Source organism: Henckelia pumila, chromosome 1, assembly GCF_033568475.1.
Source record: "Henckelia pumila isolate YLH828 chromosome 1, ASM3356847v2, whole genome shotgun sequence".
NCBI lineage: Eukaryota > Viridiplantae > Streptophyta > Magnoliopsida > Lamiales > Gesneriaceae > Henckelia > Henckelia pumila.
The window spans coordinates 116,080,231-116,152,319 of NC_133120.1; the positions used below are offsets into that span (position 1 = coordinate 116,080,231).

Genomic DNA, 72,089 nt, shown 5'->3' on the forward strand with positions numbered 1-72,089 from the left:
AAAAAAAATTTGCAGTATACCAAGCAAGAAAACAAGGGAAGGAAGAAGGTTGTATTTGAAGCCGGTGATTGGATTTGGTTGCATATGAGAAAAGAGTTTTTTCCGAATAAGAGGCGTTCAAAGTTGTTACCTCAAGGAGATGGTCCTTTCCAAGTCGTGGAGAGAATCAACGACAATGCTTACAAACTAGATTTGTCAGGTGAGTATAATGTGAGTACTACATTTAATGTTTCTGAATTATATTTGTTTGGTGTAGGAGATGAACGATATTTGAGGACAAATCACTTTCAAGAAGGGGAGGATGAAGCAATAATGGATAGTGTAGTAGCCCGATTCCATTTTACAAGATTAAATGATTTTAAACATGTTAGAAAATGACATATAATTTAAAAGTATCAAAACATGTTTAAGGAGTCCTTATTTGGTGAAAATAAGTAAAACATCAGATCCGGAACGTCCGAAAATTGTAGAGTAGGTCCCGGGGGTCCAAAAATGACTTCGGAAGGACCAAAACAGTTCGAAGCATACGGACCAGTTTGGGCCTTCCGAACCAGTTCAGGCCCTTTGAACCAGTTCGGGCCGTCCGAACTCCGCAGGGTCCAGGTGTCTAAAAGGCTCGGACAAGTGGCAGTTTGGACCGTCCAAACCCAGTTCAGACCGTACGAACTTCACCTATAAATTGGCCCTCCGAAATTCAGAATTTTCACACCAAATCATCTTTTCTCTCTCTGTTTCTGCTTAGTTTTAGGAGTTTTTGGGTGTTTCCAGCCTTCCTACGCTTGGTCCAGAGGTTGGCCACATGCTCCGTGGTTGCAGCGGAGCGGTGCCCAAGTTCTGGGGCAGTCGTCATCAGCAGGCTGACGACGAACGCAAATATAGCTCTGGCTCCTTATAGTAAATAAGGAGTATGCTATAGTATAGTTAAGGCTTTTAGAATAAGATTATAATGCATGAATACTTTGCATTGTAGTGTGGACTGTAGGCTTGGACATAGTGCTGGTCTAGCTTGCCTAGTTTATGAGGTACGAAAGTATTATTTGAGATATCCAGATTGAGTATGCATGTATTATGTGTTTGCATGGATTATGTGATTGCATGTTTTATATGTCTTTGTATACAGCATGTCATGACTGTATGTTGCATACATGAGCATCTTGAGCCTTTACCTTAGAGGTATCATGTAGTAGGGCATCACCCTACGAGTTTGTGGATGGTTGGATACGCAAGTCTTGTATCAGGTCACCTTTATGGTTGGACACATGTACTAGTATTAGGTCACCATTATCCACTGGGTATATGAGCCACCTCCTAATGCGATGGTGCAGCGTGCTATATACCCTGGGCCCGGACTTTGAGCTTTTTTCTTGACCTGAGAGTCTTGGTGTAGCGACCCTTACCCGGATCACTACGCTAAGCAGAACTTAGACATGCAATTAACTTAATTAAACTGATATCAGAATTTAACTGCGAAAACCATAAACATAATACAATCCCAAAGAAAGGAATCTGTAAATATCCAAATATTATACAACCAAATCGAATAGTTGTATCAACCCAAAACAACAGAAATAAAACCTAGACGAAGCTCCAGCTGGCCAACCACCGCCTAGCCTCTTTTGGATCCACCCGCCTTGTCCAGTCGCAAAACTGCCCCATGGAATAGGGTGTCCAAAAATATAGAGTATGGGATGTGAGCATAAAACACTCAGTACGAGAGTATGAGTATACATGCATGCAAAGTGAACTCCCTAAAACTCGAGGTCAAGGATCAGATAACAGAAGACAGACCGGGCCCTGGTATGTAGCACGTTGTACCGTCGCTTCAGAAGGTGGCTCCCATACCGAGTACATGTGGATACACCGGACCCAAATCGATGGAATTCCATCCACTAACAGGATAGGGTACAACCCTACTAATAGACATCTCGAAGGAGATACAGCAAGATGCAAATGAATGCAGCATAATATCATGGCATATAAAACATGCAGTCACATAATACATGTATACTCAGTCAGAATATCTCGAACAGTACTTCCGTACCTCAAATGAGTGCAAAGCTCTACCCACTCTAGGTCCACGCCTATAGTCTGCTCTACACTGCCAAATGATACTACTATCATTATAGTGCTCTAAAAGCCTTAACTAAGCTATTGCATACTCCTAAATATTTTTAGGATCTCAAAGCTATACCTGCGTCCGTTGTTAGCCCTTTGCTGTCGTTGAGGCCACAACTCCGCTACAATGCCTGGATCGCATTGTCGCTTCCGAAATTCCCAAAGGAAGTCTAGAACTCCCTAGATCTGAGCTAGAAGGCTAATGAATCGAGAGAGAAGAGGTGGAAGGTATGCTCAAATGTGAGCCTCGGTACCCCTATTTATAGACAACGAACGGAACGTCCGTTCGCCAACGTTGCGTCCGTTCCTACAACGAATGTTGCGTCCATTCAAGAACGTTGCTTCCGATGGTGCTCGTGTCACATCAAGTACGTAAGCAGTGACGTTTTTTGCGATGGCTCGAACGTTGCTTCCGTTCCTAGAACGTTGCATCCGTTCTGCCGGACTCTCCGGACCATTTCTGATCATTCCGGGTCCAACCCTGGACTCCGTTAATCCATTAAGAGTTTCCTTAATCATGTTAATCAGAATAATCAACAGTTAATCACTAAAACTGGATGCAGGTTACTACATTCTCCCCCACTTAAGATATTTTGTCCCGAAAACAGATCTTAAGTACTAAATGCAATACAAAATACATAATTATTTTTTATTCAGAATCAGAGTTTACAGAGTTTACTGCTGAATACAACTCAAAACTTAAATCAAAACAACTCAGGATGGTCTTCACGCATCCTGCTCTCCTCAAGTTCCCAAGTAGCCTCTTCAGTGCCTCGGCATTGCCACTGAACTAGAACCAAAGGAATGACTTTGTTTCGCAGAACCTTATCCTTATAATCCAGGATACGAGTAGGTTTATCAACATAAGTCAAATCATTATCCACCTTAACATCAGATCTTTGTAGGATGTGGGACTCATCTGACACATACCGTTGCAACAGATCTGTGTGAAACATGTCGTGAATACTAGACAGATACGGTGGCAAAGCCAGACGATAAGCCACATCGCCAATGCTCTCTAAGATCTCAAACGGACCGATAAACCTGGGAGACAACTTGCCCTTAAGGCCAAATCTGAGAACCTTGCGGAAAGGTGACACTCTTAGAAACACTTTCTCCCCAACATCGAACTGCAAGGGCCTATGCTTAGTGTTAGCATAGCTGGCTTGACGATCCTGTGCAGTCTTAATCCGCTTCTTATTCTGATCAACAATGTCAATTTCCTGCTGGATTAACTCTTGTCCCTCAGCCTGTCTCTCCCCACTTTTTCTCAGAAAAGTGGAGTACGACAACGTCGTCCGTACAACGCCTCAAAAGGTGCCATACCAATGCTAGTATGGTAGCTGTTGTTGTACGCGAACTCGATCAATGGCAAATGATCCTACCAGGCTGAACCAAAATCCGTAACGCACGCTCAAAGCATATCCTCCAAAGTATGGATAGTGTGCTCTGACTGACCATCGGTCTCCGGATGATAGGCAGTACTCAAGCTGAGAGTAGTTCCCATCGCACGCTGAACACTCCCCTAGAACCTGGAAGTAAACCTGGGGTCTCGATCGCTGACAATGCTCACTGGCACTCTATGAAGTTGAACGATCTCCTGAATGTACAAACGCGCCATGCGATCTATAGAGTACTCTCAGCTATAGATAATGAAATGCGCTGACTTGGTGAGTCGGTCCACCACAACCCAGATAGCATCACAATTCCTCGGGGACATCGGCAAATGGGTCACAAAATCCATCGTGCATGATAAACTCCCATTTCCACTCAGGAATAGGCAGACTGTGAAGCAAACCTCCAGGTCGTCGGTGCTCTGCCTTGACTTGTTGACAAACCAAGCATCTAGAAACAAACTGATAAACACTGTGTTTCATCCCTTTCCACCAAAACCGAGTACGTAGATCCTTGTACATCTTGTTGCTCCCCGGATGAATACTCAACTTAGTGTGGTGCGCCTGAGACAAGATCTCGTCCCGCAACTCTTCATTCTTCGGAATCACAAGCCTACCAGACAAACACAGAAAACCATCTGACTGATAGTGAAATCCAGACGAGCTACCCTCGTTGGCCAGACGAGCCAAATGTTGGGTCTTCGAATCAGTCATCTGAGCCTTTCGAATCCACGAGTACAAAGCTGGCTCAGATAGAATCGCAAACATCTGGATACTCTGCATATCTTTCTTGTGTTTGAAGGTAAACCCTGAGGAACAGCAATCCTCGATTACGCTAGACATCGAACAAGTCTGAAGTTCGGATAGTCACACCTTGCAACTCAAGGCATCAGCGGTGAGATTAGCAGCTCCCGGATGGTACTTAATCTCGCAATCATAGTCCTTAAGCAAGTCCATCCAACGTCTCTGCCTCATGTTCAACTTCGCCTGAGTGAACAGATACTTGATACTCTTGTGGTCGGTGAAGATCTCAAATTTCTCGCCATACAGATAATGACGCCAGATCTTCAAAGCAAACACAATAGCTGCCAACTCCAAATCATGGACTGGGTAATTGTTCTCGTGCAGCTTCAACTGTCTAGAAGCGTATGCAATCACATGCTCATTCTGAGTCAGAACACAACCTAACCCTTGAAGAGAAGCATCCGTGTAAACCGCATACCCTCCAGATCCTGACGGCAGTGCCAACACCGGCACAGAAGTCAACCGTCTTCGAAGCTCACAGAAACTCTCCTCACACTCTGAGGACCACACGAAGTCCACACCCTTGCGGGTAAGCTGCATCAAAGGTCGAGCTAACTGAGAGAAGTTCAGAATAAAGAGACGATAGTACCCTGCTAGACCCAGAAAACTACGGATCTCAGCAACTGTCGTTGGACGTGACAAATTAAGTACAACCTCAATCTTGCTCGGATCAACAGAAATTCCATCCCTGGATATAATATGGCCAAGAAAGACCACACGATCCATCCAGAACTCACACTTGCTAAGTTTGGCGTACAACTGCTCATTCCGAAGAGTCTGCAGTACTAACTGCAAGTGAGAAACATGTTCTTCCGCGTTACGTGAATATATCAGAATGTCGTCAATGAAGACCACGACAAACTTATCCAGGTACTCCCTGAATACACGGTTCATCAGATCCATAAAGATAGTCGGCGCATTTGTCAATTCCAAATGGCATCACTTGAAACCCGTAATGTCCATAGCGAGTACGAAATGCTATCTTGGCTACATCCTGATCTCGGACTCTCATCTGATGATAACCCGATCTCAAATCAATCTTGGAGTAGACTGAAGTACGCTGCAGCTGATCGAACAAGTCATCGATACGAGGCAAAGGATACTTGTTCTTCACGGTAACTTGGTTCAACTGACGATAGTCAATGCACAGCCGCATCGATCCATCCTTCTTCTTAACGAAAAGAACAAGAGCTCCCCAAGGAGATACACTAGTACGGATGTACCCCTTGTCCAAAAGATCCTGTAGCTGATTCTTCAACTCGTGCATCTCTGACGGAGCCAAACGATACGGTGCTCGAGAAATAGGCGAAGTACCCTGCATCAGATCTATGCCAAACTCGACTTCCCTAACAGGAGAAAAACCCGAAATCTCATCTGGAAAAACATCTTGGAATTCATCTGCCACTGGAATATTCTCTATCCCAATACTCTCAGCGGAAAAATCAACTGCATAGATAAGGTAACCTTCCCCGCCCGACTCTAGAGCAAGACAGGCTCTCAAAGCAGATACCAAAGGCATCGGGGGTTGCGCTCCCTTACTATAGAAAAACAAGCTATCGGTCCCTTCCAGATGAAAGCGTACTAATCTCTGATAGCAGTCCACTGAAGCTCGATAGGTAGTCAGCATATCTATCCCTAGAATACAATCAAAGTCGTCCATCGCCAGGACCATGAGATTCGCAATCAAAATGTTACCCTCAAACTCTAAAGGGCAACCCATCACTAGACGTTTGGCCAAAGCAGACTGACCCGTCGGAGTAGAAACAAAAACTACTACGTCTAGTGAAATGCAAGGTAACTTATGCCTCTTAACAAAACGAGCAGAAATGAAGGAATGAGATGCACCAGTGTCAATGAGTACAAAAGCAGGTATACCATAAAAGCATAAAAGTACCTGTGATGACTCTCTCATTCTCTTCCACTGCCTGATCATGTCTCAGGGCAAATACCTGACCAGAAGCTCGTGGCCTCAAATGAGAACTCCCGGCAGGCTGTCCTTGCGTCCTCTGCTGAATCGAAGCCTGAGAACCTGATCCAGAACCAAAGCCAGAACTGTCTCCCCCAGATAGTGGGCAATCCCTCCGGATATGACCAGTCTCTCCACAACGGAAACAAGCTCCAAAAGTTCCACAACACTTGTCGGACGGATGGTTCTTCCCACAGTGATCACACTTGTCCTTCCTCCCAAAACGGACAACACCAGCAGAGCCAGAGGAAGAAGTAGACCCGGATTTCTTGAATGACTGGGCACGGGGGGCCAAAGAACTAGCAGGACTCGACTGAGAAAAAGACCTGTTCCGCCGAATGCTGTCCTCCGCCTGGTGACAACGGCTCACCAAACCCTCGTAGGACATTTCATTGCCAACCGCCACACGATCATGGATCTCAGGGTTAAGGCCCTGAAGAAATAGATTGTACTTTATTTCGGAGCTGTTGGCAATCTCCGGGCAATAATACAGTAGATCAAAAAATTTCTGCTGATATTCCTCGATGTTCATGTTTCCTTGGCGTAGACTCAGAAGCTCACCTGCCTTCGTCTGTCGGAGTGCAGAATGAAAATACAGCTTATTGAAAGCTGTGCGGAACTCGGCCCAGGTGGCCATTCCACTCGCTGCAATAAAGGGTGCAGAAGTAAATCTCCACCACCTACGGGCTCGTCCCTCAAGCAGATAACCCAATGTCTCCATCTTCTGCTCCTCGGTGCATCGAAACGAAAGAAAAGTCGTCTCCATGCGGTCTAACCAGTTCTCCGCATCCTCCGGAGACTCACCTCCAACCATGGGTTTAGGCCCTTGCTGCAAGAATCGGCGCACACTGAAACGATCCTCATCGCGACGACGATGATGATGATGATGACGCTCCCGATGATGCTCACGATCGTCATCTCCCCAGTGTCCACCTCCACTACCATGAGAACTCTGATCATCGTAGTTTGCCATCTACAAAAGTATCTCGCGGTTAACTCAAAAAGAGACTAAAATCCCAAGAATTCTTTTGCATGCTCTGATACCATAAATGTAGCGACCCTTACCCGGATCACTACGCTAAGCAGAACTTAGGCATGCAATTAACTTAATTAAACTATATCAAAATTTAACTGCGGAAACCATAAACATAATACAATCCCAAAGAAAGGAATCTGTAAATATCCAAATATTATACAACCAAATAGAATAGTTGTATCAACCCAAAACAACAGAAATAAAACCTAGACGAAGCTCCAGCTGGCCAACCACCGCCTAGCCTCTTTTGGATACACCCGCCTCGTCCAGTCGCAAACCTGCCCCATGGAATAGGGTGTCCAGAAATACAGAGTATGGGATGTGAGCATAAAACGCTCAGTACGAGAGTATGAGTATACATGCATGCAAAGTGAACTCCCTAAAACTCGAGGTCAAGGATCAAATAACAGAAGACAGACCGGGCCCTGGTATGTAGAACGCTGTGCCGTCACTTCAGGAGGTGGCTCCCATACCGAGTACATGTGGATACACCAGACCCAAATCGATGGAAGTCCATCCACTAACAGGATAGGATACAACCCTACTAATAGACATCTCGAAGGAGATACAGCAAGATACAAATGAATGCAGCATAATATCATGGCATATAAAACATGCAGTCACATAATACATGTATACTCAGTCAGGATATCTCGAACAGTACTTTCGTACCTCAAATGAGTGCAAAGCTCTACCCACTCTAGGTCCACGCTTATAGTCTGCTCTACACTGCCAAATGATACTACTATAATTATAGTGCTCTAAAAGACTTAACTAAGCTATTGCATACTCCTAAATATTTTTAGGATCTCAAAGCTATACCTGCGTCCGTCATTAGCCCTTTGCTGTCATTGCCTCAAAACTAGGCCACAGCTCCGCTACGATGCCTAGATCGCGTTGTCGCTTCCGGAATTCCCAAAGGAAGTCTAAAACTCCCTAGATCTGAGCTAGAAGGCTAAGGAATCGAGAGAGAAGAGGTGGAAGGTGTGCTCAAATGTGAGCCTCGGCACCCCTATTTATAGAAAACAAACGGAATGTCCGTTCACCAACGTTGCGTCCGTTCCTCCTACGAACGTTGCGTCCGTTCAAGAACGTTGCTTCCGATGGTGCTCGTGTCACATCAAGTACGTAAGCAGTGACATTTTTTGCGATGGCTCGAACGTTGCTTCCGTTCCTAGAACGTTGCATCCGTTCTGCCTGACTCTTTGGACCATTTCTGATCATTCCGGGTCCAACCCCGGACTCCGTTAATCCATTAAGAGTTCCCTTAATCATGTTAATCAGAATAATCAACAGTTAATCACTAAAACTGGATACGGGTTACTACACTTGGTACCCAGTTCTCTTGCATACATGCACACATAATACTGTATGCTCATACTCTTGTACTGAGCTTATCATGCTCACGTCCCGTACTTTGTTGTATCTGGACACCTTATTATGCTGCCTAATTTTTGATTTATTTAATTAAGTTAAATGCATGCTTAAGCTTATGATTAGTAGGTGATCACAGTGCGGGTCACTACAGATAGCTCACATGTGGATCGAGTGGCAAGGAGAGTTTGAGATCCATTGGAGTTGCCACGAGGACCAATAATGAGGAGTCAAGCTAAAAAATTCAAGAAGGCACTTCAAATGTTGATGTTAAATTATCAAGATGGAGTTGGAGCACTTGAAGATCAATTTGAAAGTTGACTATGTGTTCTTAAAGTGTTGGGAGTCAAAAACAATGAAGAAAATAAAATTGAGGCAGAAGAAATCTCGCTCGAGCGCAACCAAGTCTCGCTCGAGCGAGCGCATTGAAAGTTTCGGGCAGAGTGTTTCTCGCTCGAGCGAACATACACGTCCGCTCGAGCAACCGCAGGGGCAAGTGCGAGGCAGAGTCTTCCTCGCTCGAGCGAGCATGCACATCCGCTCGAGCAAGCAAGTTTTTTTGGAAATTTACACATACTTCGGCATGTTGTGTGAGTGCGGAATTTTGATATTTTGATGTTATTTTTTCTATTTTTGAGAGTTTTAATTATACTAGGAAACTTACTATATGATATCTTTGATATCTTTAGGCTATATTCTGCGTTATCTTTTATTTTTTGACTCTAAACTATAAATATTTTTGTTTATTTCATTAATAAGAATGCAGATTCAGTTTATACACAAATTATTGAAATTCTCTCTAGAATTTTATTCAAAGCTTTGCTTTGGTTTTTCAAATCAAACTTTTTTCAGTTTAATTACTTGGAAGCGTTTGTCGATTTTTTCTCACTGAAGATTGTTAGATACAAGTTATCTGAAGGTTTTCTTTGGTTTCAATTTTCGTGATTTCTATTGTTAATCGTACCGTCGATTAAAGGTGGAAATCCAAAATCTTTTGTTAATCGTAATCGTGTTTGCTAATCTTACACATCAAGATTCATATCATTCTTTCATCTTGTATTGTTCAACATATTTTTTGCTTATATAACTTCAAGTTTTGGAATGACAGCCATCCATTCACTGTTCTCCTTAGATAGTACAGAATTTGTTTTATTCCTTAACACCCAACTGGCATAAAATTCTTCATACATTTTATGAACGCTTTCAAATGATAGCTTTTCCTCACCGCCATCCTGATTATATGAGTCTTCAGTTACTAAAGAATTCAAGCACCATTGTTTTCTGTGAGTGTTATGCCAAGTTTTACAACACTACTTTTCATCTACATCAGAACACTCAGTGCATGGTGAGTTTCATATTCTCCTGGTTTTATTATCTCTTCAGTTTCATCATCACTTAAAGAAGCATTTATCCCTTTGTGATGTCTGGTTGGATACTCATTTGCATAGTGACCAAAACATGTGCATTCATGACAATGGACTCAATTCTCTTTGATATAGCCAATGTTTTTCTTTCACTCTGTGGTCGACATTGACTCTTAGATGAAGTGTTGTTCTGTTCTGGTCCACTAATTCTCAAGAACCTTCCAGCAGCAGGAAAGATTGGATCTTTAGATGTATGTCCAATTTTATTTGAACCTCTCATCCGCTTCAGGTAGTTACCAAATTGTTTGGTATGTAAGGCAATGGATTCATCTCCTAAGTCAGACTGATTGACTTCATGCATCAACAAAAACAAAATCATTGTATGAGTCATTCAAAACTTGAAGTGCAATAGACTTACCTTTTTCTTTTTTTTCACATTCATCTCTAACTCATATGTTCGAAGTGAACTCATAAGATCATCCAAACTTATAGTAGACGTTTCCTTTGACTCATCAATGGCACAAATATTAATGCAAAATCTCTCAGGCAGAGACCTTAACACTTTTCTCACAAGACTCTTGTTTGGTATAACATCACCCAAATAAATTGCCTCATTCTCGATCTTTCTCAATCGGCGTTCATATTCATCAATGGTCTCACTGTCCTTCATTCACAAGTTTTCAAACTGAGTAGTGAGAATCCTTTTTTAGTCCTACGCACGCTTTCAGATACTTCACAGCGCTTCTGAAGTTTTTTCCAAGCCTGTTTAGCACACACACAATTAGTAACTAATGCAAACATATTGGAATCAAGAGATGTAAATATATCATTAAGGGCTTTGTTATTCATGTTTGAAGCAGCAGCTTCATCTGTATCCCACTCAGTTTCTGGTTTGATTAGAAAGTCTCCTTCACCATCAGTTTTTCTCGATGGATTCCATCCTTGCAGAACACGTTGTCAAGACTTCTCATCAATAGATTTGATGTACACTCTCATCTTGAATTTCCAAATAGCATAATTGGATCCATCCAATGTAGGTGGTCGTTGAGTAGTTCCTGGATAAGATATCTTCATAGTTAGTTCCTGTCACAAAACCAACTAGTGAGCATATATGAAAAACTATATAAACATTTTTTGAGTAAGTGTTATTTTTCAGTGTTGTCAACACTTCGAGACTACACATGCAGCAGAATATTTAAATTTAAAAGTAAATAACACAAGGATATTTTTGCACAAGTACTAAGTACTTGCGCGATGCCTCATGACAAAAAAAAATCACTAGAAAATAAATCAGTTTACAAAACCAACTAGTGAGCATATATGAAAAATTATTTTTATCAAATAAATAGAGAAAATAAATAACTTCCTAAAAACTAATAAGAACTAGAATAATAAAAACAATTGAAAGTTCTAAACACATATGCCAAAAAACAAAAATAAAAATAAAAACACTTTTAGAACAACACTTTACTGTTTATCCTTTAGTGTTTTCAACACTAATCGGCAACACTATGTTACCGCTTCGAGTACTTCAAAAATTCTTCCACCAATCTTCACTCTTCAGAGCTCAAATTTTCTTCGGTAATCAATCGTGAATTTTCTATGTGTATATTCTTGTTGTATGCTCTCTCTCGTCTCTCTCTTTTTCAATTTTGATTCCCTTGTATATATAGCTAGATTCTTCTTGATTTTGAAATCCTTCCTTAATTAGAATCCTACATATCATGGAAACAAGATTTTTTAGGAATTAAATAAGATCACAAAATAATATAACATATATCTCACTAAATTTATAACATGTTTGAGAAAAGGCAAATTATAAAAATAAGGTTGTCTTAAAAAAAAATACAAATATTTGTATGAGACCGTCTCATATTCAACGGGTCAACCCGTTAAAAAAAATTTAACCCGTTAGTTGACAACTGGACATCTTCTGATCCCGATTCTCCCATTCTCACACCCATAATCGGATTCGCAATCTCTCTCGACTCTCCATCGCAGAAATCAACAAGGAAACCGATTCTCACTCACCGCTCCATCTCGAATCAATGGTCTCTTTACTCTCGTCGCCTATTTCATCCACAACCATCAAAAATCTAGATCTGTGTAGCAACTATGCTGCTGCTTTTCTGCGTATTTCGAAGCTCGTAGTCTCTGCTAAGCCAAGAAGAAGCGCCGCCTCGAGAGATGAGGGTTCAGGTCTCCGGTGGTGCACAAATCCTACAAACACATATCTAAACAGGTCAGACAAGAAAATCTCAAAGATGGATGTGAGGAACATTTCTCCTTTGCCCTTTTTAAGGATTTCGGTTGTATTATTATTGTTGGGATATTGGGAATTTAGCCATCATCTTTGTGAAATTCTTGGGTCTTTTGTTTTTATTGTTTTTGGTGTGTGCGGAGCCGACTTATGAGATGTTTCTGCGTGCGGGTTTGTGTTCTTATTTGCCTCAAATTCTCGACTAATAATGCGAAAACTCGTTCTTTGGATGGAAAAAATTGTGTTTTGTATGGTAATTGGAAAAATAGCTAAATTAAAGATGGGCGTTACTAAGTTTGTCTATGGAAAAATTATGTTACTTGAGCTGGTTTCTTTTTACTCGGAACAGAAGTTGGAATATGTGTTTCAATTGTTTCTTGTTAAAGTTTAAGGCAATGTCTCTGATTTGGGCTCATAGATGGTATTATTGGTATTTTATCATCATTTGAAGGGAACACAAATTATGGGAGGCTGCTCGTTTTCGCATTTCTGGTTTATCTCTAAAATTGTTTCTCGTGGGTTATTTAGCTGAATTTTAATCTGCCACCTGTGTTGTAGTGATGGACAATTACAAAAATACACCTCAGTATCTTTATGGCCTCACACCTCAGTAGCTGAATTTCGAGCTATACAGCTAGTTTGACATCAATACTAATAGTGCGATAGCTTTCATCAAGAATTCAAGGAATCGAATCCTTCATCTCTAGTTCAGATCCAATAGGAATCCAGGAAGGGTCATTTGCATATAAGTTTCTCACCGATCAATTAAGCATATCAGAGTCAAGGCTCCTAATATTGAAAAAAATATGATTATCTTAGTTCCCTTCAACGAGGTCCAACCGATGGTGGAGTTGCTGCCATTGTTGACGAGTTTCCTATATTCAGTTGTTTTTGTCCACCACGAAGTGCGAGTTCAGTATTGTGGGACAGGAGTTCACAAAGAGTGGATGGGGATTTGTAAGTATGTTGTAATTTAAAGTTATGGTTCATCAATCCTTGTCGAAATTCTGATGTTATATAGGTCGATCGTGTTATTCTCTTTGTATTTTATTAATCTGGAAAATTTCCTGTGAAAACAATATAGTTGGGTAGCATCAGAAAACAATATAGTTGGGTGGCATCAATGGACCCATCTATCTTATCTGGCCGCTAATGTGGCAAAATGATTGAAATGCAATGAGATCTGTACTATCTACCACCTATTATAACTATTGGTATAGCATCAAACCTTCGGTCCTGTAGGATTATGTGACTAATCCTCATGCTTAGGAATTCGGTGCTTTTTATTTGCATATACATAGATAAAGTTTTGTATCAAGCCATTTCAACTTTGCAAATCATCTCTGCAAGTGTTCCAAAGGGACTCGCCACTGGAATTATATTTATTAACGGCTGTACTCCAACTCTCGAAAAGTGGCGAGCTCCAAAGGATCCATGACAAATGGCTCTCGAAAGTAGAATGCTCGAGTCATGTGATAGATGACAACAGGCTCTCTCTCAAGAGATTCTGGAGACTATTTCTTATATGCGGCATAGCATGCTTCATTGCATTAGCCATCTTTTTTTGGAGGGTTTGTGTGCAATAAACCAGATTAATACCGAGGAAGGGCATCAGAATGTCGAGCAAAGTGAACCTTCATGTTCTGGTAGCAGTGTTTACAAGCCTCAGCTTCAAAGATTTGACGGGTTTTGTTGATAAGAAAGAGACTGAAATTAAGGAAATGTTATGGAGAAAGAATGAAAATTCAAAGAGGCATGCAAATGATCAGTTTTGAGGAGCAGCGTAGTTGATGTGGTTTTGTTTGTAGACATCTCTATGTTCTTCTTATAATGTACATTTTGAATACAGATTGTAATTCTAGTTGATGTAATTGTTCTGTCCCTGCTGTTGAAAGATGAAATAGGAGGGATGAATGGATTTCATTACATGTGAAATAACCATACATATCTAATTAATAATTTTTGAAGTAATACTTTTGGCCAAAAACGTAATACTTTTAGCTGTGAGAAGTAATAGTTTTTATAATCAAAGTATTAGTTTTTATGTGAAAAATATTAGTTTTAGCGTAGGCAAATTTGACATAAAAGTATTAGTTTTTCTGTTACAAGTACTGCTTCTTTAGTCAAAAGTATTATTTTTTATGTTAAACATATTACTTCTAACGTGTGTAATTTGACATTAAAAGTATTATTCGATGTCAAATAAGCATACATTAAAATTAATATTTCAAACTAAAAAATAATATGTTTAACATAAATACTAATACTTTTGAACAAAACAATTATATTTTTTTATGTCAAATAAACATACATTAGAAGTAATATGTTTGACATAAATACCAATAATTTTAGCAATAAGATTAATATTTTGACCAAAAAATAATATTTTATGCCGTTTACAAAAAACATAAATATCAAATAAGCATATATTACAAATTAATACTTTTTACATAAAAACTAATACTTTTAACATAAAAAATAATATTTTTGACATAAAAACTACTATTTAATACCGTTTACAAATAAGCATATGTTACAAAATAATACTTTTGATATAAAAACGAATACGTTTAGCAAAAAAAATATTACTTTTGACAAAAAATTAATATTATTTATTTCAAATTATTGGCAAAAACAAGTAGGCGTCATTCAAATATTCTTATTTGTGAACTTGAATCGGGTTTATATCTACATGGATTAGACTCAATTTTTTTTGGTATTACAACATGGACACATAACTGGACAATTCCCAGTACATAATCACTGGAACCTGGGCCAACTCATCTTACATAGAATGGAATCCATTTCTCTTGGTTGATTTAAATATCCCCATCCAACGCTTTTCACAACAGCTTCGACAATCGGATAGTATTTGTGAATGTTTGGCTGTCCAAGTTCATGCTTTCAGATTTCCACTTGTCGTCACATATGAACAAGCGTGTCGTCGATTTTACGATTCCGTCTCTGCCATCAATACTGATAAGTTTCCCATTGGCCTCACCCACGATGTGCACCACTCATGATGCTTATCTTCTCAGCCTCTTTCTTGGAGCCACGATCTCTATTTCATTAGGAAAAGAATTAATAGATTCCCCATTGCTGTTTGATCTGAGAGCCACTCTACATGAGTCATCCTAAAAGACAATAAAGTGGACAATAACACGACAGATTCAATTTTCATTCTTGAAAGAAATTAACTAACATATCCTTCACAGAAAAGAAATATACATGTATATGCTCTAGCAAGCATCCCGTGCCGATAATCTATCACATTATTTAAAATATGGTACTACTGGATATCTGCCTTGATGATTTCATATAAAACATTCATCTACTAGGTTAGGACAAAATACAAATATTGACTGAGTCACAATGCAAACTGGACAATTCCCAATACATGTTCTTAAACATTAAATTGACACATAACTATGTATTACTTAAAACAACAGTTCCTCTTTCATTCACAACACTTTTCTAACAAGAACTTGCAACAAAGTTTGATCTTTGTAAAGTGGAAGTGGAATTCAAGAAATCTATGCAATCCTTGATGGCTTCAGCCCTATGAGAATCGAGAGTATCAGCATATGTCCTCGAATTCAATGACAGGCTTAAACACTTGCAAAATGTGTAAGTTTGCACAACATCAAAGATTTCACTTTTATATAATATTAATAATGAGCAGCCAAAGAATAAAATAGTATTTTTCCATAAAAAGTAATATTTTTATATCAAATTAATATATATTAGAAGTAATATTTTTACAAAAAAAAGTATTAGTTTTCATAAAAAAGGTAATATTTTTTAATAAAAATAATAACTTTTATGAAAAATTAGCATATGTTAAAAGTAATATTTTGAACTGAATAACTAATACATTTGATTAAAAAAGTAATTTGGAATGCAACAAGAATTAATTCAATTTTTAACTTTGCAAACCCCAAAAATCAAATTCCTAGTTCTCTTGCTAGTGATCCAAACAAAATGTTACCGCAGTTGCTTCTGCAGCACGAGTTGCTGTCAGTTTCAATGGCATACAAAACAAACCATTTGGTCAAACAAATGTTGAGTTATTACAACACATATCCAGCCCTCCATCAATGTCGAATGGGAATATACGGCCAAGAAACCATGAACTACTAATTTATTTACTTTATACGACCGATCATATAATATTCATCAAGAAACTGAACAGAGGGTATATTAATCTTCTAAAGAGTTTAACAGGACCTTCTTAGGACAAAAAATAAAAGGAAAATTCTAACAACAATACATAAGAAAGATACGATCCAATAAGCTAACAAGTATAAAGGTGTACTAAGGAAAGTAGACAAAGGAAAAAAAACAACATAATGTTAAACAGAGGAAAAAGAAAATTAGACTCCACTCCCTTATCTATTATGTATCTGAAGGCAAGTAAGAAGAATCAGATACATTTCCAAGCATAAGGCTTTGTAATCCCGGCTTTAAGTCACACATACAGAAATCCTCATATTCCGTACCATCCCCTCCTTTTCTCCTTACCTCTACCAATCTCAACATTGAATGGTCGGAGATGGTCGACTTTGAGAGGTCGCCGAAAATACTTTTTTTATGTCTTGAATTACGCCTATGTCTTCTTCAATCTGTAATAACTAGAACTCTTGAAATTTCTTTCCTTCACAATTCTCTTTCAAAGCGAAGACAAATGAAAATCATTGTTGCGACGATTACCGATTTGATGGATCTGAGTTCCACAACCATTTCTAGAATAGGAATTCACACACAAGTCTGAACAACACATGATTAATTTAGCCATCAATATCATGTATACACATCAAACAAAATGTGTATGGACAATGGGAAACAAACAGACTGCAAATCCTTGAATCATTGAGAAACTATTTTTTAATTAAAATTCCTACCTGATATTTTCACTTATCATTCGAAGAAAAATTATATTAAAGTAGAAATGCCACAGCTCAAACATATTTAAGGATTGACACACAAGAAACTTTGCTACTTCTGGAATCCACATGCAACTAGCTGGCTTCAACCTTTAACAAGTTTTCTAGTACCAAACTCAAAAGATTCTTATGCATAACAACAACATTAAGAATATCCCGACATTGGAAACTTAAACTTTGATCATCAACGCAAAATAGCATAACCACGAGAATTAAAATCCCACAATCCAAAGTACACAAAATACTGAGAAAGAAGAAGAAAATAACCTGTAACAATGGCTGTGAGACCCGACCCATCGAGCACTTCAGTGACTTACACGGCTATGGAGGTAGCTGAGAATCAAAAGTAGGCGATGGATTTAAGACATGAGTTAGACGCAAAATCATCGATTTTTCATTAAACCCATCGATTTCAGATTTTAAAAAGAGTAAGAAATTGTTTCTGTCGATCTGGATATGCGAGGATTTAAGACATGAGTTAGACGCAAATCGATGGTTTCACCTAATTAATCTTCGTTCCTTGCCGTCAAGCTTCTCAGTTCAAACCATCGATTCGATGGAACGAGAATCTGCCATGGTTTCTGTCGATCTTCATATGCGAGGGATTTAGGGCAATTTAGGCGACAAATGGGATAAGAAAAGCAGATTAGATATGGATCCAATCTACTGGTTAATTACCCTTTTTTGTTTTGGGTTGACCCGCCACACACATGATACAATTCAGGAGAATTACTCAAAATAAAATAAATCAAGGTTGTGAAAATCACGTACTTTCAATGTTTAACCAAAATAATAAATAAATAATAAATAACACACCAGCACACTTATATATATATATATATATATACATGTAAACGTTTAAATTAAAAAATTCGACTATTTCTCCTTTTGATAAAGGCTAAAACTATAACACTTATTTATGGGATGATTTTGCTATTAACGAATGAATATTTTTTACAAGAGATAAAGATAGTTAAACCAATTATAGTTTTTTGTTACTTAAAAAGTATACTTTTTGAAGGTAAATTTTTAAAAAATTTGTAAATAAATATTTACAAAAATTATTTATTAACATTACTCACCACTTCTTCTTATATGACTAATAATAGAAAATTTCAGCTCAAAAGAACAAGTTCATGAACCCATCATGCATAAAAAAAAAAATATGTGATATGAATGTATTCAATTGTTTTTAACAAAATTATAAGATTGATATTATTTTTTTTAACTATTGACGTTAATAAATTTATTTATGTTAATCAATCTACAGCGGACTAAGTAATAACTTTAAAAAAGAATTAGAAGCTTTATGGATGACACATCTTAAAGATCTTGAATAAGATTATCTTAATTTAAAATTTCAATTAGATGAATAATATACTGAACATACACTATTATTTATTATTAAATTAATTTTTTTATCATTTCACGAGCAAAATTTTGAATATTTTATCATTGGAGTAAATATTTTATAAATAAAGTTTATAAAGCATGATATTATATGAAATTCAAATATCAAAATTTAATTTGAATTAACATATATTACTTATTAATAAATACTAAAAAATTTATATTGCTCCAAGACATACGTAAAATACATGAGATAAAAATAAAGCAAAACTATGACACAAATCATGTAGTAGTAATTGCTCAAAATCAATCAACAAAACAATGGAAACTCCTCATGTAATAACTAGAAATGTTTCGATGTTAATATTGTGTCAAAAAAACTAAATTTAAACATTATACATAAGCTTGCATATGTTATTGAAATGTCTTATCTTAAAATGTTAACGTAAATATAAAAAAAATGATTAGCATAAATGAAGCAATGAAATTACAATAGTTACATTGTTTGAAAATGTTGCAAATATTTTTAATGAGTGCAGTATTATATATTTATATCGATTTGATTCATCACTAAGGTTTATAAATATTTTTTTCCTACAAATACTATATAATAATTATAATTACTAAAAAAATGCTTCATGACACATGCTTTTAGCCTAAATGAAACCATACTCGCACAAATTGGAGAGGAGAGGTATTGGCTTCAAAACCTGACAACCCCCACTCCAATGTCAAAAAAAAAATGCTTTTATATATAAGTCGATAATATTTCAATATACCACAAGCATTTATAAACACCAAAAAAAATAAGAATATGCATTTTTCTCAAAACGAACAAGACGGTTGAAATAAAAAAAAAATAGCATTAATAATTGAAAGCGTTCAAAATTCAAACAAAATTTTAAGAACAAAACTATTGCAACCATAGGTTTCGAACAACAAAAATAAATAAATAAAAAGTTCAAAAATATCATTGATCATTCATTATTGAATTACAAGCAATACAAAATAATAAAACCTTACAAGAACAGAGATTAGAGACAAATGAAATTATTTATACTCTTACAAGAATAGATTTTCAATATTTAGAAAAAAAAGACCCTCAAACAAAAGAATCAAGAATAAATATAGAAATACAAATAATTGATGAAACCAAGACCACGAGAATTAATATTGAAGATATGAAAAATTGTTTTTTTTAACAAAAAAATATATAAATAATTGTTGTAAATGAAAAAATTGAGAAAAAAAGTCTAAAATATGAAGGGAGAAAACATTTGGCAAAGTAATTTATTTCAAAATTTAGAATTTATTTTCTATATTTTTTAAATAATTGGTAAAATAAGTTTTTAACACTCTTATTTATATGTTAATCAAAATTTAATTTCTTAAATATATCTTGACATTTGAATTCCATATTTTTCCAAATGTCTAATTTATACAAAATTATGATATTCATTACAACAATTATTTTGAACTCCTCTTGATTCAATTAGATTTGTAAAGTATAGACAAGCCTAGATCAGATACCTCTATATTACTTGATCTAATGGATTGAATACACCCCTAAAGTGTCTATTTTTAAGTCACCAAAAAGTGAATAGACTAAATCAGAATTGGTCGAAAATAGACCAAATCGTTCAACTTGCGGGAATGTGGAATAATCACGGTGTTGTTTATCCAACACAACAGCTCTTTTACTTCAGAGAAGATGCAAGTGATGTATAAGTTTTGACATCAAAATTTGAGGTTTGAGCCTTGAGGCTTGTGTTTTAAAACAGCAGGGTCGTGGTATAGTACCTCCAACAAACAGCTTCTACCTTGCAATATATGCACCAACACGATGACCATCCATCCATCATTCGACCAAAAATTTACAAAAACTTGCAACGCAACAAAACGTTATCTAAGTACTAATAATATGCAGATACAAGAAGTCAATCAAGGGAGACAAAACAGCTTTAGGAAGTCTCATCCTTGATCCGGAAAACAGTATATATCTCAGCGAGATTCCTTCTCCGTTTTTTTCTTTCTTGAAGTACCACTTTCCAACTCATCTCTGCCCAGATTTTGTGTAAGCAGATGGGGCAGAACGCCGAGGTACATGATGCCAAGCAAGCCAAAGAGGGCACCCAAATTATCCTTCTACCACATCTTCTTGTACCGGAAAAGTGTCTGAGAACAATCTAGTGTGATAAGTAACTCCAGCTATGTCGAGAGAGTTGAGGAACTCTACATGCTGTTGCAATGAGGCTTCCCTAAAAATAAAGATTCTGATTAGAACTTTGGGACGGCAAGTGGAGGAAAAAGTGAAATCCATTGTGTGCATAACTACACTAGATTGTAATTTTTTTTGTTGGAAAATGATTTATAGTTTTATATGAAGTATGTATTAAATAAGATTGTGTGTGTGTGCGTATTTTTATGAATTTCAAGTACAATTTAAAATAGTGTAGTGTAAAATATACATATATATTTTACTGGAAATGAACAAATGATACAAATTAGTAAATTACTTTTAAGATCCGTGAAGGAAAGAATAAAAGGATTCACGAACAATGTAAAGGGAAAAATTGAAAATTTTGCACGCAGAATGAAGAAAGAGGAAACATGACAAAATAAAATGCTTTACATAGTATGCTGGTGATCTTGCGGTTTGGGCAGGCGTAGTGCAGCCTGAGATGAATCAAATGCTTCATCTGTTGGCAAACTATATATATCCTTTGAATCCTGTAAATTCATATAATAACAGTGGCCTCAAAATTCTTTCTCCAGCCATTTATGAATGTTTTATATACAGATGATAGCTAAACTTCTATCATTGAAAAAATCATTCACTATCAGACATGTAAAATAGGTACTCTATGATTTCTGGGGAGAGTAAATGAATGGAAGATTTAAAAGTGCATGTTATCAGTGACTAGAAAAGAATTACATTGAAAAATTGGAAAAACTGAAATTGCAAAAAAGACTGAAATTGCAAAAAAAATGAAAGCAACCATTTCAACAGTGCAAAAGAATTTAATTCCAAGCAAATACCTCCGTGTTGAAATAGCGAGGCTGCTTTTCATTTTCAGTTATACGTCTGATTAAGCCTTCCTTCAATACCTAAATAACAAATTTCAAGACCATAATCAAAACAAACCCTAATAGAACATGATCAAAATATAATGCAAAATCACACAAGTAACAAAGAAACCACAAGAGCAAACAATGAACATTTACATGAGATAAACACATGATTCTGCATCTCCATAAGCACAATTGATTTAATAATGGCATTCAGTGTCATCAACTAATATCTAGCTATGAAAAACTAAATGAAAAAAAATGTGATTATAACTAACTTAATTTCACCATTAATCTTTGATTTCAGGTCATGAAAACTATGAACCAGGCACTCAAGGGGGCCTTTATCAAATTTGAAATATGTTTTCCACACCTCAAAAGTGAAATACAGAAACAAAGACGACATTACTTCACCTGCTTTATGTAGGTTTTCTCTTCGATCGTTCCACAAGTTATTAACCTGTACACGATGACATCTTTGGTTTGCCCGATGCGATATGCCCGGTCAACACATTGATTATCAGCGCTTAAAAATTTGCAAAGAAGTCAACATCATTCTTGGAATAATCATTTAACATTTTGAATAAGAATCTCAGGAGGAAAAAGAATATAGATCTCCACATTTAGGAGAAGATAAGAATTGTCTTTATCCCACTACAAAGTATAAAGGAAGTTCTTCGGAAGTAATTAAAACAGAAAAATATTTTGAAGTATGAACCATGGATTCCAAGCAGGATTAACCAAAATGACGCGGTCCGCTTTTGTGAGGGTTAGTTCACATCCACCAACCCCGGAAGTCAAAAGTAAGATATTAGGTCCATTCCCTTCCTGAAAATCCTGAAAGAAGACAGCAAATGAAATACAAACAGAAATATTTGTAAAAAAAAAATATCATTTTGAAGATTATCAAACCTTAACAAGTTTCTCTCTATCTTGAATTTTAGTTTTACCATCCAATCGAGCGTAAACGTCTCCACGCATTTTCAATAAATCCTGAAGAAAAAATGGGGTTAATCACGATGCCACACTGTGGAGCGGAAAAAATTAGAAGAAAAAGATGCATGTTCCTGTACGTAAATGCAGAAAAAAAAAAACGGAAGTGTAAGAAACAACCACAAGTACTCGTAAGCCCTATGGGAAGGGATCTTAAAAGGTAATGCTTTAGAAAGTCAAGCGGGGACCAAGTAGATAGATCTGTATAATCCAAATTTCAACAAATCTTTTTTTCATTAATGGCAAAATTTATCAATAAAAGTTTAGAATCCTTTTTTTAGAAATAAAAGTCTAGAATCTAGATAATACAAAAATGTTTATTTAATATTTGATAAATTTTCAAGTTAATCGAACAAACTTTAATCATAAAAAATATCCGGATTCATCTTTCTATTCTTTCTTCTTTCCTCTTTTCTTTTAGATACTACTTTAAATAGACCTTTAAACATTTTTGTTGAATATTCTTTTTCCTTAAATTCCTAGGATTCTCAATCTTTGTAATATGGGTAAATTATATGTAAATTATCTTGTTAAAATAGAAATAGATTATTTCCATAATTTAGCATGCATCCATATTTATAAATTAGGTTGTATTCTTCATTCTTGATCAATGAGAATAAGATTTTTCTCTACAATACATTATTTGTATATTTTATACAATTTTTGCCGTTTCTATCACAGCATGTGTTGATTTCTTGTTGTCTACCTATTCTTTAATTGTTTTCTTTATTAGATGATTTTCGAATACATCAAACTCAATTGGATAGCATTAAAATACTCATCATTATTATCATCTTTCCCCACTTAAAACTGGATTTTTTAAGAGGATTAACCTTCATAAAAGATGTCATCCATTGAGGCAAAATGTGGTTCATTCACAACTTCAAAGAATGGCCAGAGCAGCCCATGTTATTGATGTGTTACCATAAGCAATATAATAATGTATGAGAAAAGCAAAGTAGCAAAACGGTATAAATCTATGACAGCTTAACATAGACAAAATTTCGAACTACTATTTCTGAACTTACCTCTATCAAACCAAGCATCTGTGCACTCTGTGAAAATATGAGAATGAAATGTCCTTTGGGAAGCAAATCATTCTGAAATAAAAAATAGTATGCGAGGTCATTCAAATTCATACAACATACATTCTAAACAAGGTTAGATTCTTACCAACAAAGATGAGATAAAGCGTATCTTGCATGAAACATCTAGCTCGAGGTTCGCTACAGGATCATCAGCAACTCCTTTTTCCAGACGCGGATGATCACATATCTGTCTTAGAACCTGTTTCCAAGAATAAAAACAAACCAGTGAATACTAAACATATTCTCATTTAATAATTTCCTAAACTACAAGATATCAGAAAAAACGCATGGATCGAAATAATAATAAATTTAATCAATAAGTTGTCAAAGTACTTAATTATAAAGCTTTTTGAGGATATTACCGAGAGTGGAGCGAGATTGTTTTTTGTCAAAGTCTCCTTATTGTTCAAGAAACTCTTGTACCTTTGGCGCTAGGTTTATGAATACGAAATTTAGGTAAAGAAAAAATTTCTAGAAAATTAAACACAAAATAAATTGGTACCTGAATAGGAGTCAACTTTAACCATATTACCATCTCATCTTTTTTGGGCAATAGGATGCCAAAATCAGACATTGCTCGTCTTAGAAAGAAAGGACGGATGGATTTTCTAAGTGACTTATAACAAGAGAAGTAAAAAGATAATATCAATGAATATCCATCAGATTCAAATAATCTTATCATATATCCAAGTGCCGCACCTGAGCTGCTGAATAACCCAAGTCTTCTTCATTAATAGGAGTGTTTCCCTCAACAGCCTTACGGAAGCAATCATATTTCTTGAAAAACCTGCATGGACAAGCAATGGATAAGATATAAACTAAATGGGAGCACATAAATATGAACCTCTAATAATGTAAAGCAACTAGAGAACTGACTCAGTCTCGCAACCAAGAATCCCTGGAACGCAGAATCGAAATAGCGCCCATAATTCCTATAAGCAACAAACAAAAAATTTATTATATTGTTGCATGCTTGTCAAAGTGTAACGAAAACCAATAAAATTAATATAAATGCAATAATGATAGGTACAATACCGCAAGTTTGTTTTGCACCGGTGTCTTAGTAATAAGAATACGATGTTTACAACACAGCAAGGATAAACTTTTCGACAATATTGTGTTTGGGTTTCTTAAAAGATCAGCCTGAAATAATTAAGGGTATACTTCAAATTCAAATTGAAATATACATCAAAACTAAGAAAACTAGGTATACATCAGAACTAAGAAAACACAATGCAAAGGAGACAAAAAAATTGAACTTGTCATGGCATGTCGTAAAACTATAAATAAACATAATAAACCTACTTCATCTAGAAACATATAATTGAATAATGCTTCATATTTTTAAATAAACATAATAAACATACTTCATCAACAAACATATAATCCAATGCTTCATCATTCCCAGCATCCTTATGGGTGAATTTAGTCATGCCCATACGAGATTCTAGGTAAACAAATTTTCCCTACAATAAAAACAAGGGAAAATGTGTAAAGAGTCTAAAAAATAAGAACTGGTGAAGTTAATACTAAAGATTCAGTTATTGTATTTTTTAATTATAAAAAAAAAAAAATCGATGGAGAGAGAAAGAAGATCGTACATCTTGACGCCCCATGTGGAAACCTTCACGATGAAGTGTATCACTGCGAAAAGACACTAATGAAAGGTAACTACAAGAATACTAAACACAAGGCCTTTGGCAAAGTGATTATCATCCTCATCGAAGGAAGGCATTACAAATTTTGGTCAATAAAACCATTAATTGTTTATTGTGCATCTATGATTTCGGGTGCATCTACTGTCTATTGAGCATAAAACAGACTGAGAGACTAACATACACTTTTAACTCTGACAACAGCCCAAAATCTGAAAAGTTTTTTTCCCACAGTTCGTTTAAGTCTTGTCCAGTGACAATAAGAACTCTCTGAGCCAGATTTGAGTGGAACAGGCCCACTATAAATATGCAAACCTGGAGGAAAAAGAGGAAGAAAATAAAAAAAGCCATCACTACATCTGAAAAAAAGAAACTGCTTTTTCAAGTATCTTCCACACCAGCACAGCAGTTACTTGTAGCTCCACGTCGTCAGCTATTATTCCCCCCCGACCCTCATGGTGAAGTGACAGGAGCCACTCAAGTCCTTCATGATGATGGGGACAAAATTTTTCAGCAACTTTATGTGGCAATTTGAATGGATGTGGTAGATTTTTTATCACAAAGTCATCATCCATCTCTGTCTTTTTTCTTTTACCAACTGTATGCTTGCCTCTAATCTTTTTTGCTCCTGCATTTATCACCAGAAAAACAGCAAACAATTTTACAAAAGAGGAATCCATGAGGACAATTTGTTTCAAAACCAATTCATTGGAATCATGAAGGTTCGTCTTCTTTAAATCATTTGTTTTTTTCCTCAAAATTCATTATTGCATACATGCTGTAAAAGAAATACACAAGGAAAACAAAATTCTTGAATGAAAATGAAAGTTCAATACAACAAGAAATGTTTAATTGGATAGTTGTAACATTGTTTTTAAAGAATATGAGGAATCAAATTTAGTTGACACAAACCACACTTGACCATGGCATCATTTTAGTTGACACAAACCACACTTGACCATGGCATCATTTAGGTGGTCAAATCAGGCCCATGGAGTTTGTTTTAGACCCTAAAGAGATTGTTAAGGTTGCATACCAATTGTGGATTAGTTGTGGATAGTTCGGTGGTTTGGTTATAGAGACTTCATGTCCTATTTTTTTTCTGCTATTTTTTCAAGGGGGGGAAAAAGGATTTACCTATTTAAAAATATGGCCATGGAAATTTCAACATGATGACCGATTTTAAAAAAAATCTAGCGTCCTTGAGAATGCTAGACAGCAATGACTTCACTGGTAGAGAAAAATCTGGTGTTCTCAAAGTGTTTAAAAGCGATCAATGATAGTGATGAAGGGAATCCTACAGAATACATCGTATCTACTATCTACTACAAGGGACATCCATTGTAATAAATGTTAACAAATACTGCTACAAACAAACAAGTATCCAAGCCCATCCTATAGCATATGCGATTTGCTTACATTAGTGAAGGTGGACTGAAGGAGTTAAATAAGCAAAGATTATTTGGCACCAATAAACTAACAGATCTTGAGTTTTGTGCGCATTGTATTTTTGGAAAGGCAAAACCATTGCAATTCACAACAGCCTAAAACAATGCCAAAGGAACTTCGGATCATATCCATAGTGATCTTTGGGGTCCCTCCAAGGTGCATTCTCAAAGTGGTGCAAGATATTTTCTGTCACTTATAGATTAGTTTTTAAGAAAGGTGTGGATCTATATACTGAAAAACAAGAATGATACCTTTGCAAAGTTTAAAGAATGGAAGATGCTTGTGGAAACACAAACTGGCAGAAAGTTGAAGAAATTGAGGACAAGGCTTGGAGTTTTGTGGTGAAATGTTCAATCAACTTTGCAAAACCAAAGTTGTTGAAAGGCATCACACTATCTAAATAAATAAATAGAAAAGAAAGGCATCACACTGTAAGAACACCCCAACAAAATGGTTTGACCAAGAGGATGAACCGAATCAGAATGGAATGAGTTAGATGAATGCTGTCAAATGCAAATCTACTTAAAAGTTTCTGGGCTGAAGCATCTGTTCAAGGTTGTCTATGCAATTAATAGACGTCCCTCAGCCGCAATTAGTTTTAAAACACCGCTTGAAAGATAAATAGGACAACGACCAAAATTGAATAACCTCAGGGCCTTCGGTTGTATTGCCTATGCGCATATTAGTCAAGGAAAGCTGGAAGCTAGAGCTTTAAAGTGTATGTTCCTTGGATATCCGAAATGTGTTAAAGGATATAGACTGTCGTATAATGGTGAAGAAGACACCCAAAATACTGATAAGCAGAGACGTGATGTTTAAAGAAACTTGAAGTGTATTATCTCAGGCCACATTCACTGAAAATTAAAGGCAACATGCAGTGGGTGAAGAAACACAGCTCAAGGTGGAGATTAGTGATGATCAATGTGAGGAAACCAATATAGGCACTGTCCAGAAGCAGGTGGAGTAGCAAACTCAAGATCAAGTAGGTGGAGATTATCATCTAGCCAGAGACATAGTAAGAAGACAGATTAAACCACCAAACAAATTTGGGCAAGCAGATCTTATAGCTACTGCTCTGACAGCAGCTCAAGAAATTGAGGAAGATGAACCCATAACCTTTAAAGAAGCTTTGCACTGACCAAACTGTAATAAATGGCTTGAAGCTATGCAAGATGAAATGCACTCTCACAAAGGAACCGAACATGGGAATTGGTTGATTAACCATTATTAGGACCAAGAGTTGTGGGGTGTAAGTGGTATACAAGGTGAAGGCCTCAATACCGAAAACTGAGAAGGGAAGAATCAAGGCTAGAATTGTATCCAAGGGATTCACATAACGTGAAGGAGTTGATTGTGATGAAGTATTGTCTCCGGTCGTGAAGCATTGTTCCACCAGCAGTCCAGCATGCTGTTGTCATTGACTCATTGGTAAGACAACACAATATAGTAATAATACACACACGCACATGCTAGATTGCCCTAGACAGACCAATAACTGAAAAAGGAGGATTCAAAGCTAGACTTGAAGCCAAGGGAATCACACAACGTCAAGGAGTTGATTATCATGAAGTATTCTCTCCGATTGTGAAGCATACTTCAATATGTTGTCGTTGATTTTGGATTGAGCAAGTGAATTGATTTCAAGGCTAACAAACAATTCAATCACGCTCCTTAGACTTGAAACTTACCAGGGAGAGCGAATTTCGAGCGAACCAGAAATCGCCGAAATCCATAGAGGCGGAGAATTCGTCGACGCTGTTGCTGTCTGGTTTTGAAGTGACGATCGTCCTCCATGATTGCAGAATGAGACTGTTTCGAGTCTTTTCGATTTGGCTTGCCTCCAATCTTTTTTGCTCCTGCATTTATCACCAGAAAAATAGCAAACAATTTTACAAAAGAGGAATCCATCATTCTAGACACAAATTTGTTACATGGAAAGAAGTGAGGACAATTCGTTTCAAAACCAATTCATTGGAATCATGAAGGTTCGTCTTCTTTAAATCATTTTTTTTTTCCTCAAAATTCATTATTGCATACATGCTGGAAAAGAAATACACAAGGAAAACAAAATTCTTGAATGAAAATGACAGTGCAATACAACAAGAAAATGTTTAATTGGATAATTGTAACATTGATTTTAAAGAATAGGAGGAATCAAATAGCTGAGACAAACCACACTTGACCAGGGCATCATTTAGCTGGTCAAATCAGGCCCTTGGAGCTTGTTTTAGACCCTAAAGAGATGTTAAGGTTGCAAACCAATTGTGGATGGTTCGGTGGTTTGGTTATAGAGATCTCATGTCCTATTTCTTTTCTGCTATTTTTTTAAGGGCCGAAAAAAGGATTTACCTATCCTCGATTTACCTATCCTTCTTATTAATTGTAACAGGGAGAAATTTGATAATGAAATAATAAGTAATTAATAGTGCATTCTATGCAATATACATGATTTGGTTGGAGAAAGGTAACATATCGACTTGTGTCAGTTTATGAAGGTAAAATTCAAATGATCTTTGGGCTTAATGATAATCATTATTGTCTAAGTTATTTTTTTATGTAAATATTTTCTTTTTCTTCTAGATAATCAGCAATCAAAATCACAGCAAATGAATAATGTTGTTTTTGTTATTCTACTTTATGAACTAAGTATTTTTTTGCAGTTTAATTAATTCCAAACATATGGCCGTGGAAATTTCAACATGATGACCGATTTAAAAAAAAATCTAGCATCCTTGAGAATGCTAGACAGCAATGACTTCACTGGTAGAGAAAAATCGGGTGTTCTCAAAGTGTTAAAAAACGATCAATGATAGTGATGAAGGGAATCCTACAGAATGGATCGTATCTACTATCTACTAAAAGGGATAGTCATGGTAATAAATGTTAACAATACTGCTACAAACAAACAAGTATCCAAGCCCATCCTATAGCATATGTGATTGGCTTATATTAGTGAAGGTTGACTGAAGGAGTCAAATAAGCAAAGATTATTGGCACCGATAAACTAACAAATCTTGAGTTTTGTGCGCATTGTATTTTTGGAAAGGCAAAACCATTGCAATTCTCAACAGCCTAAAACAATGCCAAAGGAACTTCGGATTATATCCATAGTGATCTTTGGGGTCCCTCCAAGGTGCCTTCTCAAAGTGGTGCAAGATATTTTCTGTCACTTATAGATGAGTTGTTAAGAAAGGTGTGGATCTTTATACTGAAAAACAAGAATGATACCTTTGCAAGGTTTAAAGAATGGAAGATGCTTGTGGAAACACATGGCAGAAAGTTGAAGAAATTGAGGACAAGGCTTGGAGTTTTGTGGTGAAATGTTCAATCTATTTTGCAAAGCCAATGGTGCTGAAAGGCATCACACTATCTAAAAAATAAATAAAAAAAAAGGCATCACACTGTAAGAACACCCCAACAAAATGGTTTGGCCAAGAGGATGAACCGAATCAGAATGGAAAGAGCTAGATGAATGCTGTCAAATGCAAATCTACTTAAAAGTTTCTGGGCTGAAGCATCTGTTACAGTTTTCTATGCAATAAATAGAAGTCCCTCAGCGGCAATTAGTTTTAAAACACCGCTTGAAAGATAAACAGGACATCGACCAAAATTGAATAACCTCAGGGCCTTCGGTTGTATTGCATATGCGCATATTAGTCAAGGAAAGCTGGAAGCTAGAGCTTTAAAGTGTATGTTCCTTGGATATCCGAAATGTGTTAAAGGATATAGACTGTCGTATAATGTGAAGGATACCCAAAATACTGATAAGCAGAGAATTGATGCTTAAAGAACTTGAAGTGTATTATCTCAGGCCACATTCACTGAAAATAAAAGGCAACATGCAGTGGGTGAAGAAACACAGCTCAAGGTGGAGATTAGTGATGATCAATGTGAGGAAACCAATATAGGCACTGTCCAGAAGCAGTTGGAGTAGCAAACTCAATATCAAGTAGGTGGAGATTATCATCTAGCCAGAGACATAGTAAGAAGACAGATTAAACCACCAAACAAATTTGGGCAAGCAGATCTTATAGCTTATGCTCTGACAGCAGCTCAAGAAATTGAGGAAGATGAACCCATAACCTTTAAAGAAGCTTTGCACTGACCAAACTGTAATAAATGGCTTGAAGCTATGCAAGATGAAATGCACTCTCACAAAAGGAACCGAACATGGGAATTGGTTGATAAACCATTATTAGGACCAAGAGTTGTGGGGTGTAAGTGGTATACAAGGTGAAGGCCTCAATACCAAAAACTGAAAAGGGAAGATTCAAGGCTAGAATTGTATCCAAGGGATTCACATAACGTGAAGGAGTTGATTGTGATGAAGTATTATCTCCGGTCGTGAAGCATTGTTCCACCAGCAGTCCGGCATGCTGTTGTCATTGACTCATTGGTAAGACAACACAATATAGTAATAATACACACACTCACATGCTAGATTGCCCTAGACGGACCAATAACTGAAAAAGGAGGATTCAAAGCTAGACGTGAAGCCAAGGGAATCACACAACGTCAAGGAGTTGATTATCATGAATTCTCTCCGATTGTGAAGCATACTTCAATATGTTGTCGTTGATTTTGGATTGTGCAAGTGAATTGATTTCAAGGCAAACAAACAATTCAATCACGCTACTTAGACTTGAAACATACCAGGGAGAGCGAATTTATCGTCCTCCATGATTGCAGAATGAGACTGTTTCGAGTCTTTTCGATTTGGCTTGCCTCCAATCTTTTTTGCTCCTGCATTTATCACCAGAAAAACAGCAAACAATTTTACAAAAGAGGTATCCATCATCTAGACACAAATTTGTTACATGGAAAGAAGTGAGGACAATTCGTTTCAAAACCAATTCATTGGAATCATGAAGGTTCGTCTTCATTAAATCATTTGTTTTTTTCCTCAAAATTCATTATTGCATACATGCTGTAAAAGAAATACACAAGGAAAACAAAATTCTTGAATGAAAATGACAGTGCAATACAAGAAAAAAATGTTTATTGGATAGTTGTAACATTGTTTTTAAAGAATAGGAGGAATCAAATAGCTGAGACAAACCACACTTGACCAGGGCATCATTTAGCTGGTCAAATCAGGCCCTTGGAGCTTGTTTTAGACCCTAAAGAGATGTTAAGGTTGCATACCAATTGTGGATGGTTCGGTGGTTTGGTTATAGAGACCTCATGTCCTATTTCTTTTCTGCTATTTTTAAGGGCCGAAAAAAGGATTTACCTATCCTCGATTTACCTATCCTTCTTATTAATTGTAACAGGGAGAAATTTGATAATGAAATAATAAGTAATTATTAGTGCATTCTATGCAATATACATGATTTGGTTGGAGAAAGGTAACATATCGACTTGTGTTAGTTTATGAAGGTAAAATTCAAATGATCTTTGGGCTTATTGATAATCATTATTGTCTAAGTTATTTTTTTATGTAAATATTTTCTTTTTCTTCTAGATAATCAGCAATCAAAATCACAGCAAAAAATGAATAATGTTGTTTTTGTTATTCTACTTTATGAACTCAGTATTTTTTTGCAGTTTAATTAATACCAAAATATGGCCGTGGAAATTTCAACATGATGACCGATTTAAAAAAAAATCTAGCGTCCTTGAGAATGCTAGACAGCAATGACTTCACTGGTAGAGAAAAATCTAGTGTTCTCAAAGTGTTAAAAAACGATCAATGATAGTGATGAAGGGAATCCTACAGAATGGATCGTATCTACTATCTACTAAAAGGGACAGTCATGGTAATAAATGTTAACAATATTGCTACAAACAAACAAGTATCCAAGCCGATCCTATAGCATATGTGATTGGCTTATATTAGTGAAGGTTGACTGAAGGAGTCAAATAAGCAAAGATTATTGGCACCGATAAACTAACAAATCTTGAGTTTTGAGCGCATTGTATTTTTGGAAAGGCAAAACCATTGCAATTCTCAACAGCCTAAAACAATGCCAAAGGAACTTCGGATTATATCCATAGTGATCTTTGGGGTCCCTCCAAGGTGCCTTCTCAAAGTGGTGCAAGATATTTTCTGTCACTTATAGATGAGTTTTTAAGAAAGGTGTGGATCTATATACTGAAAAACAAGGCTTGGAGTTTTGTGGTGAAATGTTCAATCAATTTTGCAAAACCAAAGGTGTTGAAAGGCATCACACTATCTAAATAAATAAATAGAAAAGAAAGGCATCACACTGTAAGAACACCCCAACAAAATGGTTTGGCCAAGAGGATGAACCGAATCAGAATGGAAAGAGTTAGATGAATGCTGTCAAATGCAAATCTACTTAAAAGTTTCTGGGCTGAAGCATCTGTTCCAGTTGTCTATGCAATTAATAGACGTCCCTCAGCCGCAATTAGTTTTAAAACACCGCTTGAAAGATAAACAGGACAACGACCAAAATTGAATAACCTCAAGGCCTTCGGTTGTATTGCCTATGCGCATATTAGTCAAGGAAAGCTGGAAGCTAGAGCTTTAAAGTGTATGTTCCTTGGATATCCGAAATGTGTTAAAGGATATAGACTGTCGTATAATGGTGAAGAAGACACCCAAATTACTGATAAGCAGAGACGTGATGTTTAAAGAAGCTTGAAGTGTATTATCTCAGGCCACATTCACTGAAAATAAAAGGCAACATGCAGTGGGTGAAGAAACACAGCTCAAGGTGGAGATTAGTGATGATCAATGTGAGGAAACCAATATAGGCACTGTCCAGAAGCAGGTGGAGTAGCAAACTCAAGATCAAGTATGTGGAGATTATCATCTAGCCAGAGACATAGTAAGAAGACAGATTAAACCACCAAACAAATTTGGGCAAGCAGATCTTATAGCTTCTGCTCTGACTAGCAGCTCAAGAAATTGAGGAAGATGAACCCATAACCTTTAAAGAAGCTTTGCACTGACCAAACTGTAATAAATGGCTTGAAGCTATGCAAGATGAAATGCACTCTCACAAAAGGAACCGAACATGGGAATTGGTTGATAAACCATTATTAGGACCAAGAGTTGTGGGGTGTAAGTGGTATACAAGGTGAAGGCCTCAATACCAAAAACTGAGAAGGGAAGATTCAAGGCTAGAATTGTATCCAAGGGATTCACATAACGTGAAGGAGTTGATTGTGATGAAGTATTATCTCCGGTCGTGAAGCATTGTTCCACCAGCAGTCCAGCATGCTGTTGTCATTGACTCATTGGTAAGACAACACAATATAGTAATAATACACACACGCACATGCTAGATTGCCCTAGACGGACCAATAACTGAAAAAGGAGGATTCAAAGCTAGACTTGAAGCCAAGGGAATCACACAACGTCAAGGAGTTGATTATCATGAAGTATTCTCTCCGATTGTGAAGCATACTTCAATATGTTGTCGTTGATTTTGGATTGTGCAAGTGAATTGATTTCAAGGCTAACAAACAATTCAATCACGCTACTTAGACTTGAAACATACCAGGGAGAGCGAATTTATCGTCCTTCATGATTGCAGAATGAGACTGTTTCGAGTCTTTTCGATTTGGCTTGCCTGCAATCTTTTTTGCTCCTGCATTTATCACCAGAAAAACAGCAAACAATTTTACAAAAGAGGTATCCATCATCTAGACACAAATTTGTTACATGGAAAGAAGTGAGGACAATTCGTTTCAAAACCAATTCATTGGAATCATGAAGGTTCGTCTTCTTTAAATCATTTGTTTTTTTCCTCAAAATTCATTATTGCATACATGCTGTAAAAGAAATACACAAGGAAAACAAAACTCTTGAATGAAAATGACAGTGCAATACAACAAGAAAATGTTTATTGGATAGTTGTAACATTGTTTTTAAAGAATAGGAGGAATCAAATAGCTGAGACAAACCACACTTGACCAGGGCATCATTTAGCTGGTCAAATCAGGCCCTTGGAGCTTGTTTTAGACCCTAAAGAGATGTTAAGGTTGCATACCAATTGTGGATGGTTCGGTGGTTTGGTTATAGAGACCTCATGTCCTATTTCTTTTTCCGCTATTTTTTTAAGGGCCGAAAAAAGGATTTACCTATCCTCGATTTACCTATCCTTCTTATTAATTGTAACAGGGAGAAATTTGATAATGAAATAATAAGTAATTATTAGTGCATTCTATGCAATATACATGATTTGGTTGGAGAAAGGTAACATATCGACTTGTGTCAGTTTATGAAGGTAAAATTCAAATGATCTTTGGGCTTATTGATAATCATTATTGTCTAAGTCATTTTTTTATGTTAATATTTTCTTTTTCTTCTAGATAATCAGCAATCAAAATCACAGCAAAAAATGAATAATGTTGTTTTTGTTATTCTACTTTATGAACTCAGTTTTTTTTTGCAGTTTAATTAATTCCAAACATATGGCCGTGGAAATTTCAACATGATGACCGATCTAAAAAAAAATCTAGTGTCCTTGAGAATGCTAGACAGCAATGACTTCACTGGTAGAGAAAAATCGGGTGTTCTCAAAGTGTTAAAAAACGATCAATGATAGTGATGAAGGGAATCCTACAGAATGGATCGTATCTACTATCTACTAAAAGGGACAGTCATGGTAATAAATGTTAACAATACTGCTACAAACAAACAAGTATCCAAGCCGATCCTATAGCATATGTGATTGGCTTATATTAGTGAAGGTTGACTGAAGGAGTCAAATAAGCAAAGATTATTGGCACCGATAAACTAACAAATCTTGAGTTTTGTGCGCATTGTATTTTTGGAAAGGCAAAACCATTGCAATTCTCAACAGCCTAAAACAATGCCAAAGGAACTTCGGATTATATCCATAGTGATCTTTGGGGTCCCTCCAAGGTGCCTTCTCAAAGTGGGGCAAGATATTTTCTGTCACTTATAGATGAGTTTTTAAGAAAGGTATGGATCTTTATACTGAAAAACAAGAATGATACCTTTGCAAAGTTTAAAGAATGGAAGATGCTTGTGGAAACACAAACTGGCAGAAAGTTGAAGAAATTGAGGACAAGGCTTGGAGTTTTGTGGTGAAATGATCAATCAATTTTGCAAAACCAAAGGTGTTGAAAGGCATCACACTATCTAAATAAATAAATAGAAAAGAAAGGCATCACACTGTAAGAACACCCCAACAAAATGGTTTGGCCAAGAGGATGAACCGAATCAGAATGGAAAGAGTTAGATGAATGCTGTCAAATGCAAATCTACTTAAAAGTTTCTGGGCTGAAGCATCTGTTCCAGTTGTCTATGCAATTAATAGACGTCCCTCAGCCGCAATTAGTTTTAAAACACCACTTGAAAGATAAACCGGACAACGACAAAATTGAATAACCTCAGGGCCTTCGGTTGTATTGCCTATGCGCATATTAGTCAAGGAAAGCTGGAAGCTAGAGCTTTAAAGTGTATGTTCCTTGGATATCCGAAATGTGTTAACGGATATAGACTGTCGTATAATGGTGAAGAAGACACCCAAAATACTGATAAGCAGAGACGTGATGTTTAAAGAAACTTGAAGTGTATTATCTCAGGCCACATTCACTGAAAATTAAAGGCAACATGCAGTGGGTGAAGAAACACAGCTCAAGGTGGAGATTAGTGATGATCAATGTGAGGAAACCAATATAGGCACTGTCCAGAAGCAGGTGGAGTAGCAAACTCAAGATCAAGTAGGTGTAGATTATCATCTAGCCAGAGACATAGTAAGAAGACAGATTAAACCACCAAACAAATTTGGGCAAGCAGATCTTATAGCTTCTGCTCTGACAGCAGCTCAAGAAATTGAGGAAGATGAACCCAAAACCTTTAAAGAAGCTTTGCACTGACCAAACTGTAATAAATGGCTTGAAGCTATGCAAGATGAAATGCACTCTCACAAAAGGAACCGAACATGGGAATTGGTTGATAAACCATTATTAGGACCAAGAGTTGTGGGGTGTAAGTGGTATACAAGGTGAAGGCCTCAATACCAAAAACTGAAAAGGGAAGATTCAAGGCTAGAATTGTATCCAAGGGCTTCACATAACGTGAAGGAGTTGATTGTGATGAAGTATTATCTCCGGTCGTGAAGCATTGTTCCACCAGCAGTCCAGCATGCTGTTGTCATTGACTCATTGATAACACAACACAATATAGTAATAATACACACACGCACATGCTAGATTGCCCTAGACGGACCAATAACTGAAAAAGGAGGTTTCAAAGCTAGACTTGAAGCCAAGGGAATCACACAACGTCAAGGAGTTGATTATCATGAAGTATTCTCTCCGATTGTGAAGCATACTTCAATATGATGTCGTTGATTTTGGATTGTGCAAGTGAATTGATTTCAAGGCTAACAAACAATTCAATCACGCTCCTTAGACTTGAAACATACCAGGGAGAGCGAATTTCGAGCGAACCAGAAATCGCCGAAATCCATAGAGGCGGAGAATTCGTCGACGCTGTTGCTGTCTAGTTTTGAAGTGACGATCGTCCTCCATAATTGAAGAATGAGACTGTTTCGAGTCTTTTCGATTTGGCTTGCCTACAATCTTTTTTGCTCCTGCATTTATCACAAGAAAAACAGCAAACAATTTTACAAAAGAGGAATCCATCATTCTAGACACAAATTTGTATGGAAAGAAGTGAGGACAATTTGTTTCAAAACCAATTCATTGGAATCATGAAGGTTCGTCTTCTTTAAATCATTTGTTTTTTTCCTCAAAATTCATTATTGCATACATGCTGGAAAAGAAATACACAAGGAAAACAAAATTTTTGAATGAAAATGACAGTGCAATACAACAAGAAAATGTTTAATTGGATAGTTGTAACATTGTTTTTAAAGAATAGGAGGAATCAAATAGCTGAGACAAACCACACTTGACCAGGGCATCATTTAGCAGGTCAAATCAGGCCCTTGGAGCTTGTTTTAGACCCTAAAGAGATGTTAAGGTTGCATAACAATTGTGGATGGTTTGGTGGTTTGGTTATAGAGACCTCATGTCCTATTTCTTTTCTGCTATTTTTTTAAGGGCCGAAAAAAGGATTTACCTATCCTCGATTTACCTATCCTTCTTATTAATTGTAACAGGGAGAAATTTGATAATGAAATAATAAGTAATTATTAGTGCATTCTATGCAATATACATGATTTGGTTGGAGAAGGGTAACATATCGACTTGTGTCAGTTTATGAAGGTAAAATTCAAATGATCTTTGGGCTTATTGATAATCATTATTGTCTAAGTTATTTTTTAATGTAAATATTTTCTTTTTCTTCTAGATATTCAGCAATCAAAAACACAGCAAAAAATGAATAATGTTATTTTTGTTATTCTACTTTATGAACTCAGTATTTTTTTGCAGTTTAATTAGTTCCAAAAATATGGCCTGTGGAAAATTTGAACATGATGACCGATTTAAAAAAAAAATCTAGCGTCCTTGAGAATGCTAAACAGCAATGACTTCACTGTTAGAGAAAAATCTGGTGTTCTCAAAGTGTTAAAAAGCGATCAATGATAGTGATGAAGGGAATCCTACAGAATGGATCGTATCTACTATTTACTACAAGGGACAACCATGGTAATAAATGTTAACAATACTGCTACAAACAAACAAGTATCCAAGCCCATCCTATAGCATATGTGATTGGCTTACATTAGTGAAGGTGAACTGAAGGAATCAAATAAGCAAAGATTATTGGCACCGATAAACTATCAAATCTTGAGTTTTGTGCGCATTGTATTTTTGGAAAGGCAAAACCATTGCAATTCTCAACAGCCTAAAACAATGCCAAAGGAACTTCGGATTATATCCATAGTGATCTTTGGGGTCCCTCCAAGGTGCCTTCTCAAAGTGGTGCAAGATATTTTCTGTCACTTATAGATGAGTTTTTAAGAAAGGTGTGGATCTTTATACTGAAAAGCAAGAATGATACCTTTACAAAGTTTAAAGAATGGAAGATGCTTGTGGAAACACATGGCAGAAAGTTGAAGAAATTGAGGACAAGGCTTGGAGTTTTGTGGTGAAATGTTCAATCAATTTTGCAAAACCAATGGGGTTGAAAGGCATCACACTATCTAAAAAATAAATAAAAAAGAAAGACATCACACTGTAAGAACACCCCAACAAAATGGTTTGGCCAAGAGGATGAACCGAATCAGAATGGAAAGAGCTAGATGAATGTTGTCAAATGCAAATCTACTTAAAAGTTTCTGGGCTGAAGCATCTGTTCCAGTTGTCTATGCAATAAATAGAAGTCCCTCAGCGGCAATTAGTTTTAAAACACCGCTTGAAAGATAAACAGGACATCGACCAAAATTGAATAACCTCAGGGCCTTCGGTTGTATTGCATATGCGCATATTAGTCAAGGAAAGCGGGAAGCTATAGCTTTAAAGTGTATGTTCCTTGAATATCCGAAATTTGTTAAAGGATAAAGACTGTCGTATAATGGTGAAGGACACCCAAAATACTGATAAGCAGAGACGTGATGTTTAAAGAACTTGAAGTGTATTATCTCAGGCCACACTCACTGAAAATAAAAGGCAACATGCAGTGGGTGAAGAAACACAGCTCAAGGTGGAGATTAGTGATGATCAATGTGAGGAAACCAATATAGGCACTGTCCAGAAGCAGGTGGAGTAGCAAACTCAATATCAAGTAGGTGGAGATTATCATCTAGCCAGAGACATAGTAAGAAGACAGATTAAACCACCAAACAAATTTGGGCAAGCAGATCTTATAGCTTATGCTCTGACAGCAGCTCAAGAAATTGAGGAAGATGAACCCATAACCTTTAAAGAAGCTTTGCACTGACCAAACTGTAATAAATGGCTTGAAGCTATGCAAGATGAAATGCACTCTCACAAAAGGAACCGAACATGGGAATTGGTTGATAAACCATTATTAGGACCAAGAGTTGTGGGGTGTAAGTGGTATACAAGGTGAAGGCCTCAATACCAAAAACTGAAAAGGGAAGATTCAAGGCTAGAATTGTATCCAAGGGATTCACATAACGTGAAGGAGTTGATTGTGATGAAGTATTATCTCCGGTCGTGAAGCATTGTTCCACCAGCAGTCCGGCATGCTGTTGTCATTGACTCATTGGTAAGACAACACAATATAGTAATAATACACACACTCACATGCTAGATTGCCCTAGACGGACCAATAACTGAAAAAGGAGGATTCAAAGCTAGACGTGAAGCCAAGGGAATCACACAACGTCAAGGAGTTGATTATCATGAATTCTCTCCGATTGTGAAGCATACTTCAATATGTTGTCGTTGATTTTGGATTGTGCAAGTGAATTGATTTCAAGGCAAACAAACAATTCAATCACGCTACTTAGACTTGAAACATACCAGGGAGAGCGAATTTATCGTCCTCCATGATTGCAGAATGAGACTGTTTCGAGTCTTTTCGATTTGGCTTGCCTCCAATCTTTTTTGCTCCTGCATTTATCACCAGAAAAACAGCAAACAAATTTACAAAAGAGGTATCCATCATCTAGACACAAATTTGTTACATGGAAAGAAGTGAGGACAATTCGTTTCAAAACCAATTCATTGGAATCATGAAGGTTCGTCTTCTTTAAATCATTTGTTTTTTTCCTCAAAATTCATTATTGCATACATGCTGTAAAAGAAATACACAAGGAAAACAAAATTCTTGAATGAAAATGACAGTGCAATGCAAGAAGAAAATGTTTATTGGATAGTTGTAACATTGTTTTTAAAGAATAGGAGGAATCAAATAGCTGAGACAAACCACACTTGACCAGGGCATCATTTAGCTGGTCAAATCAGGCCGTTGGAGCTTGTTTTAGACCCTAAAGAGATGTTAAGGTTGCATACCAATTGTGGATGGTTCGGTGGTTTGGTTATAGAGACCTCATGTCCTATTTCTTTTCTGCTATTTTTAAGGGCCGAAAAAAGGATTTACCTATCCTCGATTTACCTATCCTTCTTATTAATTGTAACAGGGAGAAATTTGATAATGAAATAATAAGTAATTATTAGTGCATTCTATGCAATATACATGATTTGGTTGGAGAAAGGTAACATATCGACTTGTGTTAGTTTATGAAGGTAAAATTCAAATGATCTTTGGGCTTATTGATAATCATTATTGTCTAAGTTATTTTTTTATGTAAATATTTTCTTTTTCTTCTAGATAATCAGCAATCAAAATCACAGCAAAAAATGAATAATGTTGTTTTTGTTATTCTACTTTATGAACTCAGTATTTTTTTGCAGTTTAATTAATACCAAACATATGGCCGTGGAAATTTCAACATGATGACCGATTTAAAAAAAAATCTAGCGTCCTTGAGAATGCTAGACAGCAATGACTTCACTGGTAGAGAAAAATCTGGTGTTCTCAAAGTGTTAAAAAACGATCAATGATAGTGATGAAGGGAATCCTACAGAATGGATCGTATCTACTATCTACTAAAAGGGACAGTCATGGTAATAAATGTTAACAATATTGCTACAAACAAACAAGTATCCAAGCCGATCCTATAGCATATGTGATTGGCTTATATTAGTGAAGGTTGACTGAAGGAGTCAAATAAGCAAAGATTATTGGCACCGATAAACTAACAAATCTTGAGTTTTGTGTGCATTGTATTTTTGGAAAGGCAAAACCATTGCAATTCTCAACAGCCTAAAACAATGCCAAAGGAACTTCGGATTATATCCATAGTGATCTTTGGGGTCCCTCCAAGGTGCCTTCTCAAAGTGGTGCAAGATATTTTCTGTCACTTATAGATGAGTTTTTAAGAAAGGTGTGGATCTATATACTGAAAAACAAGGCTTGGAGTTTTGTGGTGAAATGTTCAATCAATTTTGCAAAACCAAAGGTGTTGAAAGGCATCACACTATCTAAATAAATAAATAGAAAAGAAAGGCATCACACTGTAAGAACACCCCAACAAAATGGTTTGGCCAAGAGGATGAACCGAATCAGAATGGAAAGAGTTAGATGAATGCTGTCAAATGCAAATCTACTTAAAAGTTTCTGGGCTGAAGCATCTGTTCCAGTTGTCTATGCAATTAATAGACGTCCCTCAGCCGCAATTAGTTTTAAAACACCGCTTGAAAGATAAACAGGACAACGACCAAAATTGAATAACCTCAAGGCCTTCGGTTGTATTGCCTATGCGCATATTAGTCAAGGAAAGCTGGAAGCTAGAGCTTTAAAGTGTATGTTCCTTGGATATCCGAAATGTGTTAAAGGATATAGACTGTCGTATAATGGTGAAGAAGACACCCAAATTACTGATAAGCAGAGACGTGATGTTTAAAGAAGCTTGAAGTGTATTATCTCAGGCCACATTCACTGAAAATAAAAGGCAACATGCAGTGGGTGAAGAAACACAGCTCAAGGTGGAGATTAGTGATGATCAATGTGAGGAAACCAATATAGGCACTGTCCAGAAGCAGGTGGAGTAGCAAACTCAAGATCAAGTATGTGGAGATTATCATCTAGCCAGAGACATAGTAAGAAGACAGATTAAACCACCAAACAAATTTGGGCAAGCAGATCTTATAGCTTCTGCTCTGACAGCAGCTCAAGAAATTGAGGAAGATGAACCCATAACCTTTAAAGAAGCTTTGCACTGACCAAACTGTAATAAATGGCTTGAAGCTATGCAAGATGAAATGCACTCTCACAAAAGGAACCGAACATGGGAATTGGTTGATAAACCATTATTAGGACCAAGAGTTGTGGGGTGTAAGTGGTATACAAGGTGAAGGCCTCAATACCAAAAACTGAGAAGGGAAGATTCAAGGCTAGAATTGTATCCAAGGGATTCACATAACGTGAAGGAGTTGATTGTGATGAAGTATTATCTCCGGTCGTGAAGCATTGTTCCACCAGCAGTCCAGCATGCTGTTGTCATTGACTCATTGGTAAGACAACACAATATAGTAATAATACACACACGCACATGCTAGATTGCCCTAGACGGACCAATAACTGAAAAAGGAGGATTCAAAGCTAGACTTGAAGCCAAGGGAATCACACAACGTCAAGGAGTTGATTATCATGAAGTATTCTCTCCGATTGTGAAGCATACTTCAATATGTTGTCGTTGATTTTGGATTGTGCAAGTGAATTGATTTCAAGGCTAACAAACAATTCAATCACGCTACTTAGACTTGAAACATACCAGGGAGAGCGAATTTATCGTCCTTCATGATTGCAGAATGAGACTGTTTCGAGTCTTTTCGATTTGGCTTGCCTGCAATCTTTTTTGCTCCTGCATTTATCACCAGAAAAACAGCAAACAATTTTACAAAAGAGGTATCCATCATCTAGACACAAATTTGTTACATGGAAAGAAGTGAGGACAATTCGTTTCAAAACCAATTCATTGGAATCATGAAGGTTCGTCTTCTTTAAATCATTTGTTTTTTTCCTCAAAATTCATTATTGCATACATGCTGTAAAAGAAATACACAAGGAAAACAAAACTCTTGAATGAAAATGACAGTGCAATACAACAAGAAAATGTTTATTGGATAGTTGTAACATTGTTTTTAAAGAATAGGAGGAATCAAATAGCTGAGACAAACCACACTTGACCAGGGCATCATTTAGCTGGTCAAATCAGGCCCTTGGAGCTTGTTTTAGACCCTAAAGAGATGTTAAGGTTGCATACCAATTGTGGATGGTTCGGTGGTTTGGTTATAGAGACCTCATGTCCTATTTCTTTTTCCGCTATTTTTTTAAGGGCCGAAAAAAGGATTTACCTATCCTCGATTTACCTATCCTTCTTATTAATTGTAACAGGGAGAAATTTGATAATGAAATAATAAGTAATTATTAGTGCATTCTATGCAATATACATGATTTGGTTGGAGAAAGGTAACATATCGACTTGTGTCAGTTTATGAAGGTAAAATTCAAATGATCTTTGGGCTTATTGATAATCATTATTGTCTAAGTCATTTTTTTATGTTAATATTTTCTTTTTCTTCTAGATAATCAGCAATCAAAATCACAGCAAAAAATGAATAATGTTGTTTTTGTTATTCTACTTTATGAACTCAGTTTTTTTTTGCAGTTTAATTAATTCCAAACATATGGCCGTGGAAATTTCAACATGATGACCGATCTAAAAAAAAATCTAGTGTCCTTGAGAATGCTAGACAGCAATGACTTCACTGGTAGAGAAAAATCGGGTGTTCTCAAAGTGTTAAAAAACGATCAATGATAGTGATGAAGGGAATCCTACAGAATGGATCGTATCTACTATCTACTAAAAGGGACAGTCATGGTAATAAATGTTAACAATACTGCTACAAACAAACAAGTATCCAAGCCGATCCTATAGCATATGTGATTGGCTTATATTAGTGAAGGTTGACTGAAGGAGTCAAATAAGCAAAGATTATTGGCACCGATAAACTAACAAATCTTGAGTTTTGTGAGCATTGTATTTTTGGAAAGGCAAAACCATTGCAATTCTCAACAGCCTAAAACAATGCCAAAGGAACTTCGGATTATATCCATAGTGATCTTTGGGGTCCCTCCAAGGTGCCTTCTCAAAGTGGGGCAAGATATTTTCTGTCACTTATAGATGAGTTTTTAAGAAAGGTATGGATCTTTATACTGAAAAACAAGAATGATACCTTTGCAAAGTTTAAAGAATGGAAGATGCTTGTGGAAACACAAACTGGCAGAAAGTTGAAGAAATTGAGGACAAGGCTTGGAGTTTTGTGGTGAAATGTTCAATCAATTTTGCAAAACCAAAGGTGTTGAAAGGCATCACACTATCTAAATAAATAAATAGAAAAAAAAGGCATCACACTGTAAGAACACCCCAACAAAATGGTTTGGCCAAGAGGATGAACCGAATCAGAATGGAAAGAGTTAGATGAATGCTGTCAAATGCAAATCTACTTAAAAGTTTCTGGGCTGAAGCATCTGTTCCAGTTGTCTATGCAATTAATAGACGTCCCTCAGCCGCAATTAGTTTTAAAACACCACTTGAAAGATAAACCGGACAACGACAAAATTGAATAACCTCAGGGCCTTCGGTTGTATTGCCTATGCGCATATTAGTCAAGGAAAGCTGGAAGCTAGAGCTTTAAAGTGTATGTTCCTTGGATATCCGAAATGTGTTAACGGATATAGACTGTCGTATAATGGTGAAAAAGACACCCAAAATACTGATAAGCAGAGACGTGATGTTTAAAGAAACTTGAAGTGTATTATCTCAGGCCACATTCACTGAAAATTAAAGGCAACATGCAGTGGGTGAAGAAACACAGCTCAAGGTGGAGATTAGTGATGATCAATGTGAGGAAACCAATATAGGCACTGTCCAGAAGCAGGTGGAGTAGCAAACTCAAGATCAAGTAGGTGTAGATTATCATCTAGCCAGAGACATAGTAAGAAGACAGATTAAACCACCAAACAAATTTGGGCAAGCAGATCTTATAGCTTCTGCTCTGACAGCAGCTCAAGAAATTGAGGAAGATGAACCCAAAACCTTTAAAGAAGCTTTGCACTGACCAAACTGTAATAAATGGCTTGAAGCTATGCAAGATGAAATGCACTCTCACAAAAGGAACCGAACATGGGAATTGGTTGATAAACCATTATTAGGACCAAGAGTTGTGGGGTGTAAGTGGTATACAAGGTGAAGGCCTCAATACCAAAAACTGAAAAGGGAAGATTCAAGGCTAGAATTGTATCCAAGGGCTTCACATAACGTGAAGGAGTTGATTGTGATGAAGTATTATCTCCGGTCGTGAAGCATTGTTCCACCAGCAGTCCAGCATGCTGTTGTCATTGACTCATTGATAACACAACACAATATAGTAATAATACACACACGCACATGCTAGATTGCCCTAGACGGACCAATAACTGAAAAAGGAGGATTCAAAGCTAGACTTGAAGCCAAGGGAATCACACAACGTCAAGGAGTTGATTATCATGAAGTATTCTCTCCGATTGTGAAGCATACTTCAATATGATGTCGTTGATTTTGGATTGTGCAAGTGAATTGATTTCAAGGCTAACAAACAATTCAATCACGCTCCTTAGACTTGAAACATACCAGGGAGAGCGAATTTCGAGCGAACCAGAAATCGCCGAAATCCATAGAGGCGGAGAATTCGTCGACGCTGTTGCTGTCTAGTTTTGAAGTGACGATCGTCCTCCATAATTGAAGAATGAGACTGTTTCGAGTCTTTTCGATTTGGCTTGCCTACAATCTTTTTTGCTCCTGCATTTATCACAAGGAAAACAGCAAACAATTTTACAAAAGAGGAATCCATCATTCTAGACAAAAATTTGTATGGAAAGAAGTGAGGACAATTTGTTTCAAAACCAATTCATTGGAATCATGAAGGTTCGTCTTCTTTAAATCATTTGTTTTTTTCCTCAAAATTCATTATTGCATAAATGCTGGAAAAGAAATACACAAGGAAAACAAAATTCTTGAATGAAAATGACAGTGCAATACAACAAGAAAATGTTTAATTGGATAGTTGTAACATTGTTTTTAAAGAATAGGAGGAATCAAATAGCTGAGACAAACCACACTTGACCAGGGCATCATTTAGCAGGTCAAATCAGGCCCTTGGAGCTTGTTTTAGACCCTAAAGAGATGTTAAGGTTGCATACCAATTGTGGATGGTTTGGTGGTTTGGTTATAGAGACCTCATGTCCTATTTCTTTTCTGCTATTTTTTTAAGGGCCGAAAAAAGGATTTACCTATCCTCGATTTACCTATCCTTCTTATTAATTGTAACAGGGAGAAATTTGATAATGAAATAATAAGTAATTATTAGTGCATTCTATGCAATATACATGATTTGGTTGGAGAAGGGTAACATATCGACTTGTGTCAGTTTATGAAGGTAAAATTCAAATGATCTTTGGGCTTATTGATAATCATTATTGTCCAAGTTATTTTTTAATGTAAATATTTTCTTTTTCTTCTAGATATTCAGCAATCAAAAACACAGCAAAAAATGAATAATGTTGTTTTTGTTATTCTACTTTATGAACTCAGTATTTTTTTGCAGTTTAATTAGTTCCAAAAATATGGCCTGTGGAAAATTTGAACATGATGACCGATTTAAAAAAAAAATCTAGCGTCCTTGAGAATGCTAAACAGCAATGACTTCACTGGTAGAGAAAAATCTGGTGTTCTCAAAGTGTTAAAAAGCGATCAATGATAGTGATGAAGGGAATCCTACAGAATGGATCGTATCTACTATTTACTACAAGGGACAACCATGGTAATAAATGTTAACAATACTGCTACAAACAAACAAGTATCCAAGCCCATCCTATAGCATATGTGATTGGCTTACATTAGTGAAGGTGAACTGAAGGAATCAAATAAGCAAAGATTATTGGCACCGATAAACTATCAAATCTTGAGTTTTGTGCGCATTGTATTTTTGGAAAGGCAAAACCATTGCAATTCTCAACAGCCTAAAACAATGCCAAAGGAACTTCGGATTATATCCATAGTGATCTTTGGGGTCCCTCCAAGGTGCCTTCTCAAAGTGGTGCAAGATATTTTCTGTCACTTATAGATGAGTTTTTAAGAAAGGTGTGGATCTTTATACTGAAAAGCAAGAATGATACCTTTACAAAGTTTAAAGAATGGAAGATGCTTGTGGAAACACATGGCAGAAAGTTGAAGAAATTGAGGACAAGGCTTGGAGTTTTGTGGTGAAATGTTCAATCAATTTTGCAAAACCAATGGTGTTGAAAGGCATCACACTATCTAAAAAATAAATAAAAAAGAAAGACATCACACTGTAAGAACACCCCAACAAAATGGTTTGGCCAAGAGGATGAACCGAATCAGAATGGAAAGACCTAGATGAATGTTGTCAAATGCAAATCTACTTAAAAGTTTCTGGGCTGAAGCATCTGTTCCAGTTGTCTATGCAATAAATAGAAGTCCCTCAGCGGCAATTAGTTTTAAAACACCGCTTGAAAGATAAACAGGACATCGACCAAAATTGAATAACCTCAGGGCCTTCGGTTGTATTGCATATGCGCATATTAGTCAAGGAAAGCGGGAAGCTATAGCTTTAAAGTGTATGTTCCTTGGATATCTGAAATTTGTTAAAGGATATAGACTGTCGTATAATGGTGAAGGACACCCAAAATACTGATAAGCAGAGACGTGATGTTTAAAGAACTTGAAGTGTATTATCTCAGGCCACACTCACTGAAAATAAAAGGCAACATGCAGTGGGTAAAGAAACACAGCTCAAGGTGGAGATTAGTGATGATCAATGTGAGGAAACCAATATAGGCACTGTCCAGAAGCAGGTGGAGTAGCAAACTCAATATCAAGTAGGTGGAGATTATCATCTAGCCAGAGACATAGTAAGAAGACAGATTAAACCACCAAACAACTTTGGGCAAGCAGATCTTATAGCTTCTGCTCTGACAGCAGCCTAAGAATTGAGGAAGATGAACCCATAACCTTTAAGAAGCTTTGCACTGACCAAACTCTAATAAAGGGCTTGAAGCTATGCAAGATGAAATGCACTCTCACAAAAGGAGCCGAACATGGGAATTGGTCGATAAACCATTATTAGGACAAAGAGTTGTGGGGTGTAAGTGGTATACAAGGTGAAGGCCTCAATAACAAAAACTGAAAAGGGAAGATTCAAGGCTAGAATTGTATCCAAGGGATTCACATAACGTGAAGGAGTTGATTGTGATGAAATATTATCTCCGGTCGTGAAGCATTGTTCCACCAGCATGCTGTTGTCATTGACTCATTGGTAAGACAACACAATATAGTAATAACACACACACACACATGTCTAGATTGCCCTAGACGGACCAATAACTGAAAAAGGAGGATTCAAAGCTAGACTTGAAGCCTAGGGATTCACACAACGTGAAGGAGTTGATTATCACGAAGTATTCTCTTCGATTGTGAATCATAGTTCAATACGGATGATGTTGTCATTGATTTTGGAATTTGAATTGATTTCAAGGTTAACAAACAATTCAATCACTCCATAGACATGAAACTTACCAGAGTGATCCCCGAAATCCATGGAGGAGAAGCCAGCGGCGCTGCTATCGTCGACGCAGTTGCTGTCTAGTTGTGAAGTGAGGATCCTCCTCTGCGAGCGAAGAATGAGACGGTTTCGAGCCCTTTTGGCAGAGCAGGGCACTTTATGGGGTTTGATTGCGAGGGAAAAATGAGTTATGAAACTGTTTCGAGACCTTTTGGCAGAGAAGGGCACTTTATGGGTTTGCTTGCGAGGGAAGAACGAGTTATGATACTGTTTCGAGACCTTTTGCCACGTTTATAAGAGACAGCAGGTTTTTAACAAAATACAAATATTATCCATATTTTTAATTTAAAAAATTGTATGCGCAACACAACAATATCATAATCTGGATTCTATTTTGCGTTGTTTGTAAACAATTTTTCTCAATAATTCTTCAATGGAAAAATTGATGTTCATAATTAGATATATACTTAGTTGTTTTTTGAAAATAAGAATAAGGGAATTTCGGGGAATTTCAGGAAAAAATATCATTTTTAAAATCAAAGTTGTGATTCAATACTTAAATTTGTTCTACACTTCTTACTACATCCAAGTTCTTTTTTTTATAACTCCATGTTTATATGTTTTGACTCAAATTTTCTTTTTTATTTTATTTTTCACCAATAATCTCAATTTTTTATTCATTAATTATTATTTTATTTATATTTCTCATCTCTCTTTCCTGTCTCTTACCTCCCTCTGAACGCTTTTCTCCTTTGATTATCACGACAGAAATCTCTACTCCTAATCCACCGGCCGACTTTGCCCACCACCGGCCGAATTGGCCAACGACTAGAGAACTTGAGTCTACTTGATTGTCTTTCTCTGGTTCAAACTCGGGATCGCCTCCCCCTGTCTTTCCTCCGCCCTCCGTTTCTCAATTTGACCCCTTATGCCATCATACGTCGCCGCCACCGTAGTACTCACCATTAATACAGGCATATGCACCCTTCTTCACGTATTATTATATGTTCCCATTCAATTTTTTAAAAAAATTTCTGTTCGAAATTATTTTTCTTGCAGGGGCCTTCCACGAGCTATTTTTATTCTACCCCATTTGCGTTCTTTTTAAATTCTTACATTGTTATGTGCTTGTGTGCTTATTAATCTGTGAAGTAGGATTTTGGATTGAAATTTGTTCTAGAAAATGGTATCTAGGGTTACGATATTGGTATTTGAGGTATCTAGTGGCTTGTTCAGTTGTCATTACATTTTTTGGACGCAATTTTTTGTTTCAATTGTCGCTGCATTGTAATTGATTTTTGTATGTTTTTTTTTCAATATTTCGTTTCTACTTTGCTACTGTTTTTCACTTTTGCACTCTCTTAAGTGTGTCATAGTTGATTTCATATTATTTTGTGTCTCTTTGTTTTTGTTGATTTTAGTTTCTTCTTGATTTCATTGTCGAACAAACTCTCTCGATGATTGGGGTTTGCTTTGTTTTTTAATTGGTATTGATTGTTCAATTATTTGTTCAGATTAAATTTCTTGAATTTCGATTATTTGTTCGCTATTTTTTTATTTTGTCAAATCTCATTTGAGGAAAATAATAATAAAAAAGTAGTTTCTAAATGAGTGTAGAGACCCAACCCGAATCTACTACCTAATCAAAGTTAAAGCATAATTAAGCATGCATTAAATTAATCCCTGCATAAGACTTAAATAAATGTAGACCGCATAATACAACCGGTTAAATAAAAATCAATATACAACCCAATCGAACAATTAATTTCTAAGGGTAAATAAAACTTCAGCTAATCATGCTGCCACGGTCGCTGCATGCCCTCTCCAAGCCACTGGGTACACTGACTGTACTTGTACCTGTCCCATCAAATGAGATGTCCAGACATACTGAAAATACTAGACGTGAGCGACTATGCTCAGTACGAAAGCACGGGTAAACATACAAACATGATGCATGCAAATGAATATGATTGGGTATCCATATATGAGATAACTGTATACAAACTGCTTAAACTGGCACCTAGGATATAAGTATTACCAATCGGGGAATCAAACCACTAGGTATTTCCCTCATTCCTACCGGACGTGGACCGTATCGCCCAAATTCCAGTGTCAGCTAACCCTTCGGTCACGAGGCACTCGACATCAACCGTCCAAACAGTGCTGAGAAACCCTACATGGCTCATTTCAAAAGATTTACAGGCCCAATATGATATGCACATGCCACATAATAATCCATGAAAAATATGGCACACAAATGCAACACATAAGCATTCAAACGCGACAATCTCACTTAGTACTTACGTACCTTACTAAAGACAGTCCTAGCAGTACCACTCTAGGATCTCAAGCCTATCATCAGCTCTACAATGCAAATACACATGCTTCAATATTTAAGCTCTAAAAGCCTTAACTAAGCTATTGCATACTCTTAAATAATTTTGGAGACCATATATATACATGTGTCCGTCGTCAGCCCGTTGATGGAGACTCCCCACCCAACCACTTGGCACACTACTGCTGCAGCTCTGCAGCTACGATCACAGCTCCTGTGGGGACCTCAGGTTGTTAATCTCGTTTTAGGGCAACTAATGATTAATTAAATAATTAATCAAACAATTAAGAATAATAAATCAAGAGCAGAATTTTTTTTTAAATCCCGAGCCTCGCTCGATCGGTTAAAGTCAACCGATCGAGCGAGCAAGAAAAAGCAAATTCTTGGGTCCGTTCACATTTTGGCCTCGCTCGATCAGCCAAAACCTACCGATCGAGCGGGCAATAAAAATCAAGATCTCTGCCCGATAAATACAGGTCTCGCTCGATCGGTAACTTTTACCCGATCGAGCGAGCCATATTTTGCTCGAATTCTGCTGCTGACTTTGCTGTCAAAACTTTGAACAAGGTATACATTATCATCCAAATCAGTTCTAAGCATGTTATAAAATCTGAGAACATGCATACATTTATATACCAAGTTCCTATCAACAACTCATACAATATAATACATCCAATGAATAGCATAAAAGACATAAATCAATAAGCTACACTAATTCTCAAAAGTGAGCTTCTTAACAAGATTTCAATGTCAAGTTCTGTAACGCCCCAATTTTATCTTAATTGACTTTATTTGAGATAATCAGAGATTCCAGAGTTCAAGAGCCGACTTGATTTTGATCAGGGTCCTTTCTGCAAATTTCGGAATTTTCAGGGACTAAAATGCAATTTTGGGATTTGTTAGATATTTATAACTCCTTTGACTATTCTTTTCACTTCATCATCCCCTCCATCACTCCATCCACCATTGAGACGCCTCCCAAGCTTCTCCAAGCTTTTAGATTTCTCCTCGAGCTCGATCCGTCCGTTGGAATTTATTTCTGAAGGCAGATTAGCGATCACGGCTGAGAGAGCTTCGTTATACCGTAAGTATTTCTCCTATCGGATATGTTTTGTTTTTTGGAGGTTGTTAGAATCGATTTAGATTCTAGTATGTTGTTCTTGACGGAGTTCTGATCGTTTATTATCTATCAATTTTGAATTAGAGCGACGTTCGGATTTGTTATGATTTTTGGAAGCCATTTTCGAAAACTTGGATTTTGAGATTGATGGGTTTGCCTTTTATTGTTGTTTTGGGCATTGATATGAGGTTATATCGTTATTGAACTGCTTTCTGCATTTCCGATTTGATCAGATTATAGCCGTTATGCCGTCGGTTTGAGTTTTGGATTGTTTATCGGTTCGATTTGTTGAGCCAAGCCGTTGTTCGAGTTGTATATTAATCTCGAGCCTTTATTACTTCTTGTACAGATTGATTTGAGGCCAGTGGAGTTGCGGGATTGCAGCTTTGTGCAACTTGGAGATTGTAGCCGGTATAGTATCGATTTCTTATTATCGATTGAGGTAGTTTGATTGAATCTTGAATTGAGGAATCGTTGTTGTTTCCAGGTTTTGGAGCATCGAGGTTGTTGAAAAGAGGTATAAGATGAATTAGAATGGAATGGAACGAATGACTTGAATCCGACTTGATTCGAGTGTTCCGGAAAAATCACATACTTGCATGTTATTTGATTATTTGAGTTATTTGAGTTATGTTTTGCATTGCATTCATATTGAGCTAAGAATCCTTGATTTGAACAGCGGGCAGGACGACCCTTTTTATGATAGACGTTTTGGGGATTATATTGTGAGTGGCCTGGGTGTAGCCATTTCACCTAGTGCTAGCATACTCCTTATAGTCGCACCAAAGTCTAGAGGATGGAGATACGTAGCACCACCTCGATCGGGAGAGTCGGTGAGTTGTTTACGTGATCTCATCCTCGGGATCCCAAAAGCAAAAGCAGCAACTCTTTTGATTATCCGACTTGATAATCCCAGATTTTAAAGACATGCATTGCCTTTTATGCATTTGAATTGAGTTTAGACACGTTCTTGGAATTGCATGGTTTATATATGAATATTTGGAAGTTGATGTATTTCGTTTTGAGATATTTATTTGATATTGCATGTTTGTCTCTTTTACTGGGAATATTATTCTCACCGGATTATCCGGCTGTTGTCTTTCTTTATATGTGTACTTGGCAACAGGTGGGGCAGGACCGAGTCAGAGGCAGCATGGCTAGGTGGTTGAGATGATAGACGTGAGGCTTTGGTGTTTTAGAAGTCGAGCTTGTATTCGAACTCATGTTGTTGTATTGTTTGAATAAGTTAGATTGAAGCATGTTCTTGTAGTTGGAGATTGTATAACTTTAGAACTACTTTATATTGGATTATGCATGTGTTTAACGTTTTGAGTTGCGTTGTAATTGCATGAGTTTGCATTGGAATAGTTTTAGTTGGAGTTGTCAAGCATGTTTCTGTTGTTTTGTTTCTGCTGCAGGGGGCGCCCGAGCTGCCTTTTTTAGCAGCCCGAGCGCACCCCACTCTGAGAATCCAGTAGCGCCACTGTCCAGGGCACGCTCGAGCGGCAGTTTTTGGCCGCCCGAGCGCGGCCCTCTTTTTTAAAAAAAATAATTCTTTTGGCTTTTGATTTCTGATGTTTAATTATTGTTTATCCGAGTTTAGTTGTTTAGAATCGAGGTCTCACATTAAGTGGTATCAGAGAGATAAGATTCTTGGACTGAATTAGAGTGAGCGGGGTAGATCAAGTCCGCATGAAATGAATTCTCGCATGTGTTTGAATCATTTAATTGAGTTATTAAATACCATGCTAGCATGCTTTATTGATTGAGAATTAAATGAATTACATGATTATGTGATTAAATTCTAAAGCATGATTTATTTGAGATATGAATTGCTTGGATTTGTGGTTCGAATTCGAATTTATCAGGATGGTTGAATTATTCGAGAAAGAGGTTTTGGACACCGAATATTGGAAGATCGAGGTAATTGTGTTCTAACTCGCTTGAGTATGAGATATATGTTCTTGATGTATATTGAACATGAATCGAACTGAATAGAATCCATACAAGTTAGAGTTATACTGCGTCTGATCAGATGGATATCTATTCGGCATTGATTGAAGAGTTATTGATGAGAATCAGTCGTTTTAATTACCGACTCTGAAGAGTAATGAGAATACCGCGGGATGTGAAAGCTGGTTAGTAGAGATCGATCAGACATGAGATTCTCTGGACTACACTTATGACTGATGGATTTTGGGTGAGTTCCCTTATTTCTTTTGAGGAATCTAGATGATGAATCCCCTTCTTGTTGGGATTTTGGGTTCTTTAGTCGCAACTCTGGATTTTGATTGGGAATAAGATTGAACAAGGCATTAATTTGGATTTTTATTATCCGTTGAATTGTTCCTCTGGTAAGAATTTTGATTCAAGGATTTCTTTGATATTATTCTATAGATGAACCGTTTATTTTATAATTGTGCATAGGAATTTTATTTGTTTGTAGTTGATGTTATAATCTAGCCCGAATTGACTGATTAACCAGTGGTTAGAGAGTTTGCTGACGTACTTCAGATGAGATTTCTGGATTTCCTCCGAGTCACGAGGTTAGATTCGGCATCAACTTAAGATCAGACATCATCAGCTGAGAGTTAGTAAGAAAGAGGTTTGGAAGACTGGATTTGGAATGAGATTCTTTGAGGAATTCTTATCGTTTGCGAAGCCGATTATTCTGCAGATTATGTTCTTCTGTTTGGACTTCATTTTATGAGACCAGTTCTTATTGATTGAAGAAGAGTTTGATCAGCGCTTCTTTGTTCGTTATTTCTTCTGTATTGATGACCTTACGGTGAATTGAACTTCTTCTTATTGAGACTGGAGGTATATTATTGTTCAGAAAAATCACTTATTAGCTTGATGCATCGAGACAGCTGAAGACGCTCGAGACTCAATGTCTGAATCTGGACTTCGAGCTCGCAGCGATCTTATTGATTTGAAGATCTGTTTTCTATTGTCTTATGAGGAAATTCACGTGATCTGTTCTAATCTTTGGAGTTGGAGTAATTGTTTTCACAGATGGAACTGATTTGGAGGCAGAAAAGAGGATTAGATTGTTTGAGATTCTGACTGCGAATTTTGATATGAGGAATTGTATGCAACAACTGATGTTTTGAGCTGTTCTTATTTTATCTACTATCTGACTTTGATTGACCGATTGTTGGAATCTGCTATCGTTCTCTGTACAGAATGACTTTCAGTCAAGATTAGAGGATTGATATCTTGTCAGAGGTCGTCAGATGTCTTGTTTTTGCCAAAGTCGGTCAGTTTAGACAGAGATATTTGATGCACTCGTTCTTTCGGCATAGATTTTGATGAGGTTTTGTTGTCTGATTTCAATTTTTTTCAGTTCGATACCCTCAAAACGACGGACAGCCAGAGCAGATGAGTTGAACTTTTGAATTTATGCCATGAGTTGTAGTGCTCGATTTAGCACTAGTTGGCAGAACTCAGAATTCTTGTGGAAACTTCGTACAACGACAGCTTTTTGGTAATTCTTGAATGCACTTTTCAAGAGATGTACGAGAAGAGAAGAAGATTCCCGTTGATTGGAAGTGATTTTCTGTGTCACTTGTTTTGGATCCAGAGATGAGTCAAATTGTGACTGAGCATAGAAGGATTTTCCAACCATTAGGAGTCGACTTTTGATTGACGAACTTGAAGGAGTATTAGAGAGCCAAAATTCGCGTTGGAACCGTGTTTGATTTCGAGGATGAAATCTTTTCTTAGAGGGAGAGAATTGTAACGCCCCGATTTTATCTTAATTGACTTTATTTGAGATAATCGGAGATTCCAGAGTTCAAGAGCCGACTTGATTTTGATCAGAGTCCTTTTTGAAAATTTCAGAATTTTCAGGGACTAAAATGCAATTTTGGGATTTGTTAGATATTTATAGCTCATTTGATTATTCTTTTCACTTCATCATCCCCTCCATCACGCCATCCACAATTGAGACGACTCCCAAGCTTCTCCAAGCTTTTAGATTTCTCTTCGAGCTCGATCCGTCCGTTGGAATTTATTTTTGAAGGCAGATTAGCGATCACGGCTGAGAGAGCTTCGTTATACCGTAAGTATTTCTCCGATCGGATATGTTTTGTTTTTCGGAGGTTGTTAGAATCGATTTAGATTCTAGTATGTTGTTCTTGGCGGAGTTCTGATCGTTTATTATTTGTCAGTTTTGAATTAGAGCGACGTTCAGATTTGTTATGATTTTTGGAAGCCATTTTCGAAAACTTGGATTTTGAGATTGATGGGTTTGCCTTGTTATTATTGTTTTGGGCATTGATATGAGGTTATATCGTTATTGAAATGCTGTCTTCATTTCCGGTTTGATCAGATTATAGTCGTTATGCCGTCGGTTTGAGTTTTGGATTGTCTATCGGTTTGATTTGTTGAGCCAAGCCGTTGTTTGAGTTGTATGTTAATCTCGAGCCTTTATTACTTCTTGTACAGATTGATTTGAGGCCAGTGGAGTTGCGGGATTGCAGCTTTGTGCAACTTGGAGATTGTAGCCGGTATAGTATCGATTTCTTATTATCAATTGAGGTAGTTTGATTGAATCTTGAATTGAGGAATCTTTGTTGTTTCCAGGTTTTGGAGCATCGAGGTTGTTGAAAAGAGGTATAAGATGACTTAGAATGGAATGGAACGAATGACTTGAATCCGACTTGATTCGAGTGTTCCGGAAAAATCACATACTTGCATGTTATTTGATTATTTGAGTTATGTTTTGCATTGCATTCATATTGAGCTAAGAATCCTTGATTTGAACAGCGGGCAGGACGGCCCTTTTTATGATAGATGTTTTGGGGATTATATTGTGAGTGGCCTGGGTGTAGCCGTTTCACCTAGTGCTAGCATACTCCTTATAGTCGCACCAAAGTCTAGAGGATGGGGATACGTAGCACCACCTCGATCGGGAGAGTCGGTGAGTTGTTTACGTGATCTCATCCTCGGGATCCCAAAAGCAAAAGCAGCAACTCTTTTGATTATCCGACTTGATAATCCCAGATTTTAAAGACATGCATTGCATTTTATGCATTTGAATTGAGTTTAGACACGTTCTTGGAATTGCATGGTTTATATATGAATATTTGGAAGTTGATGTATTTCGTTTTGAGATACTTATTTGATATTGCATGTTTGTCTCTTTTACTGAGAATATTATTCTCACCGAATTATTCGGCTGTTGTCTTTGTTTGTATGTGTACTTGGCAACAGGTGGGGCAGGACCGAGTCAGAGGCAGCATGGCTAGGTGGTTGAGATGATAGACGTGAGGCTTTGGTGTTTTAGAAGTCGAGCTTGTATTCGAACTCATGTTGTTGTATTGTTTGAATAAGTTAAATTGAAGCATGTTCTTCTAGTTGGAGATTGTATAACTTTAGAACTACTTTATATTGGATTATGCATGTGTTTAACGTTTTGAGTTGCGTTGTAATTGCGTGAGTTTTCATTGGAATAGTTTTAGTTGGAGTTGCCAAGCATGTTTCTGCTGTTCTATTTCTACTGCAGGTGAAACGACCCTAACTCTATAATAAATAAATATGCGGAAAATTTTTTTTTTATACTACTAAATACTTACTAAATAAAATATGTACATATATGCCCATACATATATGCACAGAATAAAATATTTAAAATAAATAAATAAATAAATAAACAATTAAATACTTCAATAAAAATGCATTCTTAAAAATAAAATAAATATCTGAGTCAAACATTTAATTAAAAATACGGCATAAATAAAATGAATAAAATTTGCATGCACTGAAAATAGTTAATAAAATATTCTAAACTCACAACCACTGAAAAATAATGAAAATGTATCATGCCGACATAAATAAAACATGCACGTGACTCAGACATCTATCACGGTCACGGGGTCACTGCATGCCTGCTCATACGTCCTCGCCTCCGGTGGGTACAACATCGTCCTCGACGTACTCACCTGCACCATACCAGTGTAGTGAGCCTAGAGGCCCAACATGCTAACATAACAAGGGTTTAAAATAATTTAAATCAATTTAATACTAATACATACATATACATGAATGAGCATGCTTAAAAATTACATAACATATCATAAATTAAATTAAATTAAAATAACATAATACATAACATTGTTGAGCAAATTAATTTTCTAACATAGCATGGTTGTATCCGTAGTGTAACCTTAAATCATACATTAAATACTGATCAGCGTGGAAACCTACGTACGTGGCCGGTGACGAATCACCTCTTAAATTGGCAGTAAACAGCCCTTCAATCATATGGGGACGAATCCCCCTTAAATTGTCACACTACTTCAACTTCCAACATAAAATATTTTCTTGCTCAACCTTAAACATTAAATCAAGCATAAAATATTATTTCATGAATGCATGTAGTCGAATAAAATGTGTGTCCTTCATATATATTTAATTTAATTTCTTACTAACATATAAATATTAAAATAACTTAAATGCATAAAAATAATTAAATATATATTCAGGACACATGCAAATTTTCATGGATCGTACTGGACTGCTGGCCCTAACACTCAAGCCTTAAACCTGGCCCATTAACATACTTAAGCCCATTATCTTAAACTTTAAGCCCAAATAATTATTCTAAGCCCAATTAAATTAATAAAGCCCATTAAAATACACTAAGCCCAATAACAACTTAAACTGGCCCAATGAGCCCAAAAACCCAAAGACTGGCCCAATAACTTTTATGGGCTCAAAAGCCCATAAAATTAATGGACTAACTTAATTAAAATTTTAAAAATCCAAATAAAATTATTTGGGAGCCAAATAATTTTATTTCAATTTAATTGGCCCAAAAACCCATTAATTCATAAAATGTTTTAAAAATAAAAAGACTCGAGCCCGGCCCACCAAACCCGGACCCGGACTCACTTAACCCGACCCACGACCCACTGACTTGACCCGGACCCAAGGACCCGACCCGGACCCATCACCTAACCCTAACCCGATCGCCCCTCCTAGCTTTCCCACAGCCGCGAGCAGCAGCCTTCCGGGGCAGTTGCTGCCGTGCTCCGGCCGTCCCCTGGCCGGAGCACCACCACCTACCTCTAGCCCTCTTCAAGAAGTTTCCAACCATGTAAGAACCAGCCCAAACCATCAAGTATAGAGGGAGAACGAAGCTCTGCAACACTGCCTACCCGCAGCTCGCGCGCAGACAGGAGCAGCTGTGGCGTTTTGCTTCGTTCTCGAGATTCCGACAACCTAAAATCGCGAAACCAATTGCAAAACTCAGCCAACATCTAGTAGGTTCCAACCCAACAAACCTCACCCAAAATAGTGGCCTGAGGAGGGAGAACAAACCATTCTACCAGAAGCCAAAAACCTGCGCGCGATTTGCTTGGCTCCGGAAGACATGGCTTCGACTCCAGCCCATTACAGCCCCACAAATCTGACCAAACCCAATCCTAGGGACCCTTGGACCCCCTCTGAACCGTGGACAGCAGCCATGCGCAACCCATGCCCCAAAAACGTGAGGATGCAAACCAAAACAATGCAAGAACAAGGTGCAACGTCCAAAACCGAAATTTTCTGGAAAAATCTTGGAAAAGTTTGATGTATACACGATACACACATGCATATACTGATATGGAGAAGAAATGAGAAGGAAAAATCATGCCTTGCACCATAGAATGGAAATACGAAGGCGTAGATGCGATTCCGGGACGACGGGGCGACGAGAAACCAACCAAAACTTGAGGGGATCGGCTATGGAGTCCTTGAGATTGTCTCAACCGATGGAGAGGATGATGAATAGTGGGGTGTCGGCTGAGCTTAGGGAAAACGTGGGGTTGGGTAGCTTAGGTTTAGGTTTTAATTAATAAATAGGTTTTAGGTAAATTAAAATTTATTAATAAGGATTTTAATATATAATATATATTGCTTAGAACTCTAAAAAAAAAAAAGAATCTGATAAATAATTGAAATTCCCGAAATATTAAATTAAAAGAATTTTAAAAGTACTAAAAAGTCAATATTTTGGCTAATTTTGAATAAAAAGGACTCCTAAAATTATATAAAATTAAATACTTAAAATTTTGAGATAATAAAACTCAAAATAATATTTTAAGGCTCTAAAAAGGCTCATAAAATAATTTGGATGGAAAGTTGTCATCTCGTCCGTCCGCGGTCCCGTCTACGCGATCAAATAATTAAAATACTAAAAATCATAAAAATCACTAATTATGGGTTAAATGGCTTGAAAATAAATTAAATCATGCACAAATAATTCACATAATTATTTAACCCATAAATCATAAATTTAAATAATTAAATATCCTAATTATGCATGCGGATTTACGTATTTAAAAATACTGGGTGTTACAGCAGGGGGCGCCCGAGCTGCATTTTTTAGCAGCCCGAGCGCACCCTACTCTGAGAATCCAGTAGCACCACTGTCCAGAGCGCGCTCGAGCGGAAGTTTTTGGCCGCCCGAGCGCGGCCCTCTTAAAAAAAAAATAATTCTTTTGGCTTTTGATTTTTGATGTTTAATTATTGTTTATCCGAGTTTAGTTGTTTAGAATCGAGGTCTCACAAGTTCAATGCTATTTAACTATCATTTTGCAACTTAACCCGAGTCCACACTTGCTACATCTCTCTCCCGAGCTATCAATGTACTCTTAACCAAGCTCCTGCCCCACCTGTTGCAATGCACACATACAAAACAAAGACAACAGCCGGATAAACTCCAGTGAGAAATCATTCTCAGTATAATCGATATATAAATGCGTTAAGTAAATTCATATCAACTCTAAGCATATCAACTCAAGAATAGAGTAAACATAACGCATATATTGACTCAAAATTCAAATCAAAACTTCAATTTATATAGCGCGCTTATCTCAAGAATTGATTCATCTCAAATCATTGCCATCAAGATTCGTAACCGATCTTGACATGGATATCCATCTATCGTAGCCATTCCGGGCTAGAAAATAAGGTTAACCGCAACCTTGGCATAAAATCAATTCAATATACAATCATATCAAAAGCAATAAAGATCCACTACCTGTGATGGATCGACAAGAACAATAACAAGTTCTCAATCAAAAGTAAAACATAACAAGTATGTGATTTGGCGGACTACTCAATATTCATCAATCTTGAGTATCAGAGTCCTGACTCTCGATGTCGTCTTATACCTTTCATTCTCGAGTTTGTCATGTTCCACATCTGGATAGGAAGTACAACAACTCCTACAAAACATCTGATCATTCAAACCTCAAACCATCTTCAATCAAATTAACTTCAATCGTGATCACTTCTTCTTCGGTTTCAAGTTGAGGTTCTTGAGTCAATAGTCTCCTATTAAACTCTAAAACATATAATCAAAACATACATATCAAACCTCATTCTATTCAATCATTTCAGAATTGAATCAAAATCATCAATATAGATCCAATCAACATCATTTCAAACTTCAACTCCTTCTTATTCAATACAACTCGGAGTCGTGAATCGTTAGCCTTCGAAACTCAACTGAAATCGAGAATAACAATGCCATAACATTCATAACATCTAAACAACTATCTCAACTCAGTTATAAGCTATCAAAACGATGTCAAAACATCAATCAGCGGCGTAGCGATTGAAAATCGGGAACCGACGTAATATCGACTTCGAAGCTAACTTCTATAACTTCATATGAAAATCATACGTGCATCTAAATCATTAATACATCATTCCAATCCTCATAACAGCAGTTAAATCTATCAAATACAAGCTGGAAATCATAACAAGTTTGTTCCTTATTTCATTTTCAATCCGACTTCGATATTGCACGGCATACGAACTCAAAACACAAACATACATTCATAATCTGATCTCTGCCACATTTCGATCTTCAAAACATACCGAGATAATAAAATACTTACATCAAATCAAAGGCCTCATTTTAAGGATTCCAGAACATCTTTCGAACTGAAATCGGACGACCGACGCAAAAGTTACGGCGATTTGAAAATCGAAAAGCAAAGGAAATGGAAGAGTTTCGAGCTCTGTTCTCAAACTTCTGAATACATTCTGAAGAATACACGTATGAAGTCTAATTCATCTCAATTACATCGGATATGTATTACATAATCGCAATTTAGTCCCTCATCTCTTCATTAATTGCAATTCAATCCTCGGCCTTCTTTTTAATTCAATTTCAATCCTAAATAATTTAAGAATATTAGAATTAAAATCGAAACTCTAAATATTCCCAAATTAAATATACTCGGATTAAATTAAATTAAATTCGGATTAATTAAATAATCCCGGCCGTTTGCACTTTAGCCCTTGCAACTTCGATATTGGCAACTCAGTCCCTGATCGGGTTGTATCTTCAAAATTAATCTTCTTTAATTCCCGAAACATGGAATTTAATCTTAAATCCCATAAATATTCAAATCGAATATTATTCGTTTAATTAAGAATTCTCTGAATTTAATTCTCAAAATCCGTAAATTCTCAAATTAAATATTTTCGGCTCGGAAATTAAATCTATCCTTTATTTAACTTCTCAAATCAATATTTTCCCATAAGATGGAATTAAATTCTCAAATCCCATAATTAATAATTGAATATTTTAGGGCCTTACAATTCCTCCCCTCTAAGAAATGATTTCGTCCTCGAAATCGTATTCATCCGGAATATCAAATCTGATAAACTCAATGATTATCTGAAGTAATTCTCACTTCAATCATTCAACTCTGCATTTCGTATCTCACTTCATCTTTCAATCTCTTGTCAGATTATTATTTCGAATCTGCTTCTATTCTCTTGTATTCGGTATCTATTCAGGTGTATTTTATGTCATTGAAACGAATTTGTTCTCAGCTGTTTCTTTCTTTAATCAAGGATTTGTCGTATAATCGACTTAACTCAGAATCTCATCAATATCTATCTCATTTGAATAAAGTACATAAGAAAAATCTACTGATACTTCTTTCACCTAGATACTGAACGTATCAAGCTGAAAAGCATAAATCTTTCAATCACATCACCAATTCCATCTGACATCTCAGTCAGTGAAATTCAGTTTCAGTGATAGCTTGTTTCTTTCTCCATATCATTCTATACAGAGTATAGAACATAAATCAAGTCTACACTGTTATTCAGTTCATCGCTTCTAGATCTGTACTCAACTTCATATTCTTAATTTGTAGCTCATCTTCGTTCTTTCTAAATTCTGAATCGAATGATATTCAGGAATACTTTTACGCTTAACGAGTCAGTTTCAGCTTCAAAAGTTATATCTATTATTCAATTACTTACTCTAATTATTCTTTTCTGTTCTAACTTCGTACAGATTCATATTTATCATCTTTGTGTTCCTCAAATCAACTATGATCTGATGTCGACAAATCATGTCTGATCGGATATCATATACTTCAGTATTAACATTTCAACACAAAGAAATCGGATTTTCTTTCATCATATCATCCAAGTACAATCTAAATATCTATTCGATAACTGCTACAGGAATTATAATCATCAAGTGGCCACACATCTAGACCAGTAATACCGAATCAGGTATTAAAGTTATGAGAATAGTCTCAATATCTGGAAAATCAACTCAGATAATCCATCAATCGACAAATGGTATAATGCAATCACATATAACCAACTCTCAGAACATCAATCAATCAATCGATGCCACATCTGTCGAATACATCTAAAGCCTTAATCCTGACAATAGATTTTAATCATTCCTGTAATTTCATCATATCTCTATCTTCTTCACAAATCTGAATAGATTGCTGTTATTCACATTTCATACAGTGTATTCTACAAATCTGATTAGTCTATTCGGACTATCTATTAATCAGAGTATATAATGTATTCACAGATTTCAAAGTATTCAGAGCTGTTGATAATCGGTATCATATCAGATAAAATTCATTCTCGAAATTCAATTCATCTTCTATGATTATTCTTCCAATTCAAGGATAACATGTTGTACCTTTACCCCAAAAGTACTTAAAATCTTCAGATCATCTGTATTACAATGTAATAGTAAACTCAATGTTTCAATCTGAAACATTATTTCTTGGCTTACTGTTCATCTTGCAACAAATATAATCACGATTCAGTGATTTAATCATACAGACAGATCATCGTATACAGTATTTCACATCAATTTGTTTATAACTACCACCTGTTTACCTCATATAAATTGTTTTATCTTGGTAGTTTTACAAAATACTCTTCCAATCATGATCTCATACCAATTCTGGAATTTCTAAAATATCACTGCACTCATCTGGTCAACTTCCACTTCATCAGAAATTCTCTGTACGTTTAACTTCGAAAACTTACTAAGTCAGTGACTTCTGTTTGCTTTATCTTCTGATAAAACAATTATTGAACGAATATTGAAGTCATTATTGTGCAATTATTCAAATTTTGATATTTTTTGTTGGAAATATCGGAAATATCAAGCACAATCATATTATCTGTCACAATAAAAAATTCATCTATTCTGATCTGAGGCTTCAATTCATATCTCTATATGGCATTCTGTACTGAATTCTCATCGCTTCAGTTTACTTTCTATGTTTTTTTCATCTTCTAAACAGTTCTGGATTGCTTTCAATCAAAAATCATTCTAATTGGTCATATATTCATCTAAATATTCAAACCAAATTACACAAAATCTGAAATAAATTGATTGAATGCCTGATTCATTCTTCTTTTCTATTTCTCCAAATTTCAATTGGAAATTCTATCAGTTATGAGTCAAAAATATTATAATATACTGAATGTATACATCAAACAATCAGTAACTCTTGAAATTTATAATCAGGGAAACTCACTTAAGTCAAGTTCATTCACAAAACAAATAATATGAATGAAAATATGCTAAGTGAAAACAACTCACTAGCAACTCAACTCAAGACGAGTAGATCAAATCAGACTCTAAAAAAAAATAAGAGTCAATCAAAATCAATTGAGGTCGGTACCAAACCTCAAAATCAATATAAAAAATTTCAAAAATCATGATTTTATGATGTAATAACTTCAGTAAAATCAAATAAAAGACTCATCTGTAACTGATTTTCATATCATCATCTATTCGATAAACTCAAAAGCAGTAGTCAATTCACAAACTCATCAATTCTCTGATAAATTCCAGTTCAACTAAAGTCAAGAATTTTACTGAATATATCTGCAATCTCTACTCATCGGCATATCTTTCCATTCTGGTTTAGATCATGAACATATCTAATGCATTGAATATACTTATTTCGGCATACGTCTGTAATCAAACATCATATATCAACCCGAAATCACGGAATCTTAATTCGAGATTCTATATCATCATATTCAATTGCACATTATGTTCTTACTGATCTAATTTAACCGCTTCTTATCATCAATTCTTCCACTAACCTGTATTCGATTATTGCATCATCATCTATCATGCAACATAAACAGACATTTCAATAGGAACAATATCATGTTCAGTTTCAGTTCATCGAAGCAATAGTGCCATTCTTCAGTTCAATTCATACAGTCTCTTTTCTGATACAGAGGTGATCATATAATAAGCTTTCAGCTATCATGAATCTCTTGCACCAATAATAAACAGATCAAAACAAAATAAATCTGTTACCTGAAATTTCATTCTCAGGTGCAATTTCATTCTGATCCTCTGTATAGTAATCTCTAATATACTCCGCATTCATAATCAAACTAATCTGTCTCGGTTCTCTAGAGCAAGATAATTACTTTCAGATCGTTCACTTCATATCTATCTTGGAATAGAGATCGTATCCAATTGTGATTATCTTATACACTATGGCATACATACAATTTCATTCTTTCTACTTCATCATTCAGCTTCTAAAAGGTATATTTTTCCTTCTCATCATTTCTATCTGTTGTGGCAAAGAAACATTAATAACACTCTGTTATAAGCACTTACCAACAAACAAATATACCTCTATTTTGTCCGAATTTTTTCGTCAAAATCTATCAGCTAGTTTCTAGGTCTTGAAGTTGATAGACAGTCAATCTGATACATCAGTCATCGGTATCTTCCAGATATCTGAACATTAGTTCTTCAGAACAAATTCTACCTGCAATACATCTATTCATTCGCTGATATTTTGTTCTGTTCAATAAGAGATATTTCATTCAACTGAGCAATAATACAGTTCTGTTCAATCTGACCATACCATTATTTCAGTCTGGCCATACAACTCTGTCAGTTTGGGGTGCTTACGTCACCCAAAGAACACTGTTCTCTTCGATTCTGGGTGCTTACATCACTCGGGGAAATTCTTTTAATAACATCGATAAGAATTCAAAAATTTACAAATCAGTAAATTAATCAATTCAATTTCAAAAGTAGATCAAGAGCACATGCAATTATTAAATCATCGAATCAAATACTGCATAATCATGCAATACTATAAATGCATGTGTCTCACTCTACCCCGCTCAGCTTCTATCTCACTCCAGAAACTTATGCTCTGATACCACCTGTTGTGGGGACCTCGGTTTGCTAATCTTGTTTTAGGGCAACTAATGATTAATTAAACAATTAATCAAATAATTAAGAATAATAAATCAAGAGCAGAATTTTCTTTTTAAAAATCCCGAGCCTCGCTCGATTGGTTAAAGTCAGCCGATCGAGCGAGCAAGAAAAAGCAAATCCTCGGGTCCGTTCACATTTTGTCCTCGCTCGATCGGCCAAAACCTACCAATCAAGCGGGCAATAAAAATCAAGATCTCTGCCCGAGAAATACAGGTCTCGCTCGATCGGTAACTTTTACCCGATCGAGCGAGCCATATTTTGCTCGAATTCTGCTGCTGACTTTTGCTGTCAAAACTTTGAACAAGGTATACATTATCATCCAAATCAGTTCTAAGCATGTTATAAAATCTGAGAACATGCATACATTTATATACCAAGTTCCTATCAACAACTCATACAATATAATACATCCAATGAATAGCATAAAAGACATAAATCAATAAGCTACACTAATTCTAAAAAGTGAGCTTCTAAACAAGATTTCAGTGTCAAGTTCAATGCTATTTAACTATCATTTTTAAACTTAACCCGAGTCCACACTTGCTACATCTCTCTCCCGAGCTATCAATGTACTCTCAACCAAGCTCCTGCCCCACCTGTTGCAATGCACACATACAAAACAAAGACAACAGCCGGATAAACTCCGGTAAAAAATCATTCTCAGTATAATCGACATATAAATGCGTTAAGTAAATTCATATCAACTCTAAACATATCAACTCAAGAATAGAGTAAACATAATGCATATATTGACTAAAACTTCAAATCAAAACTTCAATTTATATAGCGCGCTTATTTCAAGAATTGATTCATCTCAAATCATTGCCATCAAGATTCGTAACCGATCTTGACATGGATATCCATCTATCGTAGCCATTCCGGGCTAGAAAATAAGGTTAACCGCAACCTTGGCATAGAATCAATTCAATATAAAATCATATCAAAAGCAATAAATATCCACTACCTGTGATGGATCGACAAGAACAATAACAAGTTCTCAATCAAAAGTAAAACATAACAAGTATGTGATTTGGCGGACTACTCAAGATTCATCAATCTCGAGTATCAGAGTCCTGACTCTCGATGTCGTCTTATACCTTTCATTCTCGAGTTTGTCATGTTCCACATCTGGATAGGAAGTACAACAACTCCTACAAAACATCTGATCATTCAAACCTCAAACCATCTTCAATCAAATTCACTTCAATCTTGATCACTTCTTCTTCGGTTTCAAGTTGAGGTTCTTGAGTCAATAGTCTCCTATTGAACTCTGAAACATATCATCAAAACATACATATCAAACCTCATTCTATTAAATCATTTCAAAATTGAATCAAAATCATCAATATAGATCCAATCAACATCATTTCAAACTTCAACTCCTTCTTATTCAATACAACTCGGAGTCGTGAATCGTTAGCCTTCGAAACTCAACTGAAATCAAGAATAACAATGCCATAACATTCATAACATCTAAACAACTATCTCAACTCAGTTATAAGCTTTCAAAACAATTTCAAAACATCAATTAGTGGCGTAGCGATTGAAAATCGGGAAGCGACTTAATATCGACTTCGAAGCTAACTTCTTTAACTTCATATGAAAATCATACGTGCATCTAAATCATTAATAAATCATTCTAATCCTCATAACAGCAGTTAAATATATCGAATACAAGCTGGAAATCATAACAAGTTCGTTCATTAGTTCATTTTCAATCCGACTTCGATATTGCACGGCATACGAACTCAAAACACAAACATACATTCATAATCTGATCTCTGCCACATTTCGATCTTCAAAACATGCCGAGATAATAAAATACTTACATCAAATCGAAGGCCTCATCGTAAGGATTCCAAAACATCTTTCGGAACTGAAATCGGACGACTGACGCAAAAGTTACGGCGATTTGAAAATCAAAAAGTAAAGGAAATGGAAGAGTTTCGAGCTCTGTTCTCAAACTTCGGAATACATTCTGAAGAATACACGTATGAAGTCTGATTCATCTCAATTACATCCGATATGTATTACATAATCGCAATTTAGTTCCTCATCTCTTCATTAATTGCAATTCAGTCCTCGGCCTTCTTTTTAATTCAATTTCAATCCTAAATAATTTAAGAATATTAGAATTAAAATCGAAACTCTAAATATTCCCAAATTAAATATACTCAGATTAAATTAAATTAAATTCGGATTAATTAAATAATCCCGGCCGTTTGCACTTTAGCCCTTGCAACTTTGATATTGGCAACTCAGTCCTTGATCGGATTGTATCTTCAAAATTAATCTTCTTTAATTACCAAAACATGGAATTTAATCTTAAATCCCATAAATATTCAAATCGAATATTTATTCATTTAATTTAAGAATTCTCGGAATTTAATTCTCAAAATCCGTAAATTCTCAAATTAAATATTTTCGGCTCGGAAATTAAATCTATCCTTTCTTTAACTTCTCAAATCAATTGTAACACCTAGTATTTTTTAATACGTAAATCTGCATGCATAATTAGGGAATTTAATTATTTAAATTTTAGATTTATGGGTTAAATAATTATGTGAATTATTTGTGCATGCTTTAATTTATTTTTAAGCATTTAACCCATAATTAGTGATTTTTATGATTTTTAGTATTTAATTATTTTTGATCGCGTAGACGGGACCGTGGACGGACGAGATGACAACTTTCTATCCAAATTATTTTATGAGTCTTTTTAGAGCCCAAAAATATTATTTTGAGTTTTATTTCCTCAATATTTTTAGTATTTAATTTTATATAATTTTAGGAGTCCATTTTTTATCCAAATTTAGCCATTTTAATGACTTTTAATTATTTTTAAAATTCCCTTAAATTGTAATTTCGGGATTTTATATTTTTAATTTAAGTTATCAGATTTTAACTTTTATTTGGAGTTTTAAAATTTTATATTTTATATTTAAAACTTTAAATTATTCTTAATTACCTAAAACCTAAATTTATATTAATTAAAAATCAAAACCTAACCTACCTAAACCCTTCAACCGATCACTTAGCCCCCTCCATCAGTTCTCACCCCCATCTCCATCGTGTTCTTCGAGTTCTTAAGCCTTCATAGCTCGATTTTGAAGCTTCCAAGTCGGTTGTCATCGCCCCTTCGTCCCGGAATCGTTCTACGCACTCCTTTCTCTTCAAACTACGGTGCAAGGCATGTTTCTTTCTCTTTTTCGCACTATATCAGTATCTATTATGTGTGTGTTGAGTGGGCATCAAAAACTTGCAAGACTTTTCAGAAGAATCGATTTGGATTGTTGGTTGCGTTTTGTTCTTTGATTTGATCTAAGCATGCACACGTTTTCTTCAACCATGGTGCATCCAGCTGCTGGTCAAGGCTCCCTAGGTCGTGTGTGGGTGGTCTGGGCTCGAGTGACTCGAGGGGTTTGAGCGAAACGAGCCCAGGTGGGTGCTGAAGGCAGATCGGCCCCTTAGTTGACAGTTTAGGGTTCAATGGAAGGGCTGAGCGGGCGGCCATGCAGGGCTGGTAGGGGGCTGCTGGGTGCATAGGTTAGGACCGGCAGGACCCTGGGAAGGTCCTGCCGGCGGTGGTCTGGACAGGCGTGGCCGGGCCAGGGCTACTACGCGCAAAAGGGTGCAGCCGAGAGAGAGAGGGGTTCGGGTTAGGGTTTGCGGGGTGGATCCGGTAAGTTGTGACCTGGAATTTATCAGAGAATTGATGAGTTTGTGAATTGACTACTGCTTTTGAGGTTTACAAAATAGATGATGATACGAAAATCAGTTACAGATGAGTCTTTATTTGATTTTACTGAAGTTATTACATCATAAAATCATGATTTTTGAAATTCTTGATATTGATTTTGAGATTTTGGTACCGACCTCAATCGATTTTGATTGAATCTTATTTTTTTTATAGAGTCTGATTTGATTTACTTGTCTTAAGTTGAGATGTTAGTGAGTTGTTTTTACTTAGCATATTGTCGTTCATATTATTGTTCTGTGGATGACCTTGACTTAAGTGAGTTTCCCTGATTATGAATTTCAAGAGTTACTGATTGGTTGATGTATACATTCAGTATATTATAATATTTTTGACTCGTAACTGATAGAATTTCCAATTGAGATTTGGGAAATAGAACGAAGGGAAGAGATGAATGCGTGATTGATTGATTTCTTGAATTTATGTGCTTGAAGTATCGAGATAGATACTAAAACAGTCAGAATTGTTGTAATCTAAATTAAGTGAAAATTGATTTGGAAGGATTAAAGCACATTGAGATGAGATCAAGTTATTAGAATTTAATTGAGAGATAGAAATGAAGAATGAAACATGCATTCGATCAATTGATTTTAGATTTTGTGTATTTTGGTTTGAATATTCAGATGAATATATGACCAATCAGAATGATTTTTGATTGAAAGCAATCCAGAACTGTTTAGAAGATGAAAGAAACACAGAACGTAAACTGAAGCGATGAGAATTCAGTATAGAATGCCATCTAGAGATATGAATTGAAGCCTCAGATCTGAATGAATGAATTCTATTATGTTTGATTATCTGATTGTGATTGATATGTTCGAAAAGAAATATCAAATTTTGAAGATAATGCACAACAATGAATTTAAAAGTCATTCAATACTTGTTTTATCAGAAGATAAAGCAAATAGAGGTAACATAATTAGTACTTTTTTGAAGTTACATGTACAGAGAGTTTCTGATGAAGTTGAAAATCATTGACTAGATTAGTTCGGTGACAGTTTAGAAATTCTAGAATTGGTATGAGATCATGATGTGAAAGAATATTTTGTGAAATTACCAAGATGAAACAGTTTATATAAAGTAAACATGTGGTAGTTATGTACAGATTGATTGAAATTATTGGATACGATAATATGTCTGTATGGTCAAATCACTAAATTGTGATTAGATTCGTTGCAAGACGAACAGTAAGCCAAGAAATAATGTGTCGGATTGAAACATTGGGTTTACTATTACATTGTAATACATATGATCAGAAGATTTTGAGTACTTTTTGAGGTAAAGGTACAACATGTTATCCTTAAATTGGAAGAATAATCAGAGAAGATGAATCGATGTTCGAGAATGAACTTTATATGTTATGATACCGATTATCAACAGCTCTGAATACTTTAAAATATGTGAATACATCATAAACTCTGATTAATAGATAGTCCGAATAGACTAATCAGATTTGTATAA

The 72,089-nt window shown here is 36.2% G+C and overlaps 1 protein-coding gene and 1 long non-coding RNA gene across 3 annotated transcripts; both read right to left on the reverse strand.

Annotated features, from left to right (window-relative positions):
• Positions 1-14,947: 14,947 nt before the first annotated feature.
• On the reverse strand, positions 14,948-17,900 carry LOC140874585 (uncharacterized). Of its 2 annotated transcripts, XR_012148156.1 has the most exons (4): positions 17,759-17,900; positions 17,524-17,589; positions 16,835-17,080; positions 14,948-15,447 (listed from the first exon to the last, which is right to left on the reverse strand). It is a non-coding gene; the product is annotated as an uncharacterized lncRNA (long non-coding RNA). The 2 variants fall into 2 exon arrangements; XR_012148155.1 differs by lacking the exon at positions 14,948-15,447 and having other exon boundaries at positions 15,457-17,080.
• A 2,407-nt stretch (positions 17,901-20,307) lies between these two features.
• LOC140873402 (protein CHROMATIN REMODELING 24-like) lies at positions 20,308-49,834 on the reverse strand. The gene is made up of 26 exons (XM_073276507.1): positions 49,751-49,834; positions 48,883-49,147; positions 45,919-46,086; positions 43,018-43,107; positions 40,202-40,291; positions 37,231-37,398; positions 34,330-34,419; positions 31,514-31,603; positions 28,549-28,716; positions 25,810-26,039; positions 25,596-25,726; positions 25,358-25,400; positions 25,124-25,222; positions 24,792-24,899; positions 24,633-24,688; positions 24,456-24,543; positions 24,259-24,372; positions 24,119-24,187; positions 23,842-23,955; positions 23,697-23,768; positions 22,588-22,668; positions 22,394-22,512; positions 22,090-22,201; positions 21,646-21,714; positions 21,239-21,336; positions 20,308-20,864 (listed from the first exon to the last, which is right to left on the reverse strand). The coding sequence occupies exons 1-26, from the start codon at positions 49,832-49,834 to the stop codon at positions 20,744-20,746; spliced, it is 2,937 nt and encodes a 978-aa protein (XP_073132608.1). The 3' UTR covers positions 20,308-20,743.
• Positions 49,835-72,089: the final 22,255 nt, after the last annotated feature.

Coding starts and splice junctions, on each gene's coding strand:
- LOC140873402 (XM_073276507.1), bottom strand. CDS start 49,834: ATGGTGAGTACTACGGTGGCGGCGACGTATGATGGCATAAGGGGTCAA. Junction 37,399..40,201: donor CGATAAATTCGCTCTCCCTG/GTATGTTTCAAG, acceptor TGATAAATGCAG/GAGCAAAAAAGATTGTAGGC. Junction 20,865..21,238: donor CAAGATCACCAGCATACTAT/GTAAAGCATTTT, acceptor CTTTATTTTTAG/GGAAGCCTCATTGCAACAGC.